General features: G+C 31.0%; 1 long non-coding RNA gene across 1 annotated transcript; it reads right to left on the reverse strand.

Annotated features, from left to right (window-relative positions):
• Positions 1 to 3239: 3239 nt before the first annotated feature.
• LOC122270172 (uncharacterized) lies at positions 3240 to 58643 on the reverse strand. The gene is made up of 2 exons (XR_015429951.1): positions 58473 to 58643; positions 3240 to 3555 (listed from the first exon to the last, which is right to left on the reverse strand). It is a non-coding gene; the product is annotated as an uncharacterized LOC122270172 (long non-coding RNA).
• Positions 58644 to 72089: the final 13446 nt, after the last annotated feature.

A 72089-nucleotide genomic window follows, 5' to 3' on the forward strand; every position in this document is an offset into this window, starting at 1 on the left:
GGAAAACGTTGAATAGAAAAACGTGAACTGTGTCTTTTTGTATAGTTCGCAGCTAAAATCAACATAGTAAAGGAAAAATCTCATTTTGAAAAATGGAAAATTAAGCACTTTTTAAAAACACCCAATGAGAAAAGCACCTTTAAGGGCTTTTAAAAAACCAAAAATGAAAATAAGCACCTTTAAGCACTTTTTAAAAACGTTAAGTTTTTCTACTTAATAAACTACTTATAAAATATAGTATTAATAGACAGCACAAAACCTTTCAGAAACGATTGAAAATAACGGGGTCGCTTTATTAGATGTGGAGAAGTAACCCTTGATAATTTTTAGAACTTCTATGCATTTTCCCGCCAAAATTTTAAAGCAATAGAATGATGCGATTTGTGATGCTTTTGACTGAGTAATTTAAAACTACACGTTTCTCAGTTTTTAGATTTTCTTTCAAAAAAAAAAAATCTTATTGCAGTTTAAATTGATAAAAGCGATTTCTCTTAACGTTAATTTCATAAAAATAAAGACACTTATCAAAAATCTAATAACCTGTTTACTATTTAAATATCTTTCAGAAACTGCTAATAGTAGAATTGTAATGGCATTATTTTGTAAGAAAAAATTAATAGAGGACCTAAAATTAGTAATTCTGATTGGGTGACGGACTTATATTTTACATGTATCGAATGATACTGCCAGATAAAGTAAAAATCCATCATCAGTTTATTTGTGAAAATCAAATGAAAATGATTAAAAGCATATTTAGAACTTTCCCTACCGTCTTCACCCCTTCGACAGTTGAGTGTGGTCGAGAGAGGAAGGGCCAGATGTTACAGGTGAAGAACAATAATTTATGAACTATTATCAATTTCAAAGCAGTGACTTGCAGAGAGGGAAGGTACCAAGATGCATCAGGCATCCACCTTAATTCAACGACTACTGACACTAAAACTTTAAATCTACTACTATTGTTGTTGCCTTCGGCCATTAAGGCAGAGGAGGAGCGATTGTTCTTGTTTTCTAGTGGCGCCATCTATGGCCAAGAATTCGACTTCTGCCACACCCATTCGTCACACCTGTTTATAGGGCGGACCCATTCATTCATACATCTACAGATTGTAATTTTCACCTAAACCAGAAAACGATCAATCTCCAATTCAGTACCCCCAGAGGTATTGATTTGTTATGGGAACATGGAGGACTCTGCGACCAGACATATTTAACGTGCACCAGTTACCATTTACTAAACTGGGAGTCTTCGACCGGTTGAATTCGAATCCCCGTTCTCACAAACATGAGTCCAGCGTCCTGCCAACTATTTTCTTTACATTTTAAGGCTGTTTTTCAAAGGCTTCGTAAACCGCATGAAATTATGTGTTTTTCTTTCGAATAATATGCTATTTTCATAACTGATATGAGTTTGCAACAGTTACTCATGACCGTTAGGGCAAGTTTAGCCTATCTTTAGCCACCCCCTCTATGTTTAATCTAGAAATGGGGCAAAAAAGTCAATATGGAGAAAAGCCACAGTTTTGAGAAAATGAAAAGAGTTTGTGGTCTAATTTTTTAACATTTAGCAGCTTATTCCAATACTGAATTATCTAGGCCCTTAAAAATTTGCAAAAAATTGAAATAAGGCATTGATTTTGGATAATTTTCCTCTAGGTGTAAAAATGTCGCCAAATTGGCGACTTTAAAAAAAAATTAATAGCTTTTAACATATTTTAGTTATTTTTCTGTTTTAAAGCCCAGATAATTCTTCACAGCAAGATGGCATATACTGTTTAAAATTATAGCTTTTTTTTATTTTCCTTGGCGAAAGAGCTTCGAAAAATCTTGTTTAATTACTTATGTCGGTGTGCGAACCTTACAATTGAAATATTAATTTTCGACAACTTAAACCAATAATATACGAAGGAATTAATAATTTAATTGTAAGGTTCGCATTAGTTTACATTTATCAAAGATGAGAAAAGTTTAACTTTTGTATTAAAAATGTGGCAACATATTCGATACGTAAATCGAACGCTTCGCTTTGATATATTTGTCGCTGTTCATAATTGTTATAATAAGTTTTTCTTCTTCTTTCCACGCTCTATTTTTTTCTTAAGCGAAGACGATAATTTTTGTAGCGATATAGAAATAGAAATTGATACCATAAAAAAATATATAGAAATAGAAATTGATACCATAAAAAATTAATTCGTTTTCGTGTTCTTTTCATGTATTTAGCATTTTAGTTTTTTTTTCTTCTTAAGCGTTGTAGTTATATAATATATAAAATAGGAATTTAAGACAAAATTGCAGGACAGGAACACTTTAATTGTCCACTAATCTTCAGATTTCCTGCGATGCCTTTAGCGTGGCGGACAGCTGGCCGCCTTAGGCGGCTAGTACGAAATGAAGATGCGCTCCCGGACATAATTTTCGTTTATTTGATTTAATAAATGAAAATTCGCTTTTAGTTAAAGAGACAATCGAAGAACAAAGTTAATATTACATGTCATATTCTCTGATATCAAATATATAATACAGTCGAAACTCGATGACATAAATATTTCTATAACACAAAAAAAAGAAAAGAAAAAAAAAAAAACACAAAAAAATTTAATTTCCTGTACATTTGCTATGTTCCTAATAGAATTGAAGAAACAAAAAAAAATATATATATATTTTAGCCAATTACATGTGACACAACGAACACAAAATATTTTTGATCACCAAATTTTTTTTTTCTTGATTTTCGAAGAATTCAAAATGTTTCCCCTAGAATTCCAAAGTTTTAATATTGCCTTCTTTGAATGAAATTACCTGAACCACAACAACGCTAGAAAAGAAGCCATACAAAATATGTGAACAAAGACAGGAATATCCGCTCATGAAATACGAATGAGCTTTCTAATTTAATTTTTCAATGCATGGTGATTGGAAAGAATTGTACAGTAGAACGCCGATCTTTCGTTTCTCAGGAGACCATTCATTGATTTCACCGTTGATTAGACCATTCACATTTGGGTAAACGACGCACGGGTCAAGAAAAAATATCAAATAATGCCTTGACAAATTATAAAAAAATATTATAAATAAATAATGGATTTAATAAATTTACAATATATATAAAATTTAAATTAGAAAATATTTTATGTGTTTTAGTGAATAATTTAAATATAATAAAATTACAAAAATTAATAAATACGTAAAACACAGCTGTCTCAAAAAAATATATAAAATAAAGATTTATACATAAAAAGAAGTAAAAAAAATATTTTTATTAAATATTACAATCTCATAGCAATGAAAAAACTATTAATTATTTTGGAGAATTTTCCGTGAAGCTTCCTTAATTATTTTTTCATGATTGCTGCTTAATCAATCATTGTTTTTCAGTTGTTCATTCACTATCATATCGTGTCTAATGCTAGAGTGTGAAAAATAACAGAAAAACTAGATTCCTTCGTTTTTATTCCTTTTTCAGAAGAGGTTGTCAGTTCACATCTTCCTACTTTCTTATTGACATACTGACCTCGAAGCGAAAATTTTCCTTTTCTTTTTCATGATCAGGATCTGCGATAAAAAAAGAAATAAAAAAAAAAACATTAGGTACGCATGCACGACAGAAATAGAACTTCTGATTTAACTGATAAGTTTAACAATTATGTTTTTGTTCAGATAATTACGACAGTGATGCATCATTCTCAAAGCATAATGTACCCTTATTAAAAAGAATGTTTCATTAATTATTTTAAGTTATTGTTGAATGATATTAATTTTGGGGAAAAAACATTTGCTTTAACCATTATCTCTTGAAACAATGCGATAGCTGTCGATTAAAAAAAATCGTTTGGTTTTATTGCTGCTTTGTTTATTTATTTTAAATATCACTTTTGAAGAAAATTCAAAACTTCTGTCTTTAACTTTTATACTTGAAACTTTTGATTTGATTTAAAGATTTGCTTTCATATATAATTATTGATTGTACCCTTGGCCAAAGAATACGTGATACCAAAGAGTACGCCAAGATTGTACCAAACTTAGTGGAATAAAAAATGGCTGTCTTCAAAAACAACCAATGTCAATGATGAAAAGTTACCGTTTTCATCTGTAGGAATGACATCATTTGTCAATAGTTTTTAAATAAATTAAATACTCAGGTATTAGATAAGAATAATTTTTCTCTATAACATGGTTATTTTTAATCGGCAATTTGTCTTTTCGGCTGGGGAATAGAATCTTAATTTCGTCTGCAATAGTGATGTCATTTGTCAATCGTTTTCGGAGATAATCTCGTCACCAGAAGATAATCGCCGATATTTCTTTGATTTGTAAACATACTAATGCTTCGTAATCTCTTTTCAAGGTCCGAGTGATTGAACTTTTTCTCATTAAACAGTTAATTTAGAAAAATAAGTATATAAATAAAAGCTAATCTTAACAGCAAATCTTAGAAGCTTTAAAGAATAAAGAATAGCTGCTTTTAAGAATAAACCTAAGGCTTATAAAAAAGCACTTTTAAAAATTCGCTCATTTGTCTTTTTAAAGAGATAATCTTTTAAACGGAGACAGTAATATCTTGGAAAAAATTACTAATTCACTTTCATTTCTTAATTTAAATAAAAAACAACGTTTTAAGTGCTAGCGTACCTGAATTTAATTGTAGACCATTAAAATATTACGTGCATATTTTGATGACTTTGGGTCACTTATAAAGTATGCAAATCGCCTCTTTCCTCCGTTTTGATACTTATTGAAGGGCCCTGAATATTCTTAGACAAATATATTTATTTTTTAAAATTTTACATTGGTTTTCATTAAGTAAACTAGGTGTCAGGTCCATTTTAAATTGGGTAAATTTCAAGCATCTCGAAATTTTAAAAACTTATAGTAAAAAATTAAGGCAGTATATAAGAATGGTCCAGACCTGAACTTCAGTTTAGTGCCCCTTTATATACATATACAGTATATTTTATATATTGTATATACTTAGTACGCTGTTTTTCTTTTTCAAAGTTAAAAACTTTCATTAAAAAAAAAACTCTAAATTGTTAGCAAAAAATCTGCATAAACTTTTTAAAAATTGCTTGTTTTTTTTTTCAATTCTGAGTTTCTAAATTATAAATTTAGTACAAAATACAAATGGAATAGTTTGAAGAAAAAAATATAGATGAACTGAATACTAATTCTATTATTCATATAAATATGCTATAAACATGGAAATTGAAAGATTTTGGTTTAATAAATGATTTACTAAAAAGTTATAATTGTAAAAAAATTATCATAAGTCAATATCAATATTTTATAACCGGGTTCGAACAGTCGACCCAATTCTGAGTGTACAACAACCAATAATCAACTCCATTTCCTTGTAATTTTGAACCTAATCCATTATAAGTATAATAAATATTAATTAATAATAAATATAATAATAATTAAGATCCCTGGATCAAGCATCGGGACTAACTAGTCTGCGTGGAGGACTTTTTTGATGAAACTAACCAGCGATTGTGTTACGTGAAAGGAAAACCACGAAAACCTCTCACGGTTACCCAGACGGCAAGGAGATTCGAATCCATTATCCGTCTGCCATTGAAGATATTTTACGTCAGCAGAGTGATCCGGGTGCAGAATACGTATCAACCAGCCACCTTTGGGATTCGAACCTGAAGTACCCCATAGGAAGGCTTAGATTTAGAAAATTTTTTTGAATGGAAAAAGTGATTTTAATTAAATGTGAAGTCCTTCTATTTTTTTTTTCTTTTTGTATGACATGAAATATGGCGTTAATCAGTAATGCATTTAGTTGCCTTTCTTCATTTTGCTCATAAAATGGAAAGAATAAATTTAGTGAAGTTTTGATACTTTTTTGTTAACCAACAATGATTTTTGAACCACAGATATTTAACAGATACAAGTTTTAATTGTGATGAGTATTCAATAGATAATTTACGTACAATTAATGTATAAAATCGCCGTTAGCGACCGTTGCGAATTCTCAAGCGATAATAAAATAGCATATTATTCTTTAAAGAAAAAACGTTATTTTATGTGGCGTTATTTTGTTTGCCTAGAAAATCAGCCTTAAATTTATTTCAAAATATTTGCGTACATACGTTAAAAAAAAATATGTTTCTTTCAGACGTTGGTGTGTAAAATATTAACTATTTTTCCCTGAACACACTGTCCTACATGTGTTTATCTTCACATGCTTTGATAAAACGAAAACGTGATGCATTCCAAAGATGCAAATTTAGTGTTTGTCGTAAACCATTCAAAATAAGTCCTTCAAAAAGGAAAAAAAGTCCCAGATTTCAATTAAAGTAACGTTTCTCGTTGTATTCAATTATTTGAATAACATTTCCAACACTTCCGCTGTTTGCCTCACTCATGTTTAGGATATAAATCTAGCAGATTTATAAAAAAAGTTTCTTTTTGACGTAAGCAAGGATCTGTAAATAAATCTGACTAATGACGAATTTCATAAATCTCACTAAGTGCTTACGTTCCAAGGCGAAATTATTAGCGCAGTATCATTTGTTCCTAAAAGGCATGTCGGGAATTGATGATAAAAGCAGCAAATTTCTCATTGTATGTAAATTAATAGAATGTTTTGCTGACTTGTTTCCGGTTTGATAGGAAAATGTGCTTAGTTAGGTATTGTATCGGCATGTTGTAATTCTAGAGCGTTAGTGTGATCAGGAAAAAGAACTGCGTTTTAATTTTGCCACCCCGCTTTGCATTTGTGAATAATAATTCTGTAACTAATTAGTTTGTGAAATAAATTTTTTGTATAATCTGAGCTTTGAAACGAAAAAAAAGAAATAAAAAAAATCTAAAATATCCGAAAAATTATTTAACTTTCCATTTATATTGTAAAATTTTATACTTTACAATATAAATGGAATACTTTACAATATACTGTAAATTTTATTCTTATACTAATATTTATATAATTACAGTGGATTTATAGTAAATATTACTGTACAAGAATTGCGATTTGTTAGATTTTCTGATTCCGAAAAGTTTTACTCTAAAAATGAATATATCGTTATATTTTTATTAAATATATTGTTACCCTAGTAACAATTTCATCTTGGCCCCAGTTTTGCTCAAAGTTGGCTCGATATCGATCCTATACGAATATACACCGACGGACCAATAGTGGAATGACTAGACTTTGTTGTTGTTGTTATTTACTAGAGCTGCACAATGGGCTATTGGCGACGGTCTGGGAAGCATCCCTGAGGATGATCCGAAGACATGCCATCACAATTTTGATTTGGGGGCAGAGGGGATGGCACCCCCGCTTCGGTAGCCCGACGACCTGCACGCGAAGTCGAGCACTTTACGGTAGAACAGTTTAACGAGGACCCATACCACACACCCTCGGTCCCTACTCAGACTGATCCAAGTGGTCACCCACCCGCACACTGACCGTAGCCAGTGATGCTTGACTTCGGTGATCTACTGGGAACCGTGTCTTAACGATCAGTCCACTGCGGGACGACTAGATTTTTTAATATTAGTCCTATATAGGACCAATATCGGCCTATATATAACCAATAATGTTGGCCAAATAATGATTATAAAATATCGGATGAATCTGACAACTCTATGAAGAGCCGATATGGGTTGTAAAGTGGCTGTAAAATACCGGATGAATAGGACAATTCTATGTAGGACCAATATCGGAAAAAATAACTGCTTTTTACACTTTTGTTGAGCCAAGATTCGTGAATATTGGTCCAATTATGGTTCAAGTTATTTTGCTCCTAGGGTAGCTTTATTATCTAGGTATCTGAATAATTTTTGTGAATAGCATTTGTAGAATAATATTATGTAAATAATGTTATTGCAATACGGTCATTTCATAAGAGATTTTTTTTAACGAAGAAATTAATTAATTTACGATACTAAGTAGAGTAAAAGCTTGCAATTAAAAATATTTTTTAATGAACAGATGATTATTAGATTTCTAGTTATTTCTATTTCAAATTCTTATTTTTAGCCAAAGAGGCAACAAAAAAATCGAAATACTTTCGGTTTTCTAGTCCAATTAAGCATAGATGTTAAAATTATTAATTTTTGTTATTATCAATATTCTCTTACGTTGATTTGTTTCAAATTTCAACCGTAATTTTCTGAGCTATATCCAGAAACAAAATGTAGCTATGAAATTTTTTTTTATTTCATGTTTTTTAAATTAGTAGTAAATGAACATTTGGGCTGTGATTTGTTTCTTGCATTCTCCTGTCAAGCCCTTTATTTAATATCCGTGGAAATGGTGATCAAAGCTGTGAATATCATTTATTTTCATCATAATGAATGGCTCGACAGCCCAGGGTGGGCCTTGGCCTGCTCAAGAAGTTTTTCCAGGCTAACCTTTTTCCTGCTAGCGTTTTTGAAAACTCTGACATTTTAAATCTTAAAAAAACTCTTATGATTAAATTACTAATATCTTCTTTTCTTTTTTGGGGGGAGAGGGATATTTTTAAATTTTTTTTTCTTTGGTAGGAGATAACATACAATGACAATCCAGACCCATTTTCCAACCAATGTTAGTTTTGCCTTTGGTAAATGAATCATATGGTAGATTTTATTGTGCCGGAATTTACTAGAAAATAGTATTTTAAATAAAAATATCGATATTTTGTGTACATTTTTGTTGCTTTCTAAAAGGAAGAATTTCGAATTTTTCTTTTTACATAGGGGATATCCCCTACCTTGGAGGAGATGGGCACCTCCATTCAAAATCAATCATGTTTTAATCATGTTTAAGCAATGATTACAAAACACTATTTATGTAGCTAACTGACGTACGATTTGAGTAACATCATGATTTTCTAGATATCTTTAAAAAGAATAAAAAGTAAACATTATGGGAAGACCAAACAAATACAACACGCGAATCACGCAAGCGATAAAAAGTCGCCAATTCAGCCAAGAGGCTTAAAATGGGTCAACCCTCACTTAGCCCACTGTCAAGGTCAGTAGGTTAGGAGTGCTCGGGGTCAATTCGTGGAGAAGATTTGGAAGGCACCCGCTCCTTTTCCCCTTTCAAGACCAAAACAACAATCTTTTTCGTGACGTATTTATTTTTTGCTCCAATTCCTCTTTTTTTCACTAGTCTGCTACCCGTATTTTCCTTCCTCCCCCTTCTTCTTCCTACTCATCGCCTCCCTCTATTGATCGTTTGAAATGGGAACGCCCTTTTCTTTTCCCTTTTCTTCCATTAAAGCAAACAAGGTGAGTCATAGATTTGTGACGTCGCCTGCCTGTCTGACGATTTTTAATTTCAGACGAGAAATTTAAGTTCTAAAAAGAGAATCCAGGCGTAATAGTTTTTTCAGACGACAAATAATCGTTTGATTTTCTTATGGCAATTTATATTCCAAAAGTGAAGAAACATTCAAAATCACAAAAATTTTCTTAACTAAAATAAAAATAATATTACTATTTGAAATTGAAATATTCTTTGATTATATTTGACTTTTTAAAGTGTGGAAAAATTCTCTACGAATTTAATTTTAGGCATATTAATTCACCTGGAGGTCTGTTGCCAAACACCGAAAAGAAATATAATTTTAAAACTTTCTTGGAGTGACAAGGTTTAAAATCGGAAACTCAAAGGAAATTATAATCAGTTTTTCGTGACAGAAATGTAATATAGTAGTTTATTATTAAAAGCGCTCTACATCTTTTTGTCTGGTTAAAATTGAAAACTGTAATTTGAAATTCAGATTAATTGAAAAATTCTTTCTTACGTTCTTTCAATAATATAAAATTCCAAGTGAAAAGTTAATATTTCTTTAACTTGTATTTTAATCGATATAATTATCTAAAATCTTATTTTCTTAAAACCTAAGCATATTAATTAGGACAGACAATGCGATTTTTAATTAGGAATTCTTTAGAAATACGTAGCTTAGAACAAAGTTACCACTTAAATGCGATAAAATAATTTTTAAAGAAAATCTTTAATTAATTAAAAATTTAAATTATTAAATAAATTATAAGTTTTAAATTTTAGTAGATTTTCACATTGTGGAATAATTTTATGGAGTATTTCATTACATTTTAGCAATGTAATAAATTCTACAATACTCAAATATTGAGATATTTATTACAAGTCATAAAAATTGTCCAAATAGTTACTTGAATCGAATTTCTTGCTTTTCTTATAATTTATCAAGGTAATTAAAAATTATTGTGATTTACCAAAACTTTTCATTTTATAACCGTCGTTGAACAACCGACCTAATTTCTGGGTTTACGACTACTAATGTTCAACTCCGTAGCCTTGTAATTTTGAACCAAATCCAGAAGACAAGGGAACTCCTGGATCAAGTATTGGGAGAAATTTGCCTTCGTGGAGGACTTTTTGATGGAACTAACCCGCATTTGCGTTACAAGGAAAGGAAGACAGCGAGAATCTCCCACGGTTAGCCTGACAGCAAGGGAACTCTAACCCATGATCCGTATACCACTGAGGATAATTCACGTCAGCATTGTGGTCGGTGCAAGACGGATGCGGAATTCGTATCGACTGGGATTCGAACCCGGTGCACCTCATTGGCTGGATAAGCAGGAACGCTCTATCCCCTGAGCCATCGCGACTCAAAACTTTTCATTGTTCGAGAATTAGAGAGATTTTCTTAAGGTACAGCAAATGTAGACGATTGTCTAATTTGAGCCGCGGTGGTTCATAGAGCATTCGCCTTCCTGATGAGATACCCCAGGTTCGAATCCCAGAGGGGTTGGTTGAGGCGAAATCAGCTCCCGACTCTTACCCATCACAGTACTGACCTGAAATATCCTCAGTGGTAGACGGATCATGGGTTAGAGTCCCCTTGCCGTCTGGTAAATCGTTAGGTTTTCCTCTCCATATAACGCAAATGCGGGTTAGTTCTATCAAAATGTCCTCCGCAAAGGCAAATTTCTCCCAATACTTGATCCAGGAGTTCCCTTGTCTTCTGGATTGGGTTCACAATTGCAATCCAACGGAGATGAACATTAGTGGGCGTAAACCCAAAATTGGGTCGGCTGTTCTGCGAATAGAATAAAATTGTCGAATTAATAAAAACATAAAATTGTCTAGTTGGAAAGAAAACGAAAAATGTTTTTAAATTTTAGCAACAAAAAATTTTATAAATGATAAGTAAATTCTCATAGGAAATTATAAAAGTTCAGTTTTAACAAATAAACTGCCATAAAAACAAAATGAAATTAATTAAAAACTTTTCATTTCGTAGTTGTTAAGAGCGACAATTTATATGGCAAATTTAAAACTACAGAAAATGTCACTCGTTCAATTAAGGAAATTTAAAACTAAACAGTTTATTGCTAATTTAAAAAAAGATGTAAAAACAGGAATTTCATTCTGCAAATTAAGAATTCTTTTTTCCACTCAAAAGTGTTTAAATAAAATATTCTACTTTTTTTTTTCTTTCGAATTCAAAAGTCAACTCCCCTCGAAATTCTCCTTTTAACTGTCACCACTCTTTTAAACAATTAGAAGCATTGTTTAAAACATATTCCGTGCAGACATTAATAATATAATGTTATGCATTGAAAAATTTTCAAAACGGTACAACATAAGTTAAAACTTGCCAGCGCCATAGAAACCGCCAAAATCAATAAACTCGCATAAAAGATTGTTAGAAACTCGAAGCACAGATAACGTTTATTATAATAATATATAAAATGCCAATTCTCATTATTTTTCTCGCTTCCAACTATTTTAAATTTCTCTCAGTTCACTTTATTAAAAAGACTAGTAAGAGAAAATAAGTAAACTGTCTGTCAAATGTATGAATGTACTTATAAAATAAAATTCGAAAACATAAAAAGTCTGATTTTGTAGATTTATTTCTTTTTAATGAGTTTTACACTTCAATCTGTAAATAATTTCTTTCATCGTTCTTTCATTTTCGACTGTTCATTACTTTTTATTTATTTATTTTTTTAATATTCGTTGTTGAACAGCCGACCCAATTTTGGATTTACGCCTGCTAATGTGATGCCGACTCCGTGGCCTTGTAATTTTGAACCAATCCAGAAGACAAGGAAACTATTGGATCAGTACCCCTAGAGGTATTGATTTGTTATGGGAACATGGAGGACTTTGCGACTCGACAGATTTAACGTGCATCAGTCACCATTTACTACACGGGGTGTCTTCAGCTGGCCTGGGATCGAACCCACGAACTCTTGGACTTGGCCCCAGTGTCCTACCAATCAGGTTATCCCGGCCCTCTTTGTTTATTACTTCTTTTTTTTTTTATATCCGTCGTAGAACAGCCGACCCAATTTTCGGGTTTACGACTACTAATGTTCAACTCCGTAGCCCTTGTAATTTTGAACCAATCCAGAAGACAAGGAAACTCCTGGATCAGTACCTCCAGAGGTTTTAATTTGCTATGGGAACATGGAAGACTTTGCGACTAGACAGATTTAACGTGCATCAGTCACCATTTACTACACGGGGAGTCTTAGGCCTGCTGGGATCGAACTCACGAACTCTTGGACATGGGCCTAGTGCCCTACCAACCAGGGCTTATGCCTACTAATGTTCAACTACTTAGCCTTGTAATTTTGAACCCAATTCAAAAGACTCCTGGATTAAGTATCCAGAGAAATTTGTCTTCGTGGAACTAACCCGCATTTGCGTTACATGGAGATGAAGACCACGAGAGCCTCCCACGATTAGCCTGACGGCAAGGGGACTCTTATCCATGATCCGTCTAGCACTGAAGATATTTCACGTCCGCGCTGTGGTCGGTGCAAACCGGATGCGGAATTCATAACGACCAGCCATTGTTAGGAATCGAACCCGGTTCACCTCATTCGAAGGCGAACGCTTTATCCCCAAAGCTTGAGTTTAATTTACATGCAGGAACAATTGGGGTGGTACGTGCGAATTTTGCACTCACATGTCGCATCCTGTATGATTACATACGTCGCAAGGTCTGTTACTACAGAACCGAGATTGTTTTGTACTAACTGAGCCGAGTAAAATCTACGTGGGCGACAATGTTTAACTAGAGTGAAAAATATAATACTTCTTTTTTTTTAAAAAAAATCTAAAACACTTTTAAGCATATTTAACTCTTGTAACAATTTTCCTTAGGTTTAGAAGATTTTTTAACCACGAGCTTGAAATACCTTCTCAGTGGGAGGAAATAAATAAATAAAATAAAATAAAAACTTTCCTTTAACGATATTCAGTCCTTGGAGTAGAAGCCAAAATTAATTAAACACAAAAAACTTTGGCGGAAAACCAACTCAGAAGATAACTAGCATCAATCCGAGGTGAACCACCTTAATCTAAATACAAAATCCACAACGGATCTTTCCAAAATTAACAAAAAAAAAAAACAACGAAATGGGCGACATTTGGACGTCCAAAATATATGTCACGAGGTTAACGGTGCTAATCTTTTCTTTTCTAGTTATGTTCTAGGCCAGTTTGTTCACCCGCAAGCATTGGAGAAAGTTCTTTGACACTTTTATGGAGGAAGATTTTTTCGTCATTATTTTTATTGCATTTCAGAAAATGAGGGTCATGATTTGGTGGAAGGGTGGCACAACTTTTATAAATAAACATATCACTTTATTTTAAAGATAGTATTTTACTCGTGGCGTTGAAAGATGGATGGAATCGCATCTGTTGTGATCTTTGGCATCTAAAATTAGATTTTACCGGTTATTTTGTGGGAAATGTAGGATGTTTTTTCTCGCCAATTCACAGCGATTTGAATGCAGTAGGGGTAATTAGCTTCCTTTATCGTTGCTGTACGCTATTTTCAAATTCGCACCGTTGCGAATAATTTATTGATATATTTTATGTAACTTGTTTTTTTTCCTTCTTCTGATTCTCATATTCCATTTTACTTAAATGGCAGGAAATAAACAAATTGAATGCTAGAAATAAATTTGGAAGATTCGCGAAAGAAATTTATGTCAACTAGAAATAATAAAGCCTGCAGGCTGTAGTAATGGACGTTAGTGATTTTATCACTATTTTAAATGAATCTAGTATTTTTTTACCTCTCCTCCGTAAAGAAAGACCTTCATTCAGTTGCACAGTGGATGAAGGATCTAAGTGATTTTTTATTTTAGAAGAAAACTGAGATATCACGGGGAAGGATTTTATTTTAGTGCTGTCGTATTAGTTTACGCATGGGTGTCATGCTGGTCGGAATTAATTTTCGTTGAACTAATAAGTAATACATAATATGCAAGATTATGAAGGAAAAATAAAATGTATTAATTCTTTTTTATACTTAAGATATATATGTAACATAATAATGTTTTAATTTTATGTAAAACTTACATTTTATATTTATCCATTGTGTGGTATCTTTTGTGCTACATAAGAGATTTTAATTTTTGCATACCTCAATGGATGAAGGTGCTAAGTGTAATTTATGAAGGAAAAAAACAAACAGATATCGCAGAAATAGATTTTTTCACAAGGATAGTCAAATTTAATATGCAAAGTTAATTTATATAGCTATGTTTTTAAATTTCGTGTTTATCAGTGGATGAAGGTTCTGAGTAATATTTGTTAAAGAATTGAGTGGGAAAGTTCTTAATTTGTCTCATTTAGTTTACAAAATGGATTTATTTTTTTCGGTTTTTAAATTTCACTTACTTTATTGGATTAAAGTTATAAGTAATATTTTTTTTTTTATAAAAAAGCGATATTACGAGAAAAGATCTAATTTTTGTGCTATTGATGATGCAGCATTCATTTGTTTTGATTACAATGTACAGTGCTCAAAATTAAAATCTGACCATCTCCCGAATAACTTTTGATCTAATGATCGTATCTTCACGTACTACGGCTCAATCTTAATGATTCAAGGGGGTGACTTCAAATATGCTAAATAATAAGTGCAGGCGATATTTTAAGTTACGAAATCAGACACAAAAACGTACTTTCTCTGAATAAACATACGCTTTTTCACCGGATTCGGGTTTCTGACTCCCAAAATATAGGGGGTAGCCGCAATCTGGGAAATAGGGACCCATAGTTTGACCAGGAAAGTGATCCAAAGTTAGGATATCTTAATGTTAATTTTACTTTTTGCTTATTTCACCATATCTCGAGAACTTTTTAAGCGAATTGAAACGTACACACAATTATAAAATTTGTTTATCCAAAGATAATTCCATGAAAAAAAGTAAATATTTATTATTTTATTTAATAATGGTCGAAAAAATTTTGAATTGTAAGGAATACAATTTTTAACATCATTTTAAAGAATGCAATTTCACGTGGAAAAATATAAAATTTGAGCGAAATTGGTTGAATTGTTCCTGAGAAATCAATTTTAAAGAAGCCATATTTTATGAAATTTGATTTCTCAGGAATTATTCAACCAATTTTGCTGAAAGTTTGTATGTTCTTTGTGAAATTACGTACTTTAAAATGATGCAAAAAAATTATACACCTTACATTTCAGAATTTTTTTTGACCATTATTAAATAAAATTGTAAAAAATAATAAATATTAACTAAAATTAATTTTTTTGCATGAAATTATCTTTGGATAAACGCTTTTTAAAATTGTGCGCTAAAACATTTCGTCAATTTGCTAAAAAGTTCTCGAGATAATGGCGAAATACACAAAAAGTAAAATTCACATTAAGGGGTTCATACTTCGAACCGCTCTCCTGATCTAACTATGGGGACCATATTTCCCGGATTGCGGCTAGCCTAAAGTGACCACATTTTTATTGAGACAAAGCGGGACAAATGGGATGAAATGAGAATTACAATTTAGTCAAACTTTCAACACGCACAATATATACACAAAAATACGAATAAATGTTTGCAATAATATTTTCAACATCAACTGGAAGTAAGTCAGATGCTGTTTGAATAGTATAGGTATAGAATGTGCGCCGCACAACCTACTCCAATATTTTTTTGCTTCAAATGTTCGTTAAGTTTCGTAAAAACGTTATTGATGCCTCTTCTAGCTTTTCCACCAAAATTTACGTTAGTGTTATCCGCCCAATGGGCAATAATTTTATTGTTTAAATTATTCTTTTTTAAAATAGTACTTATTAAATCAAAAATTATTTGTGAAGTTTCATCAGGCAATGAAACAAAATCTAATATTCTAATTTGATTTCCTGTTTCTGGATCAAAAAGTCTAACACCTGTGGGGAATAATTTTAAATCTTTGTGGTTGGAAGCATCAGAATATATGGATATAAATGCGCATTTTTCTAATTCTTTCTGCAATTATGAAAACGACTATGGTGAAAAAACATTACAAATAATTGCTTCGGTTTTTGTCCTTGCACATGCATATTTTTTGTCGTATAATGTTTTGATCACTTGCGACGTACAATCCATTGATCTGAAACTTTAATTGTGGTTTATGGTGCGGAAAGCAAATAGGCATTATTAAAAAATCTTTTGTGCCTCTTTGTCGCTAGATGTTCAGTAATATCGTTTTTTCCACCATGTCAGACCGAAAATTCAGCATTGCGTTTATCACACCGTACCATATAGTCTATTTTGGTACTTTTAAAAAAATGGAAATTCTCTGCTTAGCTCTTCATTAAATTTGCATCCTCTTTTTTTCCTCATCTTTTATTTTGTGGGTAAATACTAGAAATAAATAAAAAATTTACTACAAAGGCTAAAAAAGATTATTAAACTTTACCTTATTGACCGTTACTTTGTGGCGACTATTGCTTAACCTTTGTCAATCAAATAATGAGTCAAACAGAACGTCAAATTGAAAACAACAAACCGCACTGTCTAACGGCAGTCCGCACTTATCTGAATTAAGCCGAGACGTAAAGACAATGATCGCACACCATCGAGTAAATCTAACTTGGTACATTGCCTAATTTAATTTACTCTGCACGCATTTTATGTGTTTTTTTATGTATTTTTTATTTCTTTATATTCACCATAATACTTAATAAATAATAGGAATATATTTTTACAGTACATTTAAAATAAGAAATGCAGATATTTTCTAAAAAGCGGGACATTTTTAAAAATAGGCGGGACGCGGGACAGTCCACCAAAAAGCGGGACTGTCCCGCTGGAATCGGGACGTGTGGTCACCTTAGGCTAGCCCCTATTCTGGGTGTCAGTAACCCGATTTCATTGAAAAATAGGAATGTTTATTCAGATAAAATACGTTTTTGTGCCTGATTTCGTAACTTTAAATATCGTCTGCACTAATTAATTAGCATATTTGAGGCACTTGAATCATTAAGATTGCGTCCTAGAACGTGGAGATCCGATCATTAGATCAAAAGTAATTTAAGGTGGTTCACCCCCCCCCTTCTTCTTTTAAGCGCTCTGTTAATTTTTTCTGGTATTATTCATTCTTTTTCGTAAAAAATTCCCACCAATGTATGTTACTCTTTGTTATGGAGTGTCTTAAATTTCTCTACTGGTCTGAAAGCTTTGGTCTCATGAGTTAATGATTTCGTATTTCTCAGTAGATGAAAGTTCTAAGTGGCATTTTTGAAACAATTGATACATCGCTGGGAAAGATCTTATTTTTGTGTTATTTAATATGAAACGTGAATTTATTTTGTTACGTGTTTAAATTTCGCATATCCCAGCAATTTTCGAATGTTTTTGCCCTGGTGAATGGTTTCAAGTGCAATTTACATCAAACAGCCACGTCAATCTACTAGGAGGTCCGTTTTATGGCAACAACTTGTTTATTTCGTTAAGACAAAAATTTTTTTTACTCTGCTACTGTAAAACTATCTACAGTGATTACCAACTGGCGGCCCGCGAACTAAAATATATTAGTTGTCATTTTTTTGCGGAGAATTTTCGTAAAAAATCAATATGGGCTTAAAATACTTTTCTTTCGTTTAAAAAAACCTCATTTCTTCGTTTCTGTGAAATTTAACATACCAACGGTGCAAAAAATTTTATTTCTCAGGTTTTGCGTCCAAGAAAATATTTATTCAAATGCGAAAATAATCGTGTATGTTGGTCTTTTTTATTTCGTTTTTTTTTTTTTTTTGTGTTTTGTGAATATAATTTAGCATGTGCGTATCAGAAATTCTGTCGAAGAAATTCTCCTATTTAATTAACTCATTTTGGATGAAATTATTTACATTTGTAAATTTTAAAACGCATAAAAGAGGGAATGAATATCACGTTTTATTTAAATTCCTTGAATTGAATATCGCATGAGAGGAAAAGAAAGAAAAATTTTCAGATGCTCGAGAATTTTTTTTCGTTGCTATAATTCCTAATAAATCGGGACAAAAACGTTAATTTATCACAGAATTAAATTGAAAAGAAAAAAAAATCTTGTCACTAAGTTTCTGATTAAGAGAAGATTCAAAATGATACGTAACAAGCATTATTTGTAATACTTGTTATTTTGCTTTTTAATATTGAAAAAACTTTGATAAAAATCTGACAGTAATATTTAATGTTTCTTCAAACATAAAAGAATTCTATATAAAATTTTAATAAAGTTGTGGCCCGGCATTTAACTGGTGTTTTTTTTGCCCCCCCCCCACCCGCCACAAGTAAGTTGGAAACCCCTGAACTATCACCTAATTTTGTGAAGTCTTTAAATTTCGTATATCCTCAGTGGAGGGAAGTATTCAGTGGCAGACTTAGAATTTTTTCTGAGTGAAAGAAGGCTCCAAGCGCATTTGGTAATGAACAGTTAATGAGTAGCCTTAGAAAACATGTCTTCGTAGCGAATTGGCACGCCATGAGTGAGAACATTATAACGCTAAAAGCTTAAATGAATGTTAGGTGCAAATAGATTTCGTTAATCAGTGGCTTGAGGATAAATATAAAAGCAAGGCATAATCTTTATTTCTTACTGTCAAAGTTAAACTTAAGAGCTAATTTGGAATTACGTTACATGAGTTTACAAAAAAGGTATAAATAATTTACACATGAGTAACTTTACTCCGACTTTTCTAATGAATGAACACAATTCAAAGTAATAAATAAACCAATCAGAATAAAGGATTAGGTTAGCAATCTTTAAAAGCTTTCAAGAAACTTAAAGAAAGCCATTTTCTAAATAATTTGAAATAAAATTTATTTAGTTAGCTCTTTTTTTCTAAACCTTATATTTATGCGAAAGAAGGCTAAAAGAAAAATTGTAAAACCATCAACACTCAAACTATAATTATACTACGTTTTCAAAGACCGTACTTTAAAGTTAAGAGCAAATATTTCAGCAGTTAGAGGAGGGGGGGGGGTAGAGAAAAATACAGTTTGAAATAAATTTTACAAGAAAATAGAATAAACTCTTTGAGAGTTTAGTTTCGTACTTTTCTCAAACTTTTGTTGACCTTTCCAACAGCTTATAAAATGCATTAGTTCCTATGCTTTAACGTTTGCGTAGTTTGAAAGTCAAATAATTGATTTTTTTATTTATTTCTAGAAATAAAGTCGAGATAATGAGGTTGACATTAAACAACTTCACTTGCAGCAAATAAATTTAATAAATAAATACAAATTATAGAACTTAATTGATATTTCGTGAAGTTGTATTTGAACGTGGTGAAACTTAATTGATTACTAAAAAATTATAGGACACTTAAGAGTTAATTGTGTAAGGGCGCTGCGCCCATGTCCGAGAGTTCGTGGGTTCGAATCCCGCCGGCTGAAGACTCCCCGTGTAGTTGGTGACTGATGCACGTTAAAATTCTGTCGAGTCGCAAAGTCCTCCATGTTCCCATAACAAATCAACACCTCTGGGGGTGCTGGATTGGAGATCCATCGTTCTCTGATTCAGGTCAAAATTACGTTCTGTGGATGAATGAATGGATGTATGAATGGGTGCGCTTTATAAACAGGTGTGACGTATGGTGTGGCAGAAGTCGAATTCTTGGCCATAGATGGCGCCACTGGAAAACAAGAGCAATCGCATCCCCTCTGCCTAAAACAGGCATGCGTCAACAACAGCAACATACCATTATTATATGCACTTTAATTTTATTTCATATCTTTTTTACTTTTTATTTTTTCATTTATGTTTTAAAAAGTTTATAACCTAAACTATAAAAAAGAACACCATTTTAAATACCATGTCTAAAGAAGCTGTATAAACGTTCGCATTCTGATAGCTAATCTTGCATGCATGAAACTTAAAACTTAGTGGTAACTGCATTTAATAATATCATATTAAAACTGTAAAAACTCGTTAAAAACTTTTATTACATTTCTCTGTCTTCTAAAACATATTCTCGAATAGATTAAATTCGAAACATAAGTACATCTTCACTTTATGAAGAGACCAGCATTTATTTGATAAATCCTGATTTAAAAATTCATAGCTCGAATTCTTGGAGATATATCTCTGCGCATTATCTATCCTCTTCAATCGAAAACCCGATCTCCGAGCACGCGAACAGGTCTTTAAAGAACTCTTTTCATTATTCATTCCCCAAAATAAAATTAAATTACTTTCTTAGGCAATCTTTTATCGCATTCGATATCCTTCGCGCCATCTAATCTCGCAGAGTGCCGCTGAAGACATCTTAATTTACGAACGACCAAGATTTGCTCGAACTTATTCGTTTTTAAAGTTTATTATTAATCTGGTTAGAATTCCAGTTTGATGAACAACGACATTTTCTTACTGGAAATGGTTGGAATTATTCTGGGGATAAATGAGAACTTCGAGAACCCTTTTCTCAGTTAATTTTGTCGAGAGTTTTCGAGCGATTTGAAAACAACATCGTTGCAATTAATAACTAAAATTAAGAAGAGTGGGGATAACGATACTAAAGACGCATTTTGTGAGTAAACGAAAATGAATTTTTTGGATGTTTAAAATTCTGTATACGTAAATAAAGCCAATTAAAAATTTCTTTCAAATATTTCGATACTACCGGATATAGCCAACCAGATAAAAGGCTTTAAAAAAAGGTAAGGAATAGAAATGTACGGTTCGCTGTGTTCTGCTTGGAAACCAATTATTTATTCTCAAAAGTTGTGAAATTAGTTACTAAGTTCTGAAACAGATGGTCTTGCTGATTGGTAACGCAAATGCGTGTTAGCTCCACCAAAAGTTGTCCACTATGGCTAAGTTTGTCCAAGTGTTTTACCCGAGTCTTTTGCGTTGGGTTTAAAATTACAAAGCTGAAGAGTTGAACATTGATGGACGTAAACGCTGAATTGGGTTCAACAATGGTAATAAAATTTCTAAGCCCTCCTCTGTTGGCAAACTTTCTAATTAATTTTAAATCTTTATGACAATAAATATTTTATAATCCAATCAGAACGCAGAAGTCATCCACTTACATTTTTTTCTATAATTGAATTTTCAAACCTTAGGCTACTTTTTTTTACTCTTTTAACTAAGAAGAATCCTTAAATATTATTTGACTTTCATCTCTCATTTAAGCATTTACTTTATTAGGTTAAACCAATTTTAAAAATATATATTTTGAAAATTTAATTTTAAAAAGTTACTAAGTAAAAAAAAAAAGGCGTTATTTGATGTTGACCGGATAGAAATAGACTATTTGAGATTTTAAGTAAAATTTGTGATTTTCGTTTTCTTCATTTTTTTTTTACCTTATTCCCTACAGAGTATATAAAGATACAATATCATTTGACAACTAAAGACCTCTAAAAATAGAAATTGAACGATAGAAAATAAAGGCTATGCTTTGTCATAGTCAGGAAAGTGTGTGCTTGAACTTTCAGAAATGACGTTTTTTTTTTTCTTCAAAAATTTAAAGAAATAAAAAATAATGCGAGCAGTAATTTTGGATAGGTAATTTAATCCCGTAATTTGTGGTTAGATTTTTAAAAGCAATTTTTTTTTTTTAAACTGGAGGAAACTGATTTATATGAAACTGGATTCTTAAAACAATAAAATTTAAACTAAAGCGAGCAAAAAAGATAATTTTCAAACATATTAAAATAAAAAAAGTTTAATAAACTACCTTTTTAACAGTGCTGAATACTGTTTGATTTTTGTCGCCAAGTTTGTGTGGCAAAAATTCGAAAATAGCACTTTAAGCTTAATTTCTCCGGCTTTAATTGGCTCAACCTTTCACGTTTTGAGCAGTAATGAAAAATAGAGAAAATGACAATTATAAGTTATTTGTGAACATTGAATAACGATTATAAATGTGTGTGAAAACGTGCTTTTTGGCATTAAAATTAATAACAAATAAATCCATATGAAATAATACTGACTAGCAGATATTTTCCAATTTAGAAAACATAATAATAATTATGTATGACAGAAACTTACACTTTTTTTTCAAGCTATTTTTTATTCTAATTCAATTGTCAGAAAAATTGTTCTTTTTTTTTTTCTACTCTGGGTGTTTCGTGGAATTCACATCGAAGAGGAGAACAAAAAAAAAGTAAGAGCAAAAAGATGGAGAAAAAACAATTAGTTGCATCGGAGCAGAAAGTATACCTCTTTGTTTTGGTGGTGAGTTATATGAGAAAAAGTCGCCATTTGGCATTGTTCTTCTGACCTTGAAAAATTTATGATCACAAGAAAAAAATACAGAAAAACTATTTCAGTGCCAATGTCAAGGGTAAGGACAAAATGAAAGCAGAGATTAAAATTTAAACGCCCGTGGCTAGATAAAACAAACTTGTTTGTAGAAAAAACATAAATAAGAAAGCAAACCATATTTTATTTCACAAATTTTCATGGCTTAAGAGGAAGTTTCATTACTGAAAAGCTTAAAATACATAGTCTTAGTTAGCATTTACTCGTTTAGTTTTTATTTTTCCCTACTCGCTTTGTTCTCTAACTCCATAACTAAATTTTCAGTCAGCAAGTTTCCCGTAGTAAAGCAGAAATTTAATTGAGAAAAAAAAAAAAAATAATTTTTGCTTATAAGAAATACCAAGTCAGTTGTTCTACAGATAGCTGGAATGCAACTACGTAGTTGAATTTAGACTTTTTGGAAAAAGACTGTTTTATTTCTGAAAGTAACGCATCTTTTTTCAGAAATTACAATTTGTTCAAAAGTTAAAGTTGTTGCAAATTAAAGTGCTTTCTTGCGAATTTTTCTTTGATTCTAAATTCAGAGTGTTTTTTTTTCCTTCAAAATTCCAAATTGTTTGAAAGTTATCGCAGTATCAAAGTGCTTTTTTCATGAGTTCGTTTCAATTTTTTTCCATTAAAATAATAATTATTTATCTATTGATATCGAAAAATTTTTCTCTCGAGATTTTACTTTTAACAGCTCGCAATTGATGCAAAAAAATAAGACTAAATAAAGTACAAAAAATAATAATAATAAGATGAAGAGATAGGATATTGCGGGATAAATCAATTACATTTTTATAAAAAAATTTTTAAAAACATAAGAAGTATAAAAAAGACAAAAACCATTATCAATATGAGCTGATACGCAACATAAGTAATTTTAACTGCTAATAACCATTCAGTGTTTTCACTACAGCGCGAGAAAGCGAGAATCTCGCATATTTTTTTCTTTTCTCGCATTAAAAAATGATTACCGCGAGAAATTCGCGCATTCTATAAATTAATTTCAAAATTCGCGAATTTCTCGCATTTTGGAAAAAGCTTCGAATTACGCCATTTAGAATAAAATCTGTTTCACTTTTCTTCCTTGATCTTTCATTATTTTCAACATCTGCCCCGTTATCTAGCTTCCCTATTTACCAGTATTGTTCAGAACCTTTTCCAAAAACAGAACACAACCCCTTTCAGAACACATTTCTCTGCAACCACGTGTTTACCGTAAGGTTTCTTCATGTAAGACGTTCAAATTTTTAGTGCACTAATGTAAAATGGACAAATACCTTGTAAAGGCAAAATCTTCTGATGATGCACCAAAAATATTCAATGCTTTAAAAAATAGAAGACGTTAAAAATGTGTTATAATTAAAGAAATGATTTTTTTTCAAGAGTTTTTAATTTTTAGAAATCTCACTTAACTTTTTGAAATCTCACTCTGTTTCTGAGAAAGGGTGAGAAATTCTCACCCATTTTTTTTCTATGATCACAATTAAAATTATTTATCATCAATTACCTCATAGCCCATAGTGCTGCCTCATAGTGTCACATGGCCTATATTCCTGAATTTAAATATTTTTCTCAGGTATAATATTTTTTTTTTCTTCAAACCCATGTGTTCGTTCATTTTACTACGATTTACAAACAAAATATTCTTACAAACAACTGAGTTTACGACCATCAATGCTAAACTCCATATACTTGTAATTTTGAACCCAACCAAGAAGATAAGGGAACTCTTGGATCAAGCATTGAGACAATGCTAGTGGGGGACTTTTTGATGGAGCTACATGGAGAGTAAAACCACGAAAACATCTCCCGGGGTTTGCCTTACGGCAAGGGGATTTTAACTCATGATCCGTCTGCCACCGATGATATTTTACGTCAGTTATATGGTCAGTGTGAGCCGGGAGTAGAAATAGTATCGACCGGCCACCGCTGGGATTCGAACATAAGTCACCTCATTAGGAGGTGACCGCTTTACTCACTGAGCCACCACGACCACTTCTCGATGTTTAATATTCTTTTAAACATTTTTAACAAATTTCGTTTGAATTTTACACATTGTTTAGATATTTCCGACACCCTCCTAGAAGTTTTCGCTGCCCACTGGGCAGCGATGGCTCCCATATTGGGAACCAAAGCTGTAGAAGAACTGACTTTAACACTTTAGCGGAAACATATAAAATGTCTTCTTATGGACAATATTTTTTGTATCTGTTTCATTATCTTCTTATAAGCAACACTTTTTAATATGTTTCTTTATCTTCTTATAAGCAACACTTTTTAATGTTTCTTTATCTTTTTATAAGCAACGTTTTTTAATATGTTTCTTTATCTTCTTATAAGCAACACTTTTTAATATGTTTCTTTATCTTCTTATAAGCAACACTTTTTAATATGTTTCTTTATCTTTTTATAAGCAACACTTTTTAATATGTTTCTTTATCTTCTTATAAGCAACACTTTTTAATGTTTCTTTATCTTCTTATAAGCAACGTTTTTTAATGTTTCTTTATCTTTTTATAAGCAACGTTTTTTAATATGTTTCTTTATCTTCTTATAAGCAACACTTTTTAATATGTTTCTTTATCTTCTTATAAGCAACACTTTTTAATGTTTCTTTATCTTCGTATAAGCAACACTTTTTAATATGTTTTTTTTTTATCTTTTTATAAGCAACATTTTTTGCAGGTGTTTCTTATTATAATTTAAGGGAATAATATTTACATTTTAAATTCACTTTTCTTAAGGTACGTGTTTTTCTTCCACATGCCAATTACAATTTAAGAATTAAAAAAAAAAGGAAATATTCCTTAATACTTTAGATGTTAAGAAGATTTGAAAGAAAACTAACGTTTTTGAGAATGTCTTTAAAAAAATGTTAGGTATAGAAATTTATCGTAGTTGTAGTGAAATTTTGAGCTATAATATAAAGAAAACAAGACACGATACTTATTACAGTTTCCACTCAACTTACGTTCCATGCTAATTTATGGAGAATCACGTGAATACCAATTAAATGTTTTCAAATCTACTGGAGTATCTTTCGTAAAGTTAAACAATATTTAAAAGAAACTTGAAATTTTAAAAATTAAAATTTGATTATTATGTTCCATAAAATACGGTAAAACAAACTCGTTCAAATATTGCGTAAGCACGAAGTACCTAAAGTGAGGAGGTCGTGGTTTGCTTATTCCTACTGACAAGGGAGAAAGTGGGGTATGTGCAACGCTTACGCAAGAACCTAAAATATAATCCGTTTAAATTTTTTTTCGTCGTAAAAATAGAAATTTAAGTTGTTTTTTGGGAAAGGAAAAAGTTAAAAGAAAATTTCTCTGATGAAGTTTCAAAATTTTATGTAATAAATTAAAAAGTAAATTTTGATTTACGTGAAGTTAATCTTTCATTTGAATTTATTCCTAAAACTCTTAAAATGAGATTACAGTAAAAGTCAATTAGGCTTTCCTGCGGGAGGGGTGTGTAAAATGCTTACTTTTGTTGACTAAGGGGAAAATGGAAGTAAAAAATTGAGAAAAAAATGCTTACGCAATATTTGAAACTCTCCAAGAGAATAAAAAAAAAAATATTCTAAATTATTGACTTAAAAAATAGAGAATTAGTAATCCTAATAGTTATCCATGTTTCAACATGGGAGGAGATAAATTAGAATCTTACACTATTATATACTAGCACGGATGGGGAAAAAAACAAAAAAGAAAATGTTTGCAGTTTGGAATCGCGTTTTCCTAATTAACTCATACACATGCAATGTGTCAAAGTTTTTCCTCAATTAAATCAACAAAAACAGCTATTAAATTGCAGGTGAAACTTCATCAGCTGAGTGTATCATTCTTACGTTCATAAGGAAAATTATTTCATTTTATATAATATTTCAGGATTAAATATCGATCACGATATTTGTTACTATGTAATATAATCTAAAAATACGCTTTCTTTTTGCGTTTTTTTATTTTTTACTCATCATAATAATGATTACCCTAATGCTTATTTATCAATCCTGAAAGACCAGAGTAAATTAGGCGTTGAAGATCGAAAGAAGAAGAAAAAAAAATTCCAAGATCATTTCGAAGTTCTAAGTGGCCGCACCTGTTTTCAAGCGATTCCACTTTGTTTACCATCCGGAGGGCATCCCCAAGTCATCACATACCAAACTCGTTTTCGTCTGACTGTCCCATACCAAAGATTCGTCCTATTTGTCCCGAGCATCCTTCCCTTTTTCGCCCAAGAACATTCGAAATAAAAAATAAGAAAAAGAAAAGAAAATATAATGATTATCAGACGAGAAAAAAAAAATGTAGTTTTCTCCTTTTGTTGCTCTTTTCTGTTTCCTTTTTGTTTATTATTTCTTTACTGTCATTTGTGACACTGACATACATTTGCACGGTCCGATACGCACGCGGACTTTTCAGGGTCACGTGACGTCTGGTGTGACGTCACGAATTTCGTCGTCACGCGCCGTCTGTTGGGAATTCGGTTCCAACTGAGGAGTTTTTCGTTCTTTTAATAAAAATTAATTTTCAGGCGAAAAATGCTAATTTTCACGTGGAATCTTCTTTATTTGAATGTTCTTATAACTCAGTTTTTAATATCATTTATTTAGTAGAAAAAAAGAAGAAGAAAAAAAACAGACTCATTTACATTTAATTTAAAATTATGTAAAACTATTGGGTTTTTAGCGTTAAATATAATTTTCAATTAAAAAAAATTAATTATCAAATTAACAGTACTGATGCGTAATTGTTGATCATTAACTGCAAAAACGCAAAGTATTTTCGAAATGAAATCATAATATTATAAGTAGATATCCTTGATAAGATTATAGTAAAATAATTTATTTCGAAGCAAACAATTTTTATTTTATTTTAACAACAGACCCAAATTTTAAGTTTATGACCACTAATGCTCAACTCCGTAGCCCTGTAATTTTGAACCAAATTCAGAAGACAGGGGAACTCCTGGATCAAGTTTTGAGTGAAATTTGCTTTTGTGGAGGACTTTAAGACGGAACTAACCCGTATTTTGTTACATGGTGGGGAAAATCACGAAAACCACTCACAGTTAACTTGCCATCAAGAGGACTCTAACCCATGATCCGTCTACCACTGATGATATTTTACGTCAGCACTGTGGTCGGTGCAAGCTTGGTGCGGAATTCGTATCGCTTGGATTCGAACCCGGTTCCCTTCATTCGAAGGCGAATACTCTATTCCCTGAGCCACTTACGGCTCGTGTAGCAATTATTGGGGGTTGTTGAGAGACAGCGAGTGGGCCGCAAAACCCTCTAGTAAATATATAAAATTTCTTAATGAACATTTTTATGCCAGTAGCTCATAAATTCTGTAATCAATAACTTACTTCGAAAGTTAAATTTAGCTCAATAATATTTTATATAAAAAGTGAAATTTAATTCGTTTTAAATTAATATGTAATTTAATATTTTAATGACGGACCAGCAGCTATTGCATCTTTTTGAATTTAGTATATATACAGTGTTTACAATGTTTAAATTGCTGCAATATTTATAAGTAATTATTTACATTGTGAGCTATAGAAAGTATTTAATTTGCTGACGCGCTAGTGACAACATAAAGTACATGTCAATTTCTTGTATATTTAAGTATTTTGTGCAAATTTTTCGAACAATCTGACCTTTTTCATTTTAGTTAATGTAAAATTAATTTAATGTACAAATATCAAATAATATTTTGAGGAGGAACTTCATGAAATGAATGTTGTTTCAAATTCCCTTTGGGCCATTCATGTATTATGGATGCAACTGCGGGGGTAGGTTTGCCATTTGCTTATTTTCGCAAATAAGGTTCTGGAATTTTGAGGAATACATATGTTAGAAGTAAAATTTTTAAGTGTAATAAATACATTTTAATTTGCAAAAAATAATGAAACACTGAAAAAATTAAAACAATTATCTATTGTAGCTGTTACTATAGCCACTTGTCAATATCAGTAAGACTGCTATGACAATCCAAGCGAATTTTTAAGGCAGAGAAAGCGTTTCTTGTATTCAAATGGCACCATCTATGGCCAAAAATACAATTTTAGCTTGACATACGTTACAGCTTATTTTACAGGGACCCATTTATACTTTATTCATTCATCCACAGATCGTAACTTTGACCTGAACCAGAGACCGATTAATCTCCAATGCAGTACCCCGAATTTGTTACGGGAAATTGGAGGACTTTGGGACCCCTACAGATTTAATGTGCAGTCGCCATTTAAGACACGGAGATTCTTCTCTCCTCCAGATTCGAACTCACGAACACGAGCCTAACGTCCTACCAACCAGGTTATTCCGGCTGAAACGATTATCTAGCATAACCAAAGGTTTCTTAGCTGACACGTCGAAGGAGATCTAACAAACCAAAAATATAAATAAAAAACCAAAAACTTATGAAACCAAAAATATGCTTACTTAATCATGTCTATCACTGCATCTTGAGAATTAGATTAAACTTCGATAATAAAAAATTCAGTGTTTTAGGAGTAAATTTAGTATTTTTCTTACGATTTTGAATAGATTTGAAACAACTAAAAATGTAAATGCATTCAAACCATATCTTGAACAGAGCAATAATATGAATTGTAAATATGAATAATTTCAATTTGTAAAACGTTGAATTTCAGTTGTAAAATTAATAAACAATTATAATCAATGAATTCAAACATGAACTTTGAACCGATGTTTTTTCTTTAATTATTGTTTAAAATTTATAAGACCAGAAAAGGTTTGCTATATATCCCGGTAATTGAGGCTTAAAATAAAATATTTATAAATATTTAAAATGATAATTTATTTTATTGAGATGCTAATTAATATCTAAATATATTACAAATTTCCTAAAAAAGCTGTGCCATGCATTTTTATTATAATTTTTTTTTTAAATGACTTAAAGAAACTACAACACAAAGTCACGGAACGAGGATTTTTTATGATTTTTTCAATACTCGCTTAAAAACGCCAGAAATAGTAAATACAAATCCAAATGACTGAAAGAAAAAAAGCACGAGAAAAAAAAAAAAATACTTGAAAGAAAGAGCTCAGACAAAAAAGCTTGGGAAAAAAGAACACTGAAAAAAAAAAAAAGTCAGATTGGATGCGGGCAGCTTAATCCAAATTTAATGCCAATTAATTTTTATTTGTTCGCTATTAGATATTTTTAAAAAGTTAATTAGTATACAAAGTTTAATTTGAGATTGAAAAAAATAAAATTTTAATATATTTTAATGCCATTATATAATAGTATTATAATAAATAATGTATCAATTAACAATAATCTCTTAGGGTCTTATTTTTCCGATGAATTAAGAACTCTTATCAAAAATGACTAACTAGTATTTGTATATTATTATATAGAAATACAATGAGAGTAATTATTGAAATTTAGAACAATTTTAGAGCTGCTTTTAAGAGGGTCTCTACCCTCGATACCTTGGATTCTACGTTAAATTTTTCATTTGTGTTTTCTCGATACTTTTTTGTACTTAACAAACTTTTGATGATACAGTATTATTAGACAGTACAATACCTTTCAAAAAAGGTAGACGACAAAAGGGTCGTTTTATTAGATTGAGAAGTAGTGTTTGAGAATTTTTAGAGCTTCTGTGAAATTTTCCTCTAAACTTTTAAGCAATAAAATGATGCGATTTGTAATTATGAGTAAGCAATTTAAGAATACACGTTATTTAGTTTTTATATTTTTTTGAAAAATCTAATCTTGTTGCTGTTCAGTTCCATGAAAAGCGATCTAGTAGACGATAGCTGCATAAAAACAAAGATATTTATCAAAACTCAAAAAAGATTTCAGAATTGTAAAGATACAGTTTTGTGAAGAAGAAAAAAATTAATAGAGAATCTAAAATACTGCACGCTTTATATCTCAAATTCTAATTAGGTGACGGCCTTACATTTTACATGCATCCAAAAATAGTGCCAAATAAAGTAAATATCCAAATATATATACAGATATTAAAGCATCAGTTTATTTCAGAAAATTAAATGAAATGGATTAAAAGCATATTTAGAATTTTCTCTTCCTGTCTCTACCCTTACGACAGTTGATTCGATTCTCCCCTCCCCCTTGACAGCAAGGTTAAGCAAATCACAAACCCCCTCCCATGCTTACGTAAGTAAATCCCCCTCCCCGTTTTTTACTTTAACTTTTACTGCAGTAATTTAGTTTCAAGATTAAATTCAAATCAAAAGATGTAACTTTACAATAAGAGCGAATCAGAACTCTGTCAGAGAAATCACGTCCGTAAACTATAAATTAATCTTTAATTAATATCAATTATTGATAAATATCTAATTTCATTCGAATAAACACTTAGTCACATGACATTTTGGCTCAGCGGCCTGAATTGAATCGACTGTTAGATTCATAAATTTGTTTTTTTTTCCGGTGCTCTTTATTTCGCAATACAAATTTTTACAAATTTTGTTTTTAAGTATAACGTCTAGAGAATGACATACAAAATCACCACATCATTCCGTGTTTGAATGAGATATCAGCGTGAATCGTGATATGTAAAACATCACCGAATTCCGTATTATTTTGCGGAATTAATTTACGTCAATTGACGAAAGAAAAGCACGTCACTCCGAAAAACTGCATCAATGAAGTACATAGCATTGTACCCACCGACTATAAATATAAGTTGATTGATCAATCAGAATATTGCAAGATGCGATTTATAAGCTTTCGTCACTTTTCTTCGATAAATACTATCTTCATAATAAAGCGATAATAGATTATTATCGATTTAATAGATCTGAAGTGGTTTATTGGGGAACAGAAGTATCTAAAGATAATTACGTCACTGTCTGCTGCATGACATAAACGTCATAAGGGTTGTTCAAATAATTACGTAAGCGTATTTTCGTCTATTTTGGATCTCTCCTCCCCTTTGTCAAAGATAAGCAAATCACAAACCCCCTCCCACATCTATGTAAGAAAGATCACTCCCCCCCCCCGTTTTTGCTTTAACTCTGACTATAACTTTAGTAGTCAGGATTAAAAATCAAAAAATGTAAATTTGCATTAATTCATTTTTATAAAAATTTTGTGTAGAATATTTTTTTTCCAATTTTTTCTTTTCCAAAATTAAACTTTTATTCCATGTCTGCAATTTTTTGCAAGTGTCATTTCGTCAAATTTTTATTTTGCTTTTAATGAAATTTGGAAAATAAAGTCCATTTTAATATCTAACATAAGCGTAGCTAATAATGCTCTTCCCTGACAGCAAACATAAGCAAATCACAAACCCCCTCCCGTGCTTATGTGAGTAAGTTGCATCACTCCAACCGTTTTTTGCTTGACTTTGACTTTTAATTTAGTTCCAGGATTAAGTTCAAATCAAAAGATGTAATTTTGCATTAAACAAAGCTAACATTTTAATTCATTTTGTAAAGTTTTGAGTCGAATATTTTTTTAAGTACCTTTTGTGTTTGAAACTGTTAAACTCTTCGAAGAAAAAAAAAAATTTAAATTTTTTTTTTCTTTCCGTGCATTTTTTAACTTTTTTTGTTGTTGCTAAATTTGGAAAATAAGGGAATTTTAATGTCTTACGTAAGTTATACTCATACCCCTCCTCCTTTAACAGCAAAAATAAGCTATTCACTAAACCTCTCCACCTGTTAAATGCCAACGCAATGTTTGAATGGCCCCGTAGTAATATGAATAACATTAATTGATAATGAATAACACTAATTGATATACATTAGAGAGTAAAATAAACCAATAATAGTAGAGACAGACATTAATTTCTTCTTAAAAAATTGAAGCGATTTATGTAATGGATAGAGTAAAATCCAAGAATAAAAAAAAAAAATTTCATACTTATTTCAAAATAAGGAATACATTTTATACTAGTTGCCTTCGGTGACCAGTTGGTCTGACTACTCAAACTCAGCGCTTCGCGATTTCTCATTGACCAGCTGTATTTGATAGCTTTCTTGATTTCTCTTACTTTGCTTAGCATGTTAGAATTGAGAAATGAAGTTAATTAGTCACACTAATTTAGAAGTGCGTGATAAATTTTACAATTACCCTAAAAGTACCTGCACTCATTGTAAACGGCATGAAATAAATCAAACTAATTGAATCGTGAATGATATGTGTTACATAAAAAGCTTCAATTAATCTTTTTACATTATTTCTTTTCTATAAAACAAATCCTAATTAATTATTCCAATCGAAACACTTTCTCATACTTTTAAAAAGCCACATCCTGTTCTTAAATCTATTTTTGGCTCAAGTATGCATAGTTAAAAGTAAAGACATTTTCCCCCTTTGAACCTATTTAATAAACCAATTTTATTTTATTTTATAACCGTCGTTGAACAGCCGACCGAATTTCATGGGTTTACGACTACTTACGTTCAACTCCGTAGCCTTGTAATTTTGAACCAATCCAGAAGACAAGGAAACTTCTGGATCAGTACCCCCAGAGGTATTGATTTGTTGTGGGAACATGGAGGACTTTAAGACTCGACAAATTTAACGTGCATCAGTCACCATTTACTACACGGGGAGTCTTCGGCCGGCGAGGATCGAACCCACGACCTCTTGGATATGGGCCCAGCGCCCTACCGACCAGGCTATCCCGGCCCTTAATAAACCAATTGTAATTTTCCCTTTATCCTTAAAATATAATAAAATAGAGGGAAATTCATTTGCTACTTTCCCTAGGATAAAAACTTAAGCACACAGTTTTGGAGTGCGAATTTGAGCTCCGTCATTGATAGAAAATGTTTTGATTATACCATGTGAAGCTTAATAAAATATTTTTGCCTTCCAACTGCTATCTGCGTGGCTCAACACACACACACACACACACACACACACACATATATATATATATATATATATATATATATATATATATATATATATATATATATATATATATATATATATATAGATTATTCTAAAATTATCTGAGGTCATAGTATAATATTGCATTACTGAATAGAATATATTGAAGACTTTTCAATAAGTCTGACAAATTGCAAAATGGCTGTGATATTTACAGAGAGCCAGATTTTTCCATTAGCGTACAATAACAATAAAATATTGCATAAAGCATAGTTGAATAGAATAAATATATTAAAGACTTTTCAGCCTGGCTCAATTTTTAAAGAGTCAGATATTCAAGAATGCCTCCGACTTATATAAAACTTTGATATAATAATTTACTTAATCAAAAATCAAAGTAAAGAAAAAATTCGCCACGTCATATCTCCAGTTTAAACAACATATCTCGGAGTCGTGAGAAAACACAGTATACTTCACTTCAGTTTAAAAATATGCAAAGAGATAAAACAGAAGAAAAAAATGTAGCTACAGATGTTCCCGCTATTTACCATTAAAGTTGCAATCTTTCAAGCAAGAAGGATTTTAACAAATTACCTCTTATCTAAGCAACAAGTACTTTATGACACTGATTTAAAATACTCAGTTCAAAGAAAAGTTTTTATTTCTTTTTCTTTAACAAACTCATCCAAGAGTAAAATGAAACTTATAAATGGAAGGAAAAAAAAATAGCGGCAAACGATAAGAGAGGAAAACATTAAGCCGAGAAATTTATTTAAATTGCAGACGAAAACACATTCAAGTAGAAGTTGAAATATTTTTAAAAGGAATCTGATGATCTCGTTTGCTTGGAGAACGGATTTGAAGTGAAAGATGATAATGAAGATGGGTTTTCACTGCTGCTTTCATGTCCCTCTTGAGATGACACACCGGATGTCTTGATTGGTTATTTTCATGCAAGCAACAGTTGGGGGGGATTCGTTGAGTGGGGACCGTTTTAATTTGATGAAGTGGCGGATGTTCAAGCTTTAAGCAATGATGTCATTCAATAAGAGAATATTTAAGAGAATGGAATCTGGGTTCCTTTTTTCTTTACTTGTTTATTCCATGAAGGAAACTGATGGCTAGAGGAAACTAATTAAATTCTTCAACTACTACTGATGTCAACTTCATTTGTTAAGTAAAAGTTAAATTCCTAAAATTTATACAAAATTAAAAAGAGAGACTGAAAAAAAAGGAATGAAGTGATAGTTTTATTTGAGACTGCAAATTATACGAAAGTAGTCGGTAATTTTATTTACCATCAACGCTATATTTCAGATTATTAACATTCAAGGATTTATTATGGATATAAACTTTAAATTTCGATAAAAATATACAACGAATCTTCCACTCTAATAAGACACGAACAGCGAAAAAAATTTTAATTTTACTCATTTATATGATTTTTTAAAGGAAACAAAACGTAAAGGGGAATCTCGTGCTGAACAGAGCTAAAGGAAAACCCTTTTTAACCATTGTTTGCACCATCCTCTTCTGTAATACCCTTGCAATGTTGTCTGTCTTAAAAGTTTCATTGTTGAGGGAAAAAAAATAAATAAATAAAATAAAAATTAAAAAAAAAAAAAGATTTTTCTATATAGTTTAAAAAAGGTACACCTAACAGAAATTTTTCAAAAAAAAAAAAAAAAAAAAAAAAAAAAAAACAAGTTTGCTAATCATGGTTGTATTTTTCTTTGACGCCAACCAACGTGTCTTTGTTTTGAATAAAACATAAGCTAATTTCGATGCAAACTTTTTTTCACAGTTTTATTTTTTTCATTATTATCATATATTTAAAAAAAAAATTTTTTTTGTTGTTGTTTACACTCACCCTAAACACATCGCCTACGTCACATAAATTAAATTTATTGAGTCAGATATCAATAGAACAAACAAAGTGGAACTTACAACCTAAAAATACAGTCGCGGACAAATAATCTTAACAAAGTTCAAAGGTAAGTTATTTAAAGTTAAGTTATTTTAATTAATGTTGAAGCCTAATAAATATTGATTTATAATTTGAAACTGAACTACATTTTAATCATAGAAAAATAAATATTAGCTACTAGTCTATTAAAAGTACATTTTTAATATTTATTTAGTTTAAGGAATTCAGTTTGATTTTATGTCTTCAGTTGTTTATTTTTCTTATATATATATAAATCTGTTTAATTAATATTAAACGTCAGTTAACTAGAGAGTGTTTTTAATAGAATTTTCATAAGAGAAAATTTTACAAGTGATGTAGTAAATAAATAAAATTTCATGAGTAATCAATATTTACATTAAAAAATAAAACTTAAAATGCGTGGTTAAGAATTAGTTTCTCCTAAAATTTCTACTCAAAGAAAATTAATTGAATTTTATAAAGATAAAAACTTAAAAGGTGGGGGGGAAAAATTGCGAATTATATAATTAAATACTTTATAAAATTTATCGATTATAGAAAGTATTCGTAATAAGTAATGCGTTAGTAATTCTCACATTACTATAGCATAAAGCTTCATACTGATTTGACTTTTTCGCATTTGCCGAACAACTAACAACTTCATTCCTTCATCTAAGCTCCTTATCAGTGTAAATACACAGTGACAATTAAAATACGTAATAAGGGGTCGTTCAAAAAGTACGTACACAAAAATGGAGAAATTTTAACCTCCTCTCCCCCCTTCGTACATTACCGTACATAAGGTCTTACTTCTCCCCCCTTAGAGTAGGTACATTTTATTAATCTACCCCCCTTTTTCATAAAAATTAAAATAATTATGTTTTAAATAAAATTAAATATTTATTTAAAATAATTTATTCATTTAAATTATTTAAACAATAGCACCCAACTTTATCTTTGAATCAATAAATAAAACAATCTAAGTCAAATTTAAATTTGGTGTATACTTATAATGTACGTATAATACCTCCCCTCCGTACAAAATAGCAAATCCACTCCCTCCCCCCCCCCTTCGAGATGTACGTACTTTTTGAACGGCCCCTAAGCATATTCGCGAACAACAAACTCTTATTATTGAAAACGATTCATGAAAATATTCCAAAGTGACAGTTAGAAGCAAATAAAGAATTTAGTTTTTCATCACAAAAACCTTGTTTTTCAATTAGTACTTAAGAATCAAATGTATTGTTATGCAATTACTTAAAAAGGTACAGCACAATTTTGCCTATCTGCCAAAATTTACGCAGAAATATTAGTAATACCAGCTGTCCACTTTAACCGCTATTAACAGTTTATTACTAACATTTGCTTCTGATACACAAAGAAATATTTAAAAAATATCCATAACAATTGAACGACCCTCTGGAACACATGTTTGATGTTTCAATCAAATCAGCGAAATAAATAGTTGATTTTGCTATGGATTTTCAAGAATAAAAAAATACTGGAACAAAGAAGAGAATTATTAGTTCACCCGCGTGTACTGCCTCGTGAAAGCAGACTTGTGGAAAGCAGCTGTATCAATAGCAGTCGTTATTAATACTCTTCATCCAGTGAGTACAGAAGTACAGTGTATTTGTTGAGCTGATCTACTTCGGCATATTCCCACGATGAGAAATGTGGTTTAAATAAACTCCGAGATTTGACCTTTACACGTTGGCAACGAAAGAACATTGGCTGCAAATTAGTTTTGTTTTCGCCAAAGCGTTTGTTTTTTCTCTTTAGTTTTTTGCAGCCGAAATGTCAAGCGGTGATTAATTTATGGAAAACTAATATTTTTGTTTCCCTTTCTGGTTATTTATTGTATTACCTTTCTAGTTTTGTTGTTGAATTGTAGTTCTGGCAACTAGTAACTAAGCGTTGTTTTTAAATTCAAAAGGACATTTAGAACTGATTTGTGAAAGCGTGATTCATTGCAAGGAAAACTTGATCTTTTGTAATTAAAAGAAATAAAGTTTATACCTGTAGTAGTTTCTAATTTTTTTATACAGTGTGAACGCTTGAATGAGACACTCGACAGTATTTAGGGAAAACTTTATCTTGATTTAATTAATATGATTTTAATCCTTTTTATTTAATTTTCACAAATAAACTGATGATAGGATATTAACTCTATTTGGCACTACATTTCGATGTATGTGAAATAAAAGGCCATCACCAATTCTGTTATAAAAAGTTTTTGAATAGTAAACAATTATTAATTTTAAGATTTTTTTTTGATGAACATCTTGTTTTTGTGCAAATAACGTTATAGGAAATTTTTAGCGTCATCCAAATCGCTTTTCATCAATTTAAAGTTTCGTTTTTTTTTTTTTTTTTTTTTTTTTTTTTTCCAAAAAAATTTAAAAACTGAGAAATGTCTAGTTTTAGTTCACTTACACAAATCCACAAATCGCATTATTTTATTGCATTAAAGTTTTGTGGAAAAATTTATGGAAGTTCTAAAAATTATTAAGCCCCATTTCTCCAAATGTAATAAAGCGAACCCTTTATTTTCTGTCTTTTTTGAAAGGTATTGCGTTGTCTAATAATACTATATCATCAAAAGTTTGTAAAGCACAAAAAAAAAAAAAAAAAAAAAATATCGGGAAAACGTTAATTAAAAATTTAACTTAAAATCCAAGATGGCGCTCCTTAGTCTTCAGCTTCCTATGGCAAATAGCAAAGATAGTATTAGAAAGAATACATATTATTTGTGAATGTTCTAACTCGAGAATCGTTTTCCCTTAAATTAGCTTATTTCCCAATAAATAAAAATGGCTCAAATGCAAATTAAAATATTATAGAAAAGCAAACAAGACGGAAGTGCAAAACCTATTAAGTGGCAACAGTAAACGTCATGTGTTGATAATCAGAGTAATAAAATAAAATTGCGCATAAAAATACGCAATTTTATCATCAAGTATTTTTTCTTAAAGTTATTTACTTGCATTCCTTTATTCTTTCTTTAAAGATGCCTTTTGAGATAGCTGCATCAAGTGTGAATGATTTTATAGTAATTATCTCTAGGCAGCTGCAAATAATGGAATGGAAAATTGATTATATATGTATACTTTAAATTTAAAAGCAAACGATATCATTAATTTTTTATGACTTTTTTTATTATTTTAAAATAGAATGAGAAAATAAAATGTTTCATATTTACGTTGACAATTTCTGTGAGTGTATAACAGATTTTTTTTTTTTTGACAACCAAGAAGATTATTGATTTAAGTTATTTTTTCATTTCTGCCTTCGTCAACAATATAGTCTAATAATAATGTAGTCAGAGCCATGCTAAAAAATAAACTTATACAAAAATAAGCTTTTTCTGCGAACTGTGACTACTCTGAATTTATTTACTACTGTTCTTCTTTTTTTGTTACAACTATGATTATTTTATGACGTATACGATTATTGTATTTCTATGAATACTGTAATTCTTTTCTATTTTGTGAGTTTTATGATTTTTCCGTGATATACACAAGCCTTACACTTAAAATCATACTTTAGAATAATTTAATAAATTTTATGGTTGTTTTTTTTTTACAAAAAAATCTCTCCTGAATTTTCAAACGATTTTTCTAGCATGTGTGTGTGTCGTGGCAGATGCATCACGCGATACCATCTTTGATGTGTTCGAAATGGAATGAAAGAACAAAAGCGTTTTCGAACAGAAATGACGCTTAGTTAAAGGTCCAGGTGTTGCTATTCCAAAATAAAAAAAGAAAAGAAAAAATTATCAGCCATCGACCTCAATAGATATTAAACTTAGCTTAAGTGTAGGATAACCACGAAGCTATTTGAATTGGATGAAACAGCATCTCTTTAAAAAGATTAATAAAATATTTCAGTCATTTATAAAACTTAAATGAGATTTTAAAAAGTATATTCATAACAAAAATAATAATAATAATAACAATTACGTCCAAAAAATATTTAAATTATTTTTTTTTTTTTTTTTTTTTTTTTTTTTATTATGGAATAACAAGAAAAACACATTAAATACAAGGACATGAATCAAATAAAAACAAGAAAAAAATCTAGATTTGTACTTCCAAGGAGTATCCTTAAGCCAGGCAGCTAGAAAAAAATTATACTTAAACATTAAAAACAAGGGGAACACAATTAAATTATGAAGGTAGATAGTTTATGTGTTTTTCTAAAAAAACGGGACTCGCAATTTTCTTTAAATGATAACATTTAGTTCAAATAAATCTTCATGTGTTCTCCAAATAACTAATGAGGGTTAACTATTTTAAGTTATGGTTAACTGTGATGCCTAAATATTTTACAGCTAAAATGTATTAATTCTGATTCTAATAGAATGCGATCACAATTCTATTTCTAATATATCTATATTTCTAAAATAGATCTTATAAAAAGATAGAATAAAAATAAAATTTCTGAATTTGGAGGCTCATCTTTACTGTCACACAAAACCTTGTCTTAAAAATCGGTAAAAATTTATTTAATATATTAAATAGAAAATTTTATATCTTTGATAGAGATAAAATAAAATTACTACTGTAAAGTCAATCTAAATTTAAGGGCGATTTGTTTGTTAATAGAATTTGATGAAGTAGCAGATTCCGAGCTATCATATCATATTCGTCATCCGCTTTCACGATTCAGTTTGGAATTTCGGATTATTTTCAACTTTAAAATTTGCTATGTGTTGCACTATAATTGCTGATTTTAGTTTTCTGAGTTGAATAACGAGAAGAAAAAAAATGAGATAGATTGTGTTTTAACTTAGTTGCATTCGGATAACATGAATAAAAAATAATCATAAAAGAAATGTTTTTAGATGCCTACAAAATATTTAACTAATCCATTTTTTTTTTTTGTATATTACCTATCAATTAATGTGGATTTCATACAAATTTTTTAAACTATATTGACATCTGTTACATCTAAGTTTTCCATATAGGACGGATAATTTGAAAAATCAAAGAAAAGGAGATGAAAATGTGCGATTAGCAACGTTCTGGCAAAGAAACTAATTATTTATCTCACCGAGTTTCATAAATAATTTTAGAGTCAACCAATAGATGGCACTGTTAACTTAAAAAAACTATAAACAATGCTTTTTAAAATAACCAGCATTTGCAGCTACAGCAAAAGGTACAACATGCCCCATCTAAGAACAAAATCACTAGTCTTCCGTGAGAATGCTTTAGTACGAATTGTCTGACATACAACAGAAAATATTGTGTTTTAGTTTTCTCCATTTGCAACAGCGACATCTGTTGATGAACTAAGTGACTATTTTTGTAACTTGTGGAAAATAAATAACCAGTTTCCTAAGCAAAAAGCTATCGTTTTTGTTTAGCTGATTTCTCCAATCGTCATTTTTGGAGGGTGATCCGGTGTTCAAGAAGTTATTAAATCACCAATACATTGTACTGCTCTACAAGCTTCAAAACAGGTATCTTTTTTCTTCAAAAAATCGCCAAATTTTTAAATTGGCAGCTTACAAACTGTTTTTAAACAAGTATTTATTAGTATATTTTCCATATTCTTGGCTCAGGGCCGAAAGAACATTTGCCTTCCAATGACGTCATTTAATTCCGAATCCTAACGATATCTCATTGATGCGAATAAGGCTCCCAGCTCGAACCAACCTCAGTACCGACGTAAGATATCCTCAGTGGCAGATGGATCATAGGTTAGAATGCCCTTGACGTCGAGCTAACCTTGGTAAGTTTTCGTAGTTTTTCTCCCTGTGTAACGAAAATGCAGATTACTCCTCTCCAAAAGTGTTCCCTATGTGGTCCCAATGCTTGATCCAGGAGCTCTATTTTATATCCGTCGTTGAACAGCCGACCCAGTTTTTTGGGTTTACGACTACTAATGTTCAACACCGTAGTCTTGTAATTTTAAGCCAATCCAGAAGACAAGGAAACTCCTGTATTAGAACCCCAGAGGTAGGATTTTTTTTATGGAAGCATGGAGGACTTTGTGACTCGACAGATTTAACGTGCATCAGTCACCATTTACTACACGGGGAGTCTTCGGCCGGCGGGGTTTGAACCCACCACCTCTTGGACATGAGCCCAGTGCCCTACCGACCAAGCTATCCCGGCCTCCAGGAGCTCCATCGTCATCTGGGCCCGGTTCAAAATTACAAAGTTACGGAGTTGAAGAGTAAATTTAAAAATAGGTCTGGTGTTCAACGCCGGTTATAAAATAAAATAAAAAGGAATTTAGTGTTTGTGAATTACTGATTTTAATTTTGTATAAGCCGCGTTTATTTAAGCCGCGTTTAAAAAAATTTTTAAAAAAGTAAAATTTTAATTGCAGTTTAATAGAAGAAAAAAAAAATTGTTACTCCAAAATTATAAAACTTTACCTCTCAACAGCTATAAAGATATTTGCAAGGAACTGCTTCGAAAATTCCGAGCCACATTGTTTTAAAAAATCTACCGTGCACAGAGTAAATTTAAAAAAGAGAAGAAAGGAAAAAGTAATAAAAAAAAGAAGAAATTACCCTGAATAACTTTTGACCTTATGATTGGATCTTCACCAACTAGGACTCGATTTTAATGGTTCTGACCTCTGATAATTAATTAGAGCAGTTAAGTGAAGTAATCGGATACAAAAACACATTTTTTCTGAATAAACATACCTTTTTTTCGACGGATTATTGAGTTTTCTGACCACCTTCAAAATATAGCAGATAGCCGTTATCTAGAAAATATGGTCCCAATTTTTTGGTCGGGAGAGCTGCCCATAATCAAAGCATAATTCAATACAGAAAAAAAAAAGAAATAATAATAACTATTTAATGTTTTATTTAATAATAGTCGAGAAAATTTTGAATAGTAAGGTATGCAAATTTTTATGTAATTTTAAAGAATATAATTTTAAGAGAAAATAAAAAATTTAAACGAATTTTGGTTGAATTGTTCTCGAGAAAACGAATTTTAAAGAACTCCTATGTTTGAAATTCAATTTCTTAGGAACTATTTGATCAATCTTTTTCAAATTTTGCACTTTGCCTTCGAAAATGACATTTGTATACATTTAAATTCATTTCTTTTTCGTACAATATTTAATAAAAGAATAAAAAGACAAACAATTATAAAATATTATTTTTTGAATTTTTAACGAATTTTATAATTACCATATTTTGCGGGAGGCTAACCCCTAATATTTTGAGGGATCATAAATCCAAAACCGTTAAAAATAATAATAATATATTTATTCAGAGAAAGTACGATTTTGTGTCAGATTTCGTAACATAAAATATCGTCTGCACTAATTAATTAGCATATTTGTTGTCACCCCTCGAACCACTACGGTAAGTCTTAGTACGTAAAAATCCGATCATTAGATCAAAAGTTATTCAGATTGCATTGTACATCACAATTACAGAAATATTTTTTTATTTTTTTCAATATAGTACGCATTTCAATTCATCTTTGTGAAATACAAGTTATATACATGAAATAACATTAGGAATGTAAAACAATTTGACATGCATGTGCAGAATATGCGATTTCAATATCAAATAAATAATAAATAGTTAAAGCAACATGAATGAAGTGTAAATAATGCTACAAAATGGAAGCGCCAGAACTAGAACAGAATAATTACCAGAACTTCATAATGGTAGTCACATCAAGACGCATGTGCAAGTAACAACGAATAATATTTCTTATTAATAAATTATTTGTTATTTTTACTGTTTCACATGACAAATAGTGTTCATTTATTAAATAGGTTGTATCTTAACTGGTCAAGTTTCACCTATCGGCAACTTCTTTAAATTATTAACATTATAATTAAAAAAAAATTAAAAATAAAAATAATTAATTATAAATAAATTAATTATAAAATAATTAATTACAAATTATGTAATTATAAATAAATTAATTAATTATAAAACAATTAATTATAAATTATGTAATTATAAATACATTAACTAAAATAATAAATTAATAATTAATTAAACTATTAAAATAATAATTTATTAAAATATTAAATTAATAATTAATTAGAATATTAAATTAATTATTAATTAGAATATTAAATCAAGATAAAAAAATTGTTAATATTATAATCATTTTTTAAAAACTGAAATAGCATATTCAGCAGAGCATGTTTTTTAATACTTTATCCAGTAAATCACGCGTTAGATGGCTCTAAAACACCTTACATAATTTATGCCCACCCAGTTTATTAATAAATTTTTTAATAAATGCTATAAAAAGTATTACAAATATAAAGCCATCCTATTCTTATTTTTTGCTTTGGTTCAAAGACTTAATACCGGAAAATTGATAAAAATGAAAAAATATATATATTTCGTCAGAAATAAAAGCAAACAGTGTTTTTTTTTTTAAATATGTTGTTTAACTGATAAAATATTATCTTCAAATGCCCCGAATAGAAAGATACACTCTTTCTACACAAAGAAAAATCTTACTTAGCAATGAAAGAATTGGGACAAAGATCTCGATTTCAAGTGCAGATTTCGACAAATAGGACTTTTTTTTTTATCTTGGCTTATTTATTCAACTACCTGTCCTTTTTCGGCTATCTTATCTACTTATTTAGAGAGTGCTTCAAATATTAATACTTTAAGTGAATCGAATACCCCAGATAAAATTTAAAAATAAGTGAAAATTAAAGGAGGGAGCAAAATCGTTGTATGCTTAAAATATTTTTTCCATGATATCATACATTTTTTTAAAATTTTTTTATTATTATCTTAATGAAACACTTCCGAATTAAGAATTATGAAGAAAAAGATTCCAAACATTCTTCATCTTGTGTTCTCAATATTTTTCAGCCATGTGCTGGATACTCAAATCTGAGGAAACTTTCTACGTTTATGACGAAACCATTTCCGGGTATATTTTGTCAAAGTGACAAAATAACTATCGCCATTCTTTTTGTTGAGGAAATGGATTTATTCAAAAGTAAAGAAATCTTTCGTTAGTCTATTTTATTTTTCCAAAAAAAAAAAAAAAAGTACGGGAGGCATTTTTGATTACTTTTTTGTGGACACTATATAAGTTGATCTACGCCACCCCAACAACACAAGAAGGACAAATAGAACAGACATACATAAATTACTTCCATGCCCGAATCAGGATTTGAACTCGAAATGTAACTGGCATGAAGCTAACGCCATGCCCACCACACACAACAGTCTGCTTATGTCGTCATCGATTGATTTCGATCATCGTTTCGATGATCTAGTCTTCATTCTAGTCTCGTCATTCTAAGAGAGAAACATTTTCGTCATACATTTGAGAGTTCGCATTACCTCACAAAGTGCTTGGTTTCGTGACGAAATGATTCTGAAAATTAACGAAATACAACTCAAGGATTGCAGAATCGTCAAAAGTGAGAGTTTTATTTCTGTCAGTGTGGAACCCAAAATAATCGAACTTCTATCGGAACCCAGTTTTTTTTTCCCTTTAAAGAAAAGAAAAGAAAAAACAGTTCATTGGAAAGTGTGGATATGCAAACCATAAAAAAGACTACTAATTATTTTGAAAATAAATAATGTGAAAATTGACATATTTATTATCACGAATTTGTTCTTTGTGTATGTTTGAAACTGAAAAAAATTACAAAAAGTTTTGCATCACATTCGTAGTTAAGTTCTATCACCGCTAAAAATTCTCCATAAGACTTTATAAAATAATTCGTCCAGTGTTTTTCGTTTGGCAAAAATAGAATTATTTCCCCCTATTTTAATCCACTTAAAACGCAGTTTTTAAAATTTTCATTTTATTCTATCACTTTTTATATTATTTGTATGCATTGAAAATTGTGATTAATTATACCTTCCTTTTATTTGGTAATTCCAAATGAATTGTCCATTTATCAATTTGATTGATGTCCTTTGTGATGTAAATCAAGGAAAAATGGAGCATAAACACACTCCATATAAAAATAATAATAATAATAAAAAAAAGCAGGCGACAAAAAGACGCCATTTTTCAAATTACCTTTCATTCCAAATCAAACGATTTCTATTTTTACAAGTGCATCCGAATCAACAACTAGGCTTAATTAACCTGGAAACCTTGATCCACTGGAGGTTTATTCACCCGCTTACAGAATAAACATTAATTTTTATGATTCTTTTATTTTAATTGTTCTCTATTTCTTCCTTGTTTGAATATCTTTTGGTTATAAAACATTCTCAATTCAGCCTTGGACGAGAATTAAGAATTTTCACTCTAAGTTTGGTAATTTATAGTTTGAGATAACGATCGTAGAAGTTCGCTGCATATTTAAAAAATGTTGCTAGGCAAGTTGGTTTTTTAGAAATTAGTTCATACTAAGAATTTTAAATAGGTGATTGAAAGAAAACTTTATAGCATAAAATCTCCATTAATTTTTTTTTTTTTAATAACATGACATTAACTATTTGTATGATTACAGTGGTTATTTGACGACTATTTACGTATTTTTTTCTTCATTTGTAATATTACTAGACATTAGTTTTAAATTCTGGGAAAAATAATTATTATTTATTAATCTTTATAGTAAGGAAATGCTGCAACGAAGTGTGATTTGACGAGGTTTAAAGCGAGTAACTGGTAGTTATTAACACAATCATTCAGCAAGGAAATGTAAAGAAAGTAAAGATGACTGGATTTTAGTTCTGTTTTACAATTATCCTGTACTGGAAAGAAACCAATTTTGTCTATTCCATCGAATAATATTTCACGTATATATTTGATTTTTGGGGTACAACACTAACAAACAAAAAGAAGAACAGAGAAATGGATAATCCCAAGAAACCGAAGAGGAAAGAATTAAAGATCTTATAAGTATCCAAAACCGCTGGGGCATTTATGGGTGATTCTTTTTAAACATGACATTTCGGACCAAAAAATTTCTTCAAATTTCAAGTCTTCAAAATAATCTAAAATTTTTTTTGTATACTTCTTTCGTTACATTTATTAATATCTTACAGACAGCAGTGTAGTTTATTGACATTTGCTCGAGAAAAATAAAATAAAATAGAAATTCGCCAAATCTTGAATGCCAGGAAAATGACATATTAGTTTAGAAGTTTAAAAAACAGTCATTTTAAGTTAATAGTAAGTAACTCAACTTAAGCCTTTATGTTAGATGAACCATAAATTGCTTAAATTAATTCTTTTTATCCACTGTAGAAATAATCAAAAAAAAATTTTTTGTTGCTGATATGTGCATAATAAAATTGTATATAATAATCAATCATTAAATAAATAAATAATATTGATTAGATCCAACCATATTACAATCAAACATAAACTTGGTATTTGGTTAATATTTGCGTTTCCTCCTTACAGTATTAGCAGTTAAAAAAAATTTCTGGTTACACTTCAATGTCCTGGAACTCATAAGCCAGGAAAATGACAGCCGGGATAATGACAAATTCGCCATTTTATAGCATATAACTTGACTTTAATTTAATATTTTAGCCTAAGACGTTTACATTCTGCAGAAAACAACAGGATTTCGTAAAATAACTCAGATAAATCTATGTAGTTTACGTTATTAATGATTTCAAGAAGCCAGGAAAATGACAACAGAAAAACCTACTCATCTTGAAAAATTTTTTGAAATAGATTTTGAACCAGAAAATTGGTTCTTTATTCATGTAACAAGACATGTTCATATAGGAGGGTATCTAATCAATCTATTAACATAAGATATTGATTGCTGGCTCTATCTATTTTGGTTATAAACCACTAAATAAAAGTAGCCAGGAAAATGACAGATTTTCTTGGGACAAACAAATTATTAACAGAAAAAAAATATTTTAAACGAAGTTTTTGTAAATAATACCCTCTGCGTATATTCTAGAAATGCTTATACCGGTTGAGATAAAAAAAATTAGATATTGAAAAATTTATGGGAAGTTTTGAAGCTAGTTACTATTGGAAACGTTGTTTGGGACATGCCAGGAAAATGACATTTTGAAGTTCAATTAAATTTTTTAACTATACAAAACAGTCAATGCTAGTGCAAAGTCATTTTAAAATGCTAACATCAATGCAATTTAATAATTTTTTTTTAAAAAAATGTTCTTTTAGTATTATAGTATTCGATCTTGGAGCAAGGGACAGTGAATTTACATATTTCGTGAGAATCACCCTTATTACATTACATCATCAAGTATACCATTACACAATATTTTGCCTAATAAATCAGAGGTAAAATATACAACCTGCCCTGTTTTGCTTCTAGGCTACCGCGGATTTTCGTATTTTATTTTATTTTCCATTTTAGTAGGCAATTTCGAATTTTTTTTTCAAAGCTTGTTATTTGTTTTTTGATCCACGTCTGGTGAGTCGTGGAAATGGGCACCTATTATTGAATGCTCGAAACATATCTACTTTTTCCACCTTTATAATTTATGAGACAAATAAAGTATTTATATTACGTCATCAAGTACACCATTAAACAATATTCTGCCTAATAAATCAGAGTTAGAATATAGTAATGCATTATGGAAAAAAAAATTTATTGCTTCCAACGCTATTTCAAGTGGGTATTAGTTTTTCAACTGTCAGCTAATAATTCAACCGTTGAAAATTAATATTTACTGAAAATCTGATAAAGATAATAAATACGGGAGAATGGCATAAAAAGAACGAAAGGTGATAATTGACTAGTACGAGCACTTGGTCAAGAAAATAAAAAGAATTTTCACTATAATTTTTTTATTTATTATTTTTTTTAAATTTATATTTTTAATGAGCTCCGCATCTTTAATTATAGTAGTCAGTATGAGTTTCATTACACGTTTCGATATTATGGAATTCTGCAATATGTTCTGCACTAAATTTTATAGTTGTTATTTATTGAAAAACATTTTTTTACAGATTAATTATGTAAAATCTGAAGAAAAAAAAATACATATTTCTCTCGCCACACTATGTTAATTAAAAAAATAATATATAAACGAAAAATTAGTTACAATTTTATCCTTAAAAAAGAATTAAGTTAAGAACAAAGGTTCAGAGAGGAAATCAATTAGGTTGTGTTCCTCCTTTTTAATATGACAATCAAAATACAGCTAACAGAGAAAAAAAGTACTTATTTTTATCTATACTTTAATATGGTGATATCTAAAATATAATGTTTTAATGATTAATAATTGCATGTTTCTAGCAGTGGCCCCCACCCCCCCAAGCTCTTGGGCGCATTCACCCCCCCCCCCCCCCAAAAAAAAAAATTTGCTACCTTCCCCCTTCCATGTTAGCACCTGTAGTCAAGTTATGTATGCCTGAAAATGGCCAGTTGCTTCTTTTATTTATGTACTTAAAAAAAAAATCTCTCGTATAAATTCCCCCCCCCCCCAAACTATTCGTTTTATTTAGTGTAAAAATCCCCCCCCCCTAAGCTTTAAGGTGGCACATCACGCGCCCACCTTCCCCCTGATGGGGGCCCCTGGTTTCTAGAGACAATATCTAACTAGTATCTAATTCAGTAATCAAATTAAAATGCTACAATAAATAAATTAAAATATTTGAATCACGAAGAATTAAAAGTTTATAATTCATATCTTTGATCCGCTTTTAAATTTTGATCGGCTTTAAACTGTCATGTCAAAAATAAATGTCCCACAGTCATTTTGGTTCTGCTATAAAAAATAAAATAAAACCGGCGTTAACATTTGTTAACGCACGCTTTCGTCTTCAAACAAATCGTCTGCAAAACTATAAACAAAAGAATTTCGTGAACGTCACAACACAAATCTAGCAGTTTAGTGTAAAAAACGATAATAAAAAATATTCTCGCCTGCCTTTTTACATTTTATTAATTTTTTTTCTTCATGAATAGCATGGACAACAATAGAATACATAACCGCGCATGGGGCGAATGTAATTTTGAAGAAGCTATTGTCAAAGATTCTAGAATTACGTCACATCCTCAGGATATGGAGGCATAAAAAGTGGACTTTTTTCATACAATGCATATGAGGACATTTTTTTTCGATCATTTGCTGTGAAACAAATGAAAACACTTTCCTTGAACTTGGCCCAGTGACAGGACCTTTTGTTTTAACTATTTTTTATGTTCTAACGTAATACACCTTATTTTTAACACGTGTCTGACCTTGTGCCTTTAGTGAAGATGTTATGACAAAAGAAACGCCTCTTAAGATTTTATCCAGCCATATCAATTCAATTTTTTTTAGGTTCTGTAATTTATGAACGAAATAATTCGAATTCATTTAAAGCCGAATTTGAATTAATTTTTTAGTATATTTTAGAAAATAATTGTGTCTCGAATTTTAAAATTGTTCTTCTTATATTCTGTCCTCACAAGGTGGTATAGCGAACTAAATTTATTTAGAATAATCGATAGATAACGATATTGATATTCGATAATTTTTAGGTGCGGTATAGAGAACTAAACTTGCTTAGAACAAATGATTAATAACGATATTAATATCTGATAGTTTTAAGAACAAGAAGCACAATAGTGAAATAAACTCGTTTAGAACAAATAATAGATGACGATATTGATATCCGATAATTTAAGAACAAGGCGCTATGGAGAATTAAACTTGCTTAGAACAAATGATTAATAACAATATTAATATTTGATAATTTTAAGAGCAAAAGTCACAATAGTGAACTAAAATTGTTTATAGCAAATGATAAATGGCGATATTGATACTTCATAATTTTAAAAACTATGCGCTATAGTGAACTAAACTCGTTGAGAACAAATGATAGATGACGATATTGATATTTGATAATTTTAACAACAAGGTGCTACTGTGAGATGTAAACTCATTCAAAACAAATGAATAAGATTACCTTTCTCATCTAATACGACCATTTTTACAAATGACCGGATATACAGAAGTCGGATTGTAACGAGCCGGATAATAACGAGCTGGATAATCAGGAATCACTATAAGTAAAGGAATGCAAAGATTTGTAGTGTTGGTCATTGACTTATATATATTATAAAAAGGCAAAATTAAAAAAATTTAAAAATTTATTTTTTTTAAAAATTTTAAAAAAGAAAAGTTTTTTGGAAACGAATAACGAATTTCGTCTTTCAATTGAATTGCCTTTCAATTCACTGAAAAAAAATTTTTACTTCGCATTTTTAATTTAAAAAAAAGTAATTGTCCTGCGGGTACCATGACAACATACTCTTAAGATTCATTAAAAACATGCAACAACACGAAAACTTCGTATAATAAATTAATGTGCTGATTTTTAAAGTTGTTCATAGCAAAAAGTGTAGATAAATATTTTTTCAAAATGCAAAATTTAAAAAAGTTTTAAAAATTATAAAAATAAATAAATTCTTTTTTTTAAACAAATAAAGGTTTGTTCATTAGTGTAGGCGTGAATCACTTAAAAACTATTTATTTTGCTTCATATATTTTCAAAAATTTTTTTTTATCATAACAACAGTTCAACATCATCATTCATTAAAAACCAACCAAGTAACAGCTCGAAAACTTCTTATAATAAATTAATGTGCTGATTTGCAGCGTTGGCTACTGTAAAAAAAAATATATATAAATATTTTAAAAAAATGCAAACTTAAAAAAAAATGTTTTTTTAAAAAAAAAACAAAGGTAAATTTTTCTTAGTTTTAAAAAAAAAAAGTTTCTTAAATTTCTTAAAAAATTACCTTTTTAAAATTAAATTATTGGTTGCCTATTAATGCCTCTGAAGCATTCAAAAAGCTATTTATTTCCCTTTATTTAGTTAAAAAAATTGTCCTGAGGGTACCATGACAATATTTCCCTTGGCATTCATTAAAAAACAAACAAAGAATAACACGAAAACTTCGCATAATAAATTAATTATAAAAAAAAATGTGCAGATTTGTAGCATTGTTCATTGAAAAAGAAAATATTTACTAAAATACAAAATAAAAAAAAAGTGTTAAAAACTTGAAAACCATGAGATTTTCACAAATTTTTTTATTAATTTTTTAAAAAAATATATTTATTTCTAAAAACAAATCATTGATTGTCCATTAAGTGTGCCAGTGAAGCACGCAAAAAAACCATTTATTTTCCTTTATTTATTTAAAAAAAAACGGTCTTGAAGGTACCAGGTCAACATTTCCCTCAATATTCATTATAAAGCCAACCAAGTAACAACACGAAAACTTCGTATAGAAAATAAATTAATGCACTGATTTATAGAATTAGTTTTTGCAAAAAATATATTACGTATAAATATTTTAAGAAAAATGTAAAATTTAAAAAAAAGCGTTACAAATTAAAAAAAAAAAAATTTAATTTTTATTTTATTTTATGTATTTATTTATGGCTTGATTTTTTTTGAAAAAAATTAGTTTTTCGAAAACAATTTATTAATTGTCCATTAAGTATGCATTCAAAAAACTATTTATTTCCATTTATATATTTTTCTGAGGTTACCATGACATTTCCCTCAATATTCATTAAAAAAACCAAGCAAGGAACAACACGAAAACTTCGTATAGTAAATAAATTAATGCACTGGTTTATAAAATTGGTTTTTGCAAAAAATATATTATGTATAAATATCTTAACAAAAATGTAAAATTTAAAAAAAAAGCGTGAAAAATTTTTAAAAAATGTGCATTTTTATTTTATTTTATGTACTTATTTATTGCTTGATTTCTTTAAAAAAAAATTTGTTTTTTGAAAACAATTTATCAATTGTCCATTAAGTATGCTTTCAAAAAACTATTTATTTCCTTTTGTTTATTTATTTACTTTTTTTAAAAAGGGCCTGAGGTTACCATGACAACATTTCCCTCAACATACATTAAAAACGAACTAAGTAACAACACGATAACTTCAAACCTGATCTGCTTTTCGAAATTTCTTAGTTATTCAAATGCTCAACAAGAATCACAAATTGGATATGCATCAACTCAAACAGAGTCTGAGCCAAAAGAGCCTATTCTTAGGACTTCATATACATCACGAAACGTTGAAAAAGGAACACTTTTAGTGGAACTTTTATTTCTATTAGCTAGCCAGGAGGTGAAAAAAAAAATGGAATAAAAATAAAATATAGTTAATGGTGTCAGTAGGGTGGAAACAAATATCAATTCTAAATGTCATTACTACAAGCAACAATCACAGTAATGTTAGTTATTATTATTATGTAGAGTTAAAAATGGGTATAGCGTGTCTGCGTCTGAGTGTTTTAACTGAGACCGTGATTTGATACATTGTTGCTGCGGCATAATTTGTTTTGGTGATTGTTTTAAAATTATTTTAGTCATTTTTACTTCATTATGCATGCATTATTTCTTTTGAATGTTTTTTTTTAAACATTCTAAGATTAATTATTGTTAAGAGATCTTTCGTCCTGTTGCAGGGATGGAGACGGGGAGGGAAAATATAAGCCCATATGTAAATTATAAGCGCCTCACCCAATCAGAATTTGAGGTATCAAGCGTGCGGTATTTTGAAATCTTTATTAATTTTTTCTCACAACATTATGCCAATAAAATGTTGCAATCTTCAGTTTTTGCTAGAAATTTAAATAGTTTATTAGTGTTTAGATTTTTGATAAGACGTTAAGATAAGACGCTTTGATAAGACGTAAGATAATTAACGTTAAAGAAAATTTTTAGCGTCATATAACTTGGTTTTCATCAAATTTTAACTGCAATAAGAATAGATTTTTAAAAAAATCGAAAAACTGAGAAGCGTGTAGTTTTAAATTACTTAAAAAATTGTTTGTTGTTGAGCCAAGTTTTGGCTCAAAACCAGAAATCGCGTCATTTTATTGCTTTTAAGTTTTGAGAAAAAATTCATAGAAGTTCTAAATACAGTCAAACCCCGTTAACACGAAATCGTCGGGACCACCGAAATTTTTCGTGTTAACCGAATTTCGTGTTAACCGTTTAGGTAGTGGCGGCATCTAGTCAACAATTATTGAACTACTAAACAATTACTTATATATTACAGTTCTTAAAAGTTACTAATGAAGACGTATTGCAAATTTAAGTGAATTTAACATAAAATTAAAAATACTAAAAACAATGAACATTTAAAAATAACTTGAAATTTGGAGAAGAAATAATGAAGTGAATTGAACGCCAAATTACGAATTTATTTATCCGTTACGGAATCAAGGTTGAAAAAAGTCAGTTATTGACTTCTGTTTTAATTTCTTAAGATAACACTTATTAATAAAGTCATTTATATGTTCTAAGTTATCTAATGCATCCATAGCATTTTCTTGTTGCATGAGGAAACGATTAATTACTTTCATTGCACATGTCGCCTCATTTAAAGTAACTGGATTTTCTTGTTCAATATCGGACTCTTCATCAGTTGTATCCATGTCGACATCATCATTTTTCGCCGATAGTTCAGCGATTATGTCTTGATCGGTGGTTATATCCGATGTTAGCAAATCTTCGTCTATAGTGGTGTAGTCTTTGAACAAAGGGGCTGATAGAATCCCGCGTTTTTCCGCTTCTTCGATCAAATTAGTCAACGTTTCTGGTTCTGCTTCACTTATTTCTTGAAGATTCATTTCTTTTCCATCTGTGAACCCACCGCACTTGAAACTGTTTATAATTGTTTCAGAAGAAACATTGTTCCAAGCACATTTTAAGTATCTCATTGCGTCTAATAGATTTACAGAAAATGTAATTTTATTATCAAAGCAATGGATCATCTTGCGTACCATTTCTTTTCTGTATTGCACCTTCAAGCTATGAATGATACCTTGATCGCACGGCTGAAGTTTTGCTGTGGTGTTAGGAGGTAAAAAAACACATTTAATCGCTTTTAGTCCGTGAATATCATTATGAGCACTACAATTGTCAAGCATCAAACAAATATTTCTTTTTTCCCGAAATAGTTTCCTGTCCAAGTCTGTTAACCATTTCTTAAAAAGCATTTTATTCATCCAGGCTTTCTTATTTGAAGCATATACAACGGGTAAAGTTTTTAAGTTCTTAAAACAACGTGGGTTCGCTGATTTACCTACGACAAACAAGGGCAATTTTTCGGTCCCATCCATATTACAAGCGACCAAAACAGTAATTCTCTCTTTAGAGCATTTTCCGCCGGAGCATTTTTCTCCTTTAATGCTTTTTATGTACGGGAGGGCAATGCTTTGAAAAAGAGTCCCGTTTCATCAGCATTGAAAATGTCACGTGGCGCGTAATTTTTCCTAAGAGCAGGCCACTTTTCAGACAAAAATGATTCCACAGTCTCCTTATCTACAGTTGCTTCTTCGCCACAGATTTTATGACACACAATTCCATGACGCTTTTTGAATCGTGTTAACCAACCGTTTGAAGATGCGAAATTTGTCACGCCGAGAGCATCCGCAAAAACTTTTGCTTTTTCTTGCAATACATGACCCGTTAAAGGCAGATTCTGACTCCTTGCTTCACGCACCCATCGCAAAAGCGCTACTTCGATCTCCTCATTTCCCCCTGTTCTCATTCGCTTTCTAGCTGGCTCAAATTGATTGATAGCATATGCGACTTCAATTTTTTCACGATTTTTTAAAATCGTAGATAGCGTGCTGTTGGGAATTCCATATTTCGTCGCGATCTCTGTTTTCTTTAATATTCCATCACAAACTTCATTCAAAATTTTTTGTTTAGTCTCTAAGGACAAGGATTGCTGTTTTCGACTCATTTTTACGAAATTTCAAGGGCAACTGACAGTCGGACTCTACCACGATCATGTGTGCTTATGCACTACTTTCCACCCCCTTCCACGCACGTGCAAAGAACATTCCGAAACAGAATAGCAGCAACCAATCAAAAGAGATAATTATGGAAGGATGGGACCTCGATTCGAGGGTAGGAGTAGAAATTTCAAAACACTAATTCCAAACTCTTGTAAAAGAAGAAATTTTGACTTGGAGTGAAAAAAATTCTTTTCGTCTTAAGCGGTATTTTGCGATTTGGGTTTCGCGTTAAAAGAATTAATTAACACTATTCTTCAGACTCGATCGACGGGACCTAACAATTATTTCGCGTTAAGCGAAATTTCGTGATAAGCGATTTCGCGTTAACGGGGTTTGACTGTATTATCAAGAGATAATTTTCCTTATCTAATAACGCAACCCTTTCATTTTATAAATTTTTTTAAAACTATTGTGCTGTCTAATATTACTAAAGCATCAAAAGGTTCTTAAATAAATAAATAAAAATATCGAGAAAACGCAAATTAAAAATTTTACCTAAAATCCAAGAATCAAATTTAAATATTCTCGTTAAAAGAATTTCTAAGCATTAGCAAAACATCTTTTGTTGGTTTTTAAAATTGAACTAAAGTTTTATCATAGTAAATAATATATAAAAAAGAGATCTTCAGATTTTAATCTAAAAGTTCCAATTATGTATGCAAATTTCGCTAAACAATCTTTTAAATATTTTGGGTATTTTTTTCCATTTCCCCTATAATTGTGTATTTTTTAAAAATAATTCTATAATATACTATTATAAACATGCTTCAAGGAAGAAAAAAAAAAAGAATCGTCAAGAAACTTAATTTTCTATTCATTTGCGGGCGGACCAATAATTAGGGTGATCTCTTGGATTTCTAAGAAAATAAGTACTTCGCTTTTAATACAATAATAGATTTAGTTGTATAGATTTAATTGTATAGTAAAAATAGATTTAATAAATAGATTAAATACATTTAATGCATAGGAATAGATTTAATTGTATAGTAAAAATAGATTTAATAAATAGATTAAATACATTTAATGCATAGGAATAGATTTAATTGTATAGTAAAATAGATTTAATTGTACAGTAAAAATAGATTAAATAGATTTAATGGATAGGAATAGATTTAATTGTATAGTAAAAACTGTTTAAAGGTACTTTAAACAGTTTTTAAGAGTTTTATATATAGTTTTCAAAACAAATATAAATTATTTTTAATTGCTGTTTTAATCGGCCTATTATCTCTAGTCGCAAAAAAAATTCATACTATTTTAAGTAAGCTTAATGTATACAAGCGTTTACACCAATGCGATTTGCATGTCTAAGTGCATATATACAAAGCACACGTAATTTGATACTGATTCTAAAAGGAAAAGAAAAGAAAAAAGAATTCTCAGAATCGTACTAAATTATTCACAAAATATGTCAAATTTAAGATTAACAGTTTTTGAAAAACAATGCATAAAAGTATTTATAGTACTTATTTACTACACACTGCAGGTTGTTTTTTAAATAAATATAAAACACTTTGCGTGTCAGCTTAGGTTATTTCTATCTCTAAAACTAAACACTGAATAAATTTCTCTTAATTTTCTTCCGAAGAAATTTGAATAATCTTGCCCCACCCCTCATAATAATCATGTAAAATATGCTTCCAACTCCTAAAATTTGAAAATAGGCGCTACCCGACAACAAGCATTTCTAGACAAATCCAGACATTGTTTCCATAGTAACTGATTTTAAAGCTTTATTGGTCTGACATGCTTTCAAAGAAAATTAATGAAAATTGAAGTTCGAAATTGCTTTAGCTATTTACTTAATACCTTTTTCTGAAAAATGCATTGTTTTATAGTATTTTCAATAAAACAAAGTAAATAAAACATGTAATACAAAAAAAAGCGGCTTCCACTCAAAACAAATAGTAATTTCTCTCCACGAATTCAAGGTCACACAACCAACCAGGAAAAGGCGCTGTTGCCATGGTAACAGATTCTCGTTGCCACTTCACACAGAAATCTTAGTGGAAATGCGTGCGCCAATGACAGTTCTAGTAGGTAAAGCTGTCGTTTTAAATAATATATCGCCGCTCTGCCATTTGGGAAATTAGGCAAAATCACGTTTTCTGCTTTAGCTTAATTCCACTTAAAAGACAAATTTTTAGTAGATGGGATTACTGCATTAAAAGGATTTATTTTAAAACTTAATTTATATACTAAATCATGTTTACACAAAGGAAACTATATGCTAACACGTTTTATTGCAAAAAATTGTTCAATTTTTGTTTTGATTTATTGTCGAATGTTTTTCTTTTAATACAAGTTAGATATAGAATATATGATTAAAATAGTTCTTGTAGTAAGTTTTTCAATGTTTATTAAATATAAATTAAGTACATATAATTAAGTAGTGGGTTATCTTTTAAACATTAGTATGGTTTTCAATGTAAGTTTATGATTATTATTAAAAATAATTCTGTTATTAAATTTTAGGAAATAGTTCGATAATTCAATAATAAAATTAATTCTGAAAATGGAACTATATTCTTATAACTATATAAAAAAACGATAAAAAAAAGTATTTAGCCAGTGTTACTTATCAATAACACAAATTGATATATTTTGCTAAATTCCATTTTTTTCCCGTCCCTTTCCTCATTTTTTTTCGTTCTAAGAAGGATTACACATGGGGAAAAAGTTTTTCTTGCATTTATACAAATGCTTGTGCCTAATTTGAATGTGGCGATTTCAAATCTAAAGTTAGTTTTGTTCCAAAAGCTACAAATTTTTCTAATGTAACATTTTCAGTCTATTTGTTAACGAAATGTTCAAGTTTAAAAACGTTATGAATAACAGGGTTTCGTGTAAATGTTCTGACAAACTTCTAGGGGTGTTAGGTAGGAAACATCATCAGGATTAAAATTGCTTAGGAATCCATGGAAATATACATGCAATGACGTCGTACGCGGCTAGGGGTGCTTTCTCTATTATGTATGGCCTGTTCAGAAGCTCACGAAGAAACAGTTCATAAGAAAGAAGCACCCCAGTGGCGTATGACGACTTTTACTTTGATGTGCTCCTATGCAATTTTAATCTGTTGTACCCAACTGTCCTAGAAGTTTGTAGAAACCCTGTTATGTATAACGTTTTTAAAAATATATACTTCAACATAAAATAGACAAAAAATTTTGTTTTAAAGAAAACTATAGTTAGTGAAAATCTCCACGATCTGTTAAAAAATATCTCATACAACTCAATATAATAATAAAATAGTTCCCGAGTGTGATCATTATAATAATTCTTATTTATTTATTTTAACTAATATGGAAACAAAACTTTTCTTTTCTGTTAATCTGCAAAAATCCCCACCTGACTAAGAAATTAAAAAAAAAAAAAGTTTATTTTTTTCTTAAAAATAACTATTTAAGTAAAGAAAAAGTTAAAACAGGACAAAATAATTAATAATCGTAAATTCAGTTGTTAAAATTAAATAAGTAAAATTCGAAGCATACTGGAATCCCTTCCACTGATGATTAGTTCCTTCCTGGGGAAGCAGGCCTCTTTAGTAATATCCACACTGAAACAATTATTTCGCTTCATTTCTAATGATTGAGTATACACCTCAGGAAAGACAACCACAAGCGAAAGTGCAGGAATGCATGCACATTCCGAAAGAAAGGAGAAGTCAAGGTCAAAAGCAATGAAGAAAGAAAGATCAAAATAAAAAAATATATAATACGAGATGAAACGAAATAAAGAAAAACTAAGGATGCTAAACATGGAGAGAAAGGCGTCAATCAAAAAAGGCCCTGTCCTTGAATCTTCAAAACCTGCGATAAAGAATATGATTTTTCTTCTTCATCCACTCTTTCTAAAAACAAAGATTAAAGTATTCTTTTACTGAAAGGAGTGATAAAGAGTCAAGGATATTCTTAAATTTGTATAAATTATCGTTTGCATAGAAGGATTTTTGCTCAATTATTTTAAATAACTATTTTTTCCCTTTTTTTATCGTTTGGTCTGAAACTCTTTCTGGACGACTGAGTTTGATGTTGTAAATGTTACTAAGTTGCATAATTGCGCTTAATTTTGTGTAAAGTGCCTTCTACAAAGCTAGATTGGCTGAAAATGTTTTCGTTTGCCTATTTCTGCTCGGAGTGAAATCCATTCATAACATAACTAATGGATTGATGATATAACTCATATGTAATGTAATTATAATCCTTGATAAAGAGTCAAGAATGTATTTAAATTTGCAAAAATTATCGTTTGCATGGAAGGATTTTTGCTCAATTATTTTAAATAACTATTTTTTCCCTTTTTTTATCGTTTGGTCTGAAACTCTTTCTGGACGACTGAGTTTGATGTTGTAAATGTTACTAAGTTGCATAATTGCGCTTAATTTTGTGTAAAGTGCCTTCTACAAAGCTAGATTGGCTGAAAATGTTTTCGTTTGCCTATTTCTGCTCGGAGTGAAATCCATTCATAACATAACTAATGGATTGATGATATAACTCATATGTAATGTAATTATAATCCTTGATAAAGAGTCAAGAATGTATTTAAATTTGCAAAAATTATCGTTTGCATGGAAGGATTTTTGCTCAATTATTTTAAATAACTATTTTTTCCCTTTTTTTATCGTTTGGTCTGAAACTCTTTCTGGACGACTGAGTTTGATGTTGTAAATGTTACTAAGTTGCATAATTGCGCTTAATTTTGTGTAAAGTGCCTTCTACAAAGCTAGATTGGCTGAAAATGTTTTCGTTTGCCTATTTCTGCTCGGAGTGAAATCCATTCATAACATAACTAATGGATTGATGATATAACTCATATGTAATGTAATTATAATCCTTGATAAAGAGTCAAGAATGTATTTAAATTTGCAAAAATTATCGTTTGCATGAAAGGATTTTTGCTCAATTATTTTAAATAACTATTTTTTCCCTTTTTTTATCGTTTGGTCTGAAACTCTTTCTGGACGACTGAGTTTGATGTTGTAAATGTTACTAAGTTGCATAATTGCGCTTAATTTTGTGTAAAGTGCCTTCTACAAAGCTAGATTGGCTGAAAATGTTTCCGTTTGCCTGTTTCTGTTCGGATTGAAATCGATTCATAACATAACTAATAGATTGATAATATAACTCATACGTAATGTAACTATAATCCTTGATAAAGAGTCAAGAATGTATTTAAATTTGTAAAAATATATGCTTCGTTTAGCTAGAGGGATTTTGTTTAAGTATTTTGCATAACAGTTTTTCCTGTTCTCTCTCTCTCTCTCTCTTTTTTTTTTTCGTTTGATTTGGAACATTTTCTGGATGACTGAGCTAAGCTTGCTATTGTATACATGTATATACATATACATACACATATACATACATCTACATATGTGGTCTCGTATGCTCAATGCAAAGAATGGCTTATAAACCCTTGTTCAGTTGAAGAATAGTTGACCAACTTAGAAAAGAACAGTACAAAGATACATCCTTGATTGTGACTGGAATCTTAACTACTACTTCCACTCTCAGAATGTTAGGTGGAATGATATTATTGTATTAAAATCTTTAACATAACTTCCCTCCAGGTCTCAGAAATGATCAATGATTTGAACAATCAAAGAAAGAACTATAAAGGTGCTAAAAAAAAGAAAGAAAAAATACATGGCTTGCTCAGTTCTACTGACGAAGTCAGTTATTTATCCTCACCAAGTTTTAAAATTAATTGAAAAATCCTCAATAGATGGCGTTGTAAACCTATTATGAATAACCTACTTATTATGTAAACCTATTATGAAAACCTATATATCAACCTACAAAATAATATTTTCCAAATAACAATCATTTACAGCAACTAGGGCAAAGTTTGTGGGAAATTTTTTTTTATTAATTAGAGAAAATTAATTGCGAAATGTTTCAAATAGAATGGTCTGATGCGCAGCAGAAAATTTTGATTCGCACTTTTTCTCAGTGATCAGTTCCATCTGCTGATATAATATATAACTAATTTCTAATCTTGGAGCAAATAAAAACTTGTTTCCTAAGCCCAACATAATAAACTATACGCTTCCATCTCTTATATTTTTTATTTTATCGACTTTCAAATCATGTCATTCTAGTGACTAGTAGTACTTAATAACGTAAACCTCGCGCCTCTAGATTACTGAAGGCTTAGACACAACAAAAACTTAAAGCAGATGTTCGGCTTATTCAAAAGACCAATTTTCTCACAGTATTAATGAATCCATTGAATATGAATACTATCCGCTGTGTTAATAAATAAATCATTAAAAAAAAATTAACTACATTAAAATGTGTAACTCATCACTTTCTAGAAGAACAATCAGTGAAAGCGAATCAGCTCTTCCGCTCTCATTGGTTAAAGATTTCGCAATCAAAAACCTAGCTTGAATTGATAACTAAAAATACGAGCTGGCTGATCTAAGTTGTTTCGAGTTTTTAAGCACATTTTTAAGGGTATTTAATTTGGTACGTAAAGCAAAGAATGGTCAAAGAATATGTACAATGCTCAAAAATAAGAATAAGTAATAAATAAACTGACCGACCACCCAGAATAACTTTTGATCTAATGATGGATCTTCACGTTCTAGGACTCAATCTTAATAATTCAAGGAGGTGACTTCAAATATGCTAATTAATTAGTGCAGATGATAGTTCAACTTACGAAATCAGACGAAAAAAATGTTTTTTTTTTTCTGAATAAACATACCTTTTTTTTTCTCCTTACATTCGGATTTCTAACCCCCAAAATATAAGGGGTAACCGCAATCTAGAAAATATGATCCAAGGTTGAACCTTTTAATATTTATTTTACTTTTTGCATATTTCACCATATATCGAGAACTTTTTGAGCGAGTCGAAAAATTACTGCACAAAATTATAAAATCCGTTTATCCAAAGACATGAAAAGCAAAACTTTCAGTAAATTTTCATCATTTTATTTATTATTAGTCGAAAAAATTTTAAATTGTAAGGCATAAAATTTTTTACATCCTTTTAAAAACGATAATTTTACATGGCGAAATGCAACATTTGGGAGGTCGTTTCAATATTTCCTGCGAAAATTGAAATTTAAAAAAGTCGTATTTTAACCTAAACTAGCCATCTACGTTTTTTTTTTTTCCCCCTACTTTCACGATAATTTTAGCAAATGTTTTAGTTGAATTCCAAGCGTAACAAAGAGGAAATCCCACGAAGTATTTTATTCTAAAAAATATATTAAATATTTTTGAAAACAAAAGTTCTACTAGAATATGCTACTTTAGGGTGCAATGTTTAATTAATTGGCATAAAATAATGAAAGAGTAATAAGAGTAAGAGTTTTTAATAACTTATTCTTCTTTAAAACACACAGTTTTTTTTGGTAGAATAAGTCAAAATCATGAATGCTCTCTATCTATAATAAATTTTACTATAATCATGCATAACTCCAAAAAAATAACTTTTGAATTCATAAATTACAACAACATTCCTTTAAAATTTCCTTTCCAAATGCAAGGATATTGCTTAAACTTTCAAAATTTGCTACTGGTTTCAGTTGTCATGGAATTCAACTTTAGGTAAACAAAATCCGGACTGTTGTAACAATAGAAAAAGAGGCTTAAAGAAGAACATCTTTCAAATCATATTTTTTTAGAAAGTTGAACTGAAACTTCAATCACTTCTACATCAGCAATAAAAAATGAAATAAATGCGTAAATTTTTTTTATCAAACTGATATTGTTGGGTTGATTGACACCCGTTGAATGTCCAATAAATTTATCGATTAAATTCTAAGATAACAATCTCCAACGGAAAAGAAACACTTGTGAGCTTATAAAATTTTTGTGAAGAAAAAAAAAAAAAAAAACATTTTAAATTGTTTTTATTCATTTATTGGATGCCAATAATTTTTTCACTTTTTTTCGTCCTAGTATACAGGCAATAGAAGTGATAGGAATATACAGCAAACGTTACTAAATTCCTTTTTAAATTGAACATTTTCAATGCTGCTAGAAAAACGAAAATAATTATAATAACTCAATCCGAGCCACGTATACACCACGTATGAATTGACCCGGTTTCGTATCCCATCAATGGGTGGTCGATACATTTTCCGCACCCGACTCGCACTTGTCTCGCAGGAGTTCCCTTGTCTTCGGGATTAGGTTCAAAATCACAAGACTATGGAGTTCGGCTGCGATGGCTCAGGGGATAGAGCGATCGCCTTCCAATGAGGTGAACCGGGTTCAAATCCCAGTCGATACGAATTCCGCATCCGGCTAGCACCGACCACAGTGCTGACGTGAAATATCCTCAGAGGTAGACGGATCATGGGTTAGACTCACCTTGCCATTAGGCTAACCGTGGGAGGTTCTCGTGTTCTTCCTCTCCATATAACGCAAATGCGGGTTAACTCCATCCTCCAAAAGTCCTCCACGAAGGCAAAATTGCTCCCAATACTCGATCCTCAATTTTATTCGCAACGAAATTTGAAACAAATTTTAACTACGCGCTTCAGATTTTAACTCCGTAGCTGTATGTAAACGTTTCGACCAAACAAAGTTATTTTTTCCTTAAAGTTTAATAGTTATAATTCTTTAACCAATTATCGAACTTCAATTTTTTTTATTCCATCGCACTCTCTGTAGATTTTTCCACACACTTTTAAATTTGGAAAAACAAAGAATTCTTGGCCATAGATGGCGCCACTGAAGAACAAGAAACGCACCCCCTGCTTTAAATTTGCGCGGTTTCACCAAGCAGGCTTGCTAGCGTGGCAAGTGACATTAGAAACAACAACAACAATAAATCTCATACGGAAAAAGTTGAATCTAAATAACACATTTTAATATAGCTGAGTAAAACAGCTTTTAACAACTGAAATTAACAGTTTTTATAATAATTTTTATTATAAACTCAAATCTTATTTCAGGCTAGTTCAATGTCATAAAAGGTACCAAATTTGCATTAGAATACGCACTAGCTCTCGGAAAATTTCTGGAGTCGGATAAAGAGTCGAGCTTACAGAAAGTTTTATGGCGATGAAGTTATAGAGTCGAGAACTTGGAAAACTTCAGGTGTCGGAGTTGGAGTTGAGTCCTTAAAAAATTCCCGGAGTTTAAATCGAGCTCTCAGAAAATTTCTGGAGTCGGATAAAGAGTCGAGCTTACAGAAAGTTTTACGGAGATGGAGTTATAGAGTCAAGCACTAGGAAAATTTCACGTGTCGGAGTTGAAGTTAAGTCCTTAAAAAATTTCCAGAGTTTAAATCTAGCTCTCAGAAAATTTCTGGAGTCGGATAAAAAGTCGAGCTTACAGAAAGTTTTATGGCGATGGAGTTATAGAGTCGAGAACTTGGAAAACTTCAGGTGTCGGAGTTGGAGTTGAGTCCTTAAAAAATTCCCGGAGTTTAAATCGAGCTCTCAGAAAATTTCTGGAGTCGGATAAAGAGTCGAGCTTGCAGAAAGTTTTACGGAGATGGAGTTATAGAGTCAAGCACTCGGAAAATTTCACGTGTCTGAGTTGAAGTTAAGCCCTTAAAAAATTCCCGGAGTTTAAATCTAGCTCTCAGAAAATTTCTGGAGTCGGATAAAGAGTCGAGCTTACAGAAAGTTTTACGGAGATGGAGTTATAGAGTCAAGCACTAGGAAAATTTCACGTGTCGGAGTTGAAGTTAAGCCCTTAAAAAATTTTCGGAGTTTAAATCTAGCTCTCAGAAAATTTCTGGAGTCGGATAAAGAGTCGAGCTTACAGAAAGTTTTACGGAGATGGAGTTATAGAGTCGAGAACTTGGAAAACTTCAGGTGTCGGAGTTGGAGTTGAGTCCTTAAAAAATTCCCGGAGTTTAAATCGAGCTCTCAGAAAATTTCTGGAGTCGGATAAAGAGTCGAGCTTACAGAAAGTTTTACGGAGATGGGGTTATAGAGTCAAGCACTAGGAAAATTTCACGTGTCGGAGTTGAAGTTAAGCCCTTAAAAAATTTCCAGAGTTTAAATCTAGCTCTCAGAAAATTTCTGGAGTCGGATAAAGAGTCCAGCTTACAGAAAGTTTTATGGCGATGGAGTTATAGAGTCGAGAACTTGGAAAACTTCAGGTGTCGGAGTTGGAGTTGAGTCCTTAAAAAATTCCCGGAGTTTAAATCTAGCTCTCAGAAAATTTCTGGAGTCGGATAAAGAGTCGAGCCTACAGAAAGTTTTACGGAGATGGAGTTATAGAGTCAAGCACTAGGAAAATTTCACATGTCGGAGTTGAAGTTAAGCCCTTAAAAAATTTTCGGAGTTTAAATCTAGCTCTCAGAAAATTTCTGGAGTCGGATAAAGAGTCGAGCTTACAGAAAGTTTTATGGCGATGAAGTTATAGAGTCGAGAACTTGGAAAACTTCAGGTGTCGGAGTTGGAGTTGAGTCCTTAAAAAATTCCCGGAGTTTAAATCTAGCTCTCAGAAAATTTCTGGAGTCGGATAAAGAGTCGAGCTTACAGAAAGTTTTACGGAGATGGAGTTATAGAGTCAAGCACTAGGAAAATTTCACGTGTCGGAGTTGAAGTTAAGTCCTTAAAAAATTTCCAGAGTTTAAATCTAGCTCTCAGAAAATTTCTGGAGTCGGATAAAGAGTCGAGCTTACAGAAAGTTTTATGGCGATGGAGTTATAGAGTCGAGAACTTGGAAAACTTCAGGTGTCGGAGTTGGAGTTGAGTCCTTAAAAAATTCCCGGAGTTTAAATCGAGCTCTCAGAAAATTTCTGGAGTCGGATAAAGAGTCGAGCTTACAGAAAGTTTTACGGAGATGGAGTTATAGAGTCAAGCACTCGGAAAATTTCACGTGTCTGAGTTGAAGTTAAGCCCTTAAAAAATTCCCGGAGTTTAAATCTAGCTCTCAGAAAATTTCTGGAGTCGGATAAAGAGTCGAGCTTACAGAAAGTTTTACGGAGATGGAGTTATAGAGTCAAGCACTAGGAAAATTTCACGTGTCGGAGTTGAAGTTAAGCCCTTAAAAAATTTTCGGAGTTTAAATCTAGCTCTCAGAAAATTTCTGGAGTCGGATAAAGAGTCGAGCTTACAGAAAGTTTTACGGAGATGGAGTTATAGAGTCGAGAACTTGGAAAACTTCAGGTGTCGGAGTTGGAGTTGAGTCCTTAAAAAATTCCCGGAGTTTAAATCGAGCTCTCAGAAAATTTCTGGAGTCGGATAAAGAGTCGAGCTTACAGAAAGTTTTACGGAGATGGGGTTATAGAGTCAAGCACTAGGAAAATTTCACGTGTCGGAGTTGAAGTTAAGCCCTTAAAAAATTTCCAGAGTTTAAATCTAGCTCTCAGAAAATTTCTGGAGTCGGATAAAGAGTCCAGCTTACAGAAAGTTTTATGGCGATGGAGTTATAGAGTCGAGAACTTGGAAAACTTCAGGTGTCGGAGTTGGAGTTGAGTCCTTAAAAAATTCCCGGAGTTTAAATCTAGCTCTCAGAAAATTTCTGGAGTCGGATAAAGAGTCGAGCCTACAGAAAGTTTTACGGAGATGGAGTTATAGAGTCAAGCACTAGGAAAATTTCACATGTCGGAGTTGAAGTTAAGCCCTTAAAAAATTTTCGGAGTTAAAATCTAGCTCTCAGAAAATTTCTGGAGTCGGATAAAGAGTCGAGCTTACAGAAAGTTTTACGGAGATGGAGTTATAGAGTCGAGAACTTGGAAAACTTCAGGTGTCGGAGTTGGAGTTGAGTCCTTAAAAAATTCCCGGAGTTTAAATCTAGCTCTCAGAAAATTTCTGGAGTCGGATAAAGAGTCGAGCTTACAGAAAGTTTTACGGAGATGGAGTTATAGAGTCAAGCACTAGGAAAATTTCACGTGTCGGAGTTGAAGTTAAGCCCTTAAAAAATTTTCGGAGTTTAAATCTAGCTCTCAGAAAATTTCTGGAGTCGGATAAAGAGTCGAGCTTGCAGAAAGTTTTACGGAGATGGAGTTATAAAGTCAAGCACTCGGAAAATTTCACATGTCGGAGTTGAAGTTAAGCCCTTAAAAAATTTTCGGAGTTTAAATCTAGCTCTCAGAAAATTTCTGGAGTCGGATAAAGAGTCGAGCTTACAGAAAGTTTTATGGCGATGAAGTTATAGAGTCGAGAACTTGGAAAACTTCAGGTGTCGGAGTTGGAGTTGAGTCCTTAAAAAATTCCCGGAGTTTAAATCTAGCTCTCAGAAAATTTCTGGAGTCGGATAAAGAGTCGAGCTTACAGAAAGTTTTACGGAGATGGAGTTATAGAGTCAAGCACTAGGAAAATTTCACGTGTCGGAGTTGAAGTTAAGTCCTTAAAAAATTTCCAGAGTTTAAATCTAGCTCTCAGAAAATTTCTGGAGTCGGATAAAGAGTCGAGCTTACAGAAAGTTTTATGGCGATGGAGTTATAGAGTCGAGAACTTGGAAAACTTCAGGTGTCGGAGTTGGAGTTGAGTCCTTAAAAAATTCCCGGAGTTTAAATCGAGCTCTCAGAAAATTTCTGGAGTCGGATAAAGAGTCGAGCTTACAGAAAGTTTTACGGAGATGGAGTTATAGAGTCAAGCACTCGGAAAATTTCACGTGTCTGAGTTGAAGTTAAGCCCTTAAAAAATTCCCGGAGTTTAAATCTAGCTCTCAGAAAATTTCTGGAGTCGGATAAAGAGTCGAGCTTACAGAAAGTTTTACGGAGATGGAGTTATAGAGTCAAGCACTAGGAAAATTTCACGTGTCGGAGTTGAAGTTAAGCCCTTAAAAAATTTTCGGAGTTTAAATCTAGCTCTCAGAAAATTTCTGGAGTCGGATAAAGAGTCGAGCTTACAGAAAGTTTTACGGAGATGGAGTTATAGAGTCGAGAACTTGGAAAACTTCAGGTGTCGGAGTTGGAGTTGAGTCCTTAAAAAATTCCCGGAGTTTAAATCGAGCTCTCAGAAAATTTCTGGAGTCGGATAAAGAGTCGAGCTTACAGAAAGTTTTACGGAGATGGGGTTATAGAGTCAAGCACTAGGAAAATTTCACGTGTCGGAGTTGAAGTTAAGCCCTTAAAAAATTTCCAGAGTTTAAATCTAGCTCTCAGAAAATTTCTGGAGTCGGATAAAGAGTCCAGCTTACAGAAAGTTTTACGGAGATGGAGTTATAGAGTCAAGCACTAGGAAAATTTCACGTGTCGGAGTTGAAGTTAAGCCCTTAAAAAATTTTCGGAGTTTAAATCTAGCTCTCAGAAAATTTCTGGAGTCGGATAAAGAGTCGAGCTTACAGAAAGTTTTACGGAGATGGAGTTATAGAGTCGAGAACTTGGAAAACTTCAGGTGTCGGAGTTGGAGTTGAGTCCTTAAAAAATTCCCGGAGTTTAAATCTAGCTCTCAGAAAATTTCTGGAGTCGGATAAAGAGTCGAGCTTACAGAAAGTTTTACGGAGATGGAGTTATAGAGTCAAGCACTAGGAAAATTTCACGTGTCGGAGTTGAAGTTAAGCCCTTAAAAAATTTTCGGAGTTTAAATCTAGCTCTCAGAAAATTTCTGGAGTCGGATAAAGAGTCGAGCTTGCAGAAAGTTTTACGGAGATGGAGTTATAAAGTCAAGCACTCGGAAAATTTCAGGTGTCGGAGTTGGAGTTGAGTCCTTAAAAAATTCTCGGAGTTTAAATCGAGCTCTCAGAAAATTTCTGAAGTCTGGACTCACAGAAAAATTTTCGAATAATAGTTGGAATCGAACATTTCAACTACTTCACAGTTCCGACCTAAATAATCAAAATTCGTTACCAACTTAGAATAAAAAAAGTTCCAAGAAGATCTAGTAAAGATTATAGCCTCAAATAAGAACGAAAAAGATATCAGAATTTGAACAGGCTGTCAGCTGGATTGTAACGTGATCCAGTCAGGAGGGTTATTGAGAGGAAAAATGCACCAATTGTTCTCCACAAATACTTCAGTTTATCAATGAGATAAAAAAGGACATTTGCCTTGCCCTTGAAAAGGGATAAAAAAGAAGAGGATAAATCAATAAAATCATATTCAGAATGAGACGTCATTTTTTGAATCACCAGATAGCACGTAAGAATAAAATTTTATGTGTACATGAACGGCAGATTTTCGTTCCTGTGGATATTTATTTTTCCTAGAACTAGAAAGGAGAAGGGAGGTGGGAGTACTATTTTCTTTATCTGATTTAACACGATTTTCCAGCAACTTCGGACTTCCATCATTTGCTGAATTTCTTGTATAGCAAAAATAATTAGAGAATTTTTTATCGTTTGCCTAATTTATCGTTTTATTTGTGAATTTTTTATCGTTTGCCTAATTTATCGTTTTATTTGTTTTAGTTCTCAGAATTCTTAAAGACAATTCTTAAATTCATTTAAAGTCAGTTAAAATGACCAATGTAGCAGGTGAATAAACTATCTCTTTGCATTAAAAAAAGGGGGGGGGATATATATATATATATAAATGGAACCGTGCAAGCGTCTACATTTTAAAAAAAAAAGAAGAAAAAAAGGTTTTTTGATAAACTGTATATTGTGCAATTCTTAGGATTTTGGAGGGTCACTAATTCAGAATATAAAGCTCGATTTATGAAATTTATTAACCTATTAATAACTTTCCTTCCAGGTGTTCATAAAATAGTTAGTTTATGCTTGAAAAACAGCGACTATTCTGTAATGTTAGTTGCATTGAACTTCTATGATCTTACCTTCGAGAAGAAATTATTGTATTCATTGTTTAAAAGGCAGAAAATTGATTTGTTATGAAAATATTTAATAACTTAGAAATAATTTTTTTAAACAATTTTTTTTTTTAAATTTAAGACAAATAATACATTTTTCTATTATTATTATATTTAAAGCGTAATATTCTCTGAAAATATTAACTACTACTGTTAATAAAATCATACTATTTTAAAACAATTGCCAATCTTATAAGTTTGTTCAATTTTCTTTTGATTTATGTAAATATTATTGATGTAAGTTGTAGTTCATTTACGTCGCTCTAGAGCTGCACAATGGGCTATTGGCGACGGTCTGGAAAATTCCCCTGAGGATGATCCGAAGACATGCCATCACAATTTTGATCCTCTGCAGAGGGGATGGCACCCCCGCTTCGGTAGCCCGACGACCTGCACGCGAAGTCAAGCACTTTACGGTAGAACAGTTTAACGAGGACCTATACCGCACACCCTCGGCCCTTACGCAGACTGATCCAAGTGGTCATCCATCCGCACACTGACCGCAGCCAGTGATGCTTTACTTCGGTGATCTGCCGGGAACCGTGTCCTAACGATCAGTCCATTGCGGGACTTATTGATATAAAATACGTTACAAGCAGGATTTTCGTAAAATTATTTTTATAAGATTGCGAACGCAAAAACATCTGATGATGAATAAGTCAGGGTTTATCAACTATAAATCAAATATTAAATTCAGTGGCTCTACAGCCCTTGGAGAGCCAAGGCCTACTGTGTCATTCCAATTTTCTTAACCTTGGGGCCTGGAGTACAGGAACAAATGTTCCAATTCTGTGGTAAGCCGATCGCGGAACCCCCAGTGTACAGTCCCCAAGCGTGTTTGGTACTCATTCTATTAATCCACTGATGGGATGAAAGGCTGAGTCAACCTAACCCGGTCCGAGTATAGAACCCAGGACCTGAGGCACAGAGGGCGATGAGCGACCACTCAGCCACTGGGCTTCGAGTTCAAATACTACAAGCATAACTAAACAAATCCTACATACTGCCCATGCAAGTTCAAAAAATTGTTAAATTTAACTTAAAATAGGTTGTGAAATGTAGAAGTAAAAACTGTGGGAAAAAAACTATTGTCATAAATATTTTAAGTTATGCTTAGCCTATATAGGATGTTCTGTAACCGCAATTAATATAAATTTTTTCCTCGTTCAAAATGAAGTCAAAAGGCTTGCACATGAGGAGTTGCAAGTCAATATTTAAACGAGGAAGAAACAAAATCACCACCGAAACATGTGGAATCATTATTGAGGAAAGCAGGATGATAAACATAAAAATCAGTTAGATTGCCTGATGAATTTATATTTTATAACCGTCGTTGAACGGCCGACCCAATTTTGAATCTACGACTACTAATGTTCAACTCCGTAGACTTGTAATTTTGAATCCAACTCAGAAGACAAGGGAGCTCCAGAATCAAGAATTGGGAGAGAAATTTTGCCTTCGTAGAAGACTTTATGATGGAACTAACCCACATGAAGAGAGAGACCACAGAAACCTCCTAAGTTTAGTCTGACGGCAAGGAGACTCTAACACATGATCCGTCTACCACTGAGGATATTTTACATCAGCACTGTGGTCGGTGCGAGCCGGGAGCGGAATTCATATCGACCAGCCATTGCTGGGATTCGAACCCGATTTACCTTATGGAGGAATGCTCTATCCCCTGAGCCACCAAGGCTCCCTGATGAAATTCGGAGATTTTTCTGACAATGCACCCGCAATCAAATAGGTTTTGATGTTTTCAGCATTGTCTTCCTCAGCAGTGATTTATATTTTTTTACATCATTTTTACAAGGATTTTCAAAATACTTGAGAGAAAGAAAGAGAGGGAAAAAGAGATTAAGACGTATTTTGAATTTATTTTTATTTCTTTTTTGATGTAAAATGCCATTTTACGATTTTTTTCACGTTTCGCATTTGGGGCGTCATTTTTTTTAACAATATTTCTAACGCGAAATTTAAAAAGCAGTGCTCTTAATTTCATTTTCAGAAACAAAGAAAGTTAATGAGAAGAATATAAGCAAGAAAATAACTTATAATTTCTTACGTAATCAATCTCTATAAAAACAAGGATTGAAATGAAATTTCAAAACAGAATTGCCACAGTTTTAATTTAATTTATGCTTTTATCTGTTTTATTTCACTACTTAAGGATATAATTGATGGAATTAATATATATTGATGGAATAGAAAGAATGAAATATAAATTGATGGAATAGAAAGAATGAAATATATACTGATGGAACAGAAAGAATTAAATATATACTGATGGAATAGAAAGAATAAAATATATATTGATGGAATAGAAAGAATTAAATATATACTGATGGAACAGAAAGAATTAAATATATACTGATGGAATAGAAAGAATAAAATATATATTGATGGAATAGAAAGAATTAAATGTATACTGA

This window comes from Parasteatoda tepidariorum, chromosome 10 (assembly GCF_982258835.1).
Source record: "Parasteatoda tepidariorum strain Cologne lab strain chromosome 10, Ptep-v5.0, whole genome shotgun sequence".
In the NCBI taxonomy this organism is placed as follows: Eukaryota; Metazoa; Arthropoda; class Arachnida; order Araneae; family Theridiidae; genus Parasteatoda; species Parasteatoda tepidariorum.